Below are 72089 nucleotides of genomic sequence, written 5' to 3'. Positions count from 1 at the left end.
AGACTGAGTGTCCTTTCAGACCCAACCCCAACACAGAGCTGGCCTGCTCTGAGAGTAGATGGCTGGGAGTTACTGCCTCCCATTGCCTGCGCCCACCTGACACATTCCACCCACCACCGTCAGGTACAGGAGGTACAGCCGCCTCATGTCCCACACCACCATGTTCAGGTGCAGCTACTTTACAACTACCATCAGGTTCTTGAACCGACATGCACTACCTGAACTCCAGTCTGTCCTTTACCTCCACAGATGCTGCCGGTCCCGCTGAGTTCCTCCAGCACTTTGTGTTTAGTGAAACATAACAAATAACTTTTTACTTGCAGATATGTAAACATAGTACTATGTAGAGCCACAATAAGAAAAGTTCAGTATATATATATAAAAAACATAGCACAAAAAGTAAGGAAATTTGTGTTTGGTAGATTATTTCTTTGTTGTAACAATGCTTCTTGGCAATAAATCTTATACCGTTGGAAAGCCTGTTTATTTCCCTTTTAAATGGTGCCACATTTGTAAGGAACATACATTTGTGGGATGAGCAGCAGAGCTGAGTATGTGGGTTGCGCCCATGAAAAACCTGCCAAATCTTCTCTGCCAATGCCAAACAGCTTATTCTGCCATTGACTCTTGTTCGGTGTTGTTTGGTGGATTGGATGATTGAAGTCTGAAGAAACAAGATATATTGGCAATTTAACAATTTATTCATTTAATAAACAGGAGCCTCAGTAGCGTGTGGAAGAACCATACACAGCCACAACAGCCTGGCACCTCCTCCTCATGCTGGTCACCAGCCTGGTCACACACTGTTGTGGGATAGCATCCCATTCTTCAACCAGCATTTGTCGCAAGTCAGCCAACGTGGTTGTGTTGGTCACTCTGGCACGAACAGCACGCCCAAGCTGATCCCACAAGTGTTCAATGGGGTTGAGGTCAGGACTGCTGGCAGGCCATTCCATCCTCTCCACTCCCAAATTCTGGAGGTAGTCTCTGAGAAACCCTGCTCTGTGGGGGCGAGCATTGTCATCTTGGAGGATAGAGTTCGGTCCCAGACTGTGGAGATATGGGATTGCCACTGGTTGCAGAATCTTATCTCGATATCTCACTGCATTGAGATTGCCTCCAATGATGACAAGCCTCGTTTTTCCAGTGAGGGAGATGCCACCCCACACCTCTTTTATGCATGCCTGCAACCAGCTTGAAGTTGCCCTATCGCACGGGCCCTATCCAGATCAGTCAAACGTGGCATGCCGATTCTTGGAGCAGACACCTACTGACCACTGTAGCAGGGCCCATGCTCACAGATGCTGCCAATCAGGTGCCAATCAGGCACCTGATTGTCAGCACCTGGGGGTACCAGAAGCTCAAAACAAGAGTCAATAGCAACAGCAGAATAAGCTGTTTGGCATTGGCAGAGAAGATTTGGCAAATATTTCATGGGCGCAACCCATATACTCAGCTCTGCTGCTCAGAAAAGGACAGGAAGGCCCTTCAGAGGGTCATCACGACGGCCCAGAAGATCATCGGCTGCTCACTGCCCTCCCTGGAGCACCTGTTCAGCCTACGCTGCCTCAGTAGAGCAGGCAAAATAATAAAAGATCCATCCCACCCCGGCCACCGTCTGTTTGTTCATCTGCCCTCTGGTCGACGTTTCAGGTCGATCAAATCCCGAACAAACAGACTTACGAACAGTTTTTACCCCAGGGCCATACGAGAACTGAACACTACCTTTGCACTAGGCAACACCGTTAAAAAATCTTGTACTTAATATAATTGTATTTATGTATTTATTTGTTTTTGCATTTATTGCATATATGTTTGTACGCACCGTCAGGATTGGCTATTTTTTAATTTCGTTGTACTCGTTGCAATGACAATAAATGAATATTATTATTATTATTATTATTATTATCCCACAAATGCATGTTCCTTACAAATGTGGCACCATTTAAAAGGGAAATAAACAGGCTTTCCAACGGTATAAGATTTATTGCCAAGAAGCATTGTTACAACAAAGAAATAATCTACCAAACACAAATTTCCTTACTTTTTGTGCTATGTTTATATCTATGTTACAGTTTTCAGGCCCCTATACCTTCTTTCCGATGGCAGAAACGAAATGTGAGTGTGGCCAGGGTGTTATGGATCTCTGATGATCTTAGAATCTTATTTTCAAGTCCAGTCAAGTCAAATTGAGTCACCAATACGAATCTCTACAGATGTACTGTAGAAAGTATCTTGACTGGTTGCAAAAAAGACACAAGTAACTCAGTTTTTTTTTTCTGGCACTCAAGTCAAATTTATTTGTCACATACACATACACGATGTGCAGTGAAATGAAAGTGGCAATGCCTGCGGGTTGTGCACAAAAAGAATTACAATTACAGCATATAAATAAAGTTAATAAGTTACTATTATTGTCGACAAAAATTTAGTCTCTGGGGTTATAAAAGTTGACAGTCCTGATGGCTGTGGGAAGAAGCTCCGTCTCATCCTTTCCGTTTTCATAGCGTGACAGCGGAGGCGTTTGCCTGATCGTAGCATCTGGAACAGTCCGTTACTGGGGTGGCAGGGGTCCCTCATGATCTTGCTTGCTCTGGATCTGCACCTCCTGATGTATAGGTCCTGCAGGGGGACGAGTGTAGTTCCCATAGTGCGTTCTGCCGAACGCACTACTCTCTGCAGGGCTATCCTGTCCTGGGCAGAGCTGTTCCCAAACCAGACTGTAATGTTACCGGACAGGATGCTCTCTACAGCCCCAGAGTAGAAGCAATGAAGGATCCTCTGAAACACTCTGAATTTCCTCAGTTGGCTAAGGTGGTAAAGGCGCTGCTTAGCCTTACCCACCAGTGCGGCAATGTGCATTGCCCACGTCAGATCCTCTGCGATGCGGACTCCCAAGTATTTGAAACTGCTCACCCTATCCACAATAGACCCATTTATCTCCAGTGGCATGTACGTCCTTGGATGTTTAGCCCTTCTGAAGTCCACAATCAGCTCCTTTGTTTTAGTGACATTCAAGAGGAGGCTATTGTCCTGACACCAGAGTGCCAGATCAGCCACCTCCTCCCGGTAGGCCTTCTCATCGTTGTTGGAGATCCGGCCCACCACCACAGTGTCATCAGCAAACTTGATGATGGAGTTTGAGCTGAACCTGGCCCCACAGTCATGTGTGTACAGGGAGTACAGTAGGGGGCTAAGGACGCAGCCCTGGGGGGATCCTATGTTCAGGGTGAGGGAGCTAGATGTGTGTTCCCCCATCCTGACCACTTGGGGCCTGGCAGTGAGAAAGTCCAGGACCCAGGCACACAGAGGGGTGCTAAGCCCCAGTTCCATCAGCTTCTCAACCAGTCTGGTGGGGACTATTGTGTTGAATGCTGAACTAAAGTCAATGAACAACATCCTCACATAGCCCCCCTGGCTGTCCAGATGAGAGAGAGCGGTGTGTAGAACCTGGGAGACCGCATCATCCGTGGACCTGTTCGGACGGTATGCGAACTGCAGTGGGTCCATGTTGCGAGGAAGGAGGGCGCAGATGTGCTTCTTGACTAGCCTCTCAAAGCATTTCATGACAACCGAGGTGAGGGCCACCGGTCGGTAGTCATTTAAACACGCTGGAGAGGCATTCTTTGGCACCGGTACAATGATGGATCTTTTGAAGCATGCAGGGACCACGGACTTTGCCAAGGAGAGGTTGAATATTGTGGTGAGCACTGGAGCAAGCTGAGTAGCACAAGACTTTAGTACTCGCCCAGATATACCATCTGGGCCTCCAGCTTTCTTCGTGTTCACACGCGTCAGAGCCCACCTCACCTCATGCTCGGACACCGAGAATGTGTGCACATCCCCGGGGGTGGATCCCCCTCCAGCCTCGCTAGCCAGCGCCCCTTCGGTGCTGTTTTTAGATGGCGAGCTGGTGGTGTTACCCGTCTCAAACCGTGCGTAAAAAGAGTTCAGGTCATCAGCTAAGGAGGAGCCGGCACTTCCGGTTGAGGGGGTGCTGGACCTGTAGCTAGTTATAGTCCGTAGCCCCTGCCAAAGTCGCCTGGTGTCCTGCTGCTCCATCTGTGATTCCATCTTGTCCCGGTACCTCTTTTTTGCGTCCTTCACTGCCCTTCGCAGTCGGTATGACTCTCCCTTGTAGTCGTCCATGTTGCCGGATGCCAGGCTGGAGTTGTAAGCAGCGGTGCGAGCATTCAAGGCCACGCGAATAGACCTGTCCATCCAGGGTTTTTGGTTAGGGAAGATACTGACCCTTACCGTGGGGATGATGGTATCGGCTATTGTGGCAATGAAGTCCGTAACCGCTTCCGCAAACTCATTTACGTCTCTGGAACTTTCTTGGAACATGTTCCAGTCGACTTCGCTCAGTGCATCTTGCAGCATGGCCTCTGAATGGTCAGCCCACCGCTTTACGTCCCTCGTCACTGTCGCTTCCCGTACTATCCGTTGTTTGTACTCCGGCAGCAGGAAAATGGCAGCGTGGTCAGATTTCCCAAAAGGAGGGAGAGAAACGGCCTTGTAGCCTTTCCTGAACGGCGTGCAGCAGTGGTCCAAAGTTCTTTCCCCCCTGGTGACACACGTGATGTGTTGGTAGAAGTTGGGCATGACCTTTTTGAGATTTCCCCTATTGAAGTCTCCAGCCACCAGCACAGCCACATCAGGGTTCTTGTTTTGGTGTTGACACAACACATCGTGTAGGGTCGACAGTGCCACGTCGGTGTCCGCATGCGGTGGGATATAGACGGTTGTGATGATCACCGAGCTGAACTCCCGGAGTAGGTAGAATGGTCGGCATTGGATAGTTAGATGTTCCAGGTCCGGCGAGCAGGAACGAGAAAGCGTCTTAATATTTCCAGGATTACACCAGTTATTATTGGTCAAGCAGTAACTCAGTGGGTCAGGCAGCATCTTGATGAGATGGGATGGTCTTAAAGGGAACTCTATAAAATGACCAATCTGAAGAAGGGTTCCGACCCGAAACGTCACCTATTCATTTTCTCCAGGGATGCTGTATGGCCCACTGAGTTACTCCAGCATTTTGTGTCTGTCTTCAGTCCAAACCAGCATCTGCAGTTCCTTCCATCATATTTAAAATGTCCACCTTACACACCAGACGTGTGGCACAAATCACACCATTTCCAGGCGCAGAACTGACAAGGAATACCCGAGGGGATGGTCGCCAATGAAGATGGAACCAACAAATGATTGTGGTTCTGGACAGGGATATTTTTCCACGGGTGCAAGGTGCCAAGTGTGCCTTGTGTGGTCAGTGTGTGCACAGAGGTTAGTGTGCCTTGTGTGGCCAGTGTGTGCACAGAGGTTAGTGTGCCTTGTGTGGTCAGTGTGTGCACAGAGGTTAGTGTGCCTTGTGTGGTCAGTGTGTGCACAGAGGTTAGTGTGTCCTTGTGTGGTCAGTGTGTGCACAGAGGTTAGTGTGCCTTGTGTGGTCAGTGTGTGCACAGAGGTTAGTGTGCCTTGTGTGGTCAGTGTGTGCACAGAGGTTAGTGTGTCCTTGTTTATTCACAGTGCAGTCCGCTCAAAGGCAAGAGTAACTAACAAGCACGTTTAAGGTTCCTTAATGAGTTATTGATCGCATGTAACAGAAGAAAAAGAATAGGAACAAGAGATTGGTTGGTGCGATGCTGATGGGAAGGCATGTCATTAAGGTACGATTATATTTGTGAAACTTCAGTGATTAACATCAGTAATTATCAAGTCTAAAAAACAAATCTGTTGGGAAAGTGCATTAGGCAACAGTTAGCCAATTTGAGAATGATTTGATTTGGGTCTTTTACGTCATCCTGTGTAGAGTTTGTGATAAACTCTGCCTGAGTTGATGAGGGAGCTATTAGTGCTCGTTCCAGCTCCACAATAATGCTTCATGACCATCACAGCTTGGACTGACAGTGAATGGACCATAAACCTGTTCATATGCTGGCCAGACGACAAAGTTCTGGAGGAACTGAATGGGACAGGCAGCATCTGCGCAGGGAATGGGCTGACGACATTTTGGCTTGGGGCCATTCTTTAGACTTTAGAGATACCACACAGAAACAGGCCTTTCGATCCACTAGGTCCACGCCGACCAGCGATCACCCTGTACACTAACACCATCCTACACACTCGCAACAATTTACCGACCCACTTAAACTACAAACCTATATACCTTTGGTGTGTGGGAGGAACCCGGAGCACCTGGAGAAAACCCACATAATCACAGGGAGAACATAGAAGCTACAAGCAGACAGCACCCGTAGTCAGGATGGAACCCAAGTCTCTGGCGCTGGGAGGCAGCAAATCTAGCGCTGCAAAATGTCTTCAAAGTATTCCCAATCTGCAGAGGTTCTTCTCCTCTCTCCAACAGGAGTTTGGGGGACACTCTCTCTCTGCTCCCCACTGTTGCATGGCAGTTCTGTGACCATGTTCTGATCCAGGCTTGCTACCTCAGCCGCAAGGTATCTTCAGCACTCCCCTTCACTGCCCATTCAGCAGAAGGGTCATAGGCTCTCTGGTCCAACTTGCCCACACCAACCTATATACACTAGTCCCCACCTGCCAGCGTTTGGCCCCTATCCCTCTAAACCTATCCGATCCATGTGCCTGTCTAAATGTTTCTTAAATGATGCGATAGTACCTACCATAGGCGGAAAATGCTGGAGTAACTCAGCGAGACAGGCAGCATTTCTGGAGAGAAGGAATGGGTGATGTTTCAGGTCGAGACCCTTCTTCAGACTGAGAGTCAGGGGAGAGAGAGATACAGAGATAAGAAAGTGTCAGGTGTGAAAATGAGCTATCAGAGGGGATGCTAATCAAGGAAAATGTAGAATAGATCATTGTGAGCTAGGAGAATGTGATAACAAAGCAAACAAAGATAACATTTAAACAGGAAAACAGTCAGACTGGTTGGAGAACTAGGATGGAGGAGGGGATGGAGAGAAAGGGAAAGCAAGGGTTATTTGAAGTTAGAGATGTCAATGTTCATACTGCTGGGGTGTAAACTGCCCAAGCAAAATATGAGGTGCTGTTCCTCCAATTTGCATTGGGCCTCACTCTGGAGGAGGCCCAGGACAGAAAGGTCAGCGTGGGAATGGGAACGGGAGTAAAAGTGTTTAGCAACTGGGAGATCATGTAGGTTTAGGCAGACTGAGCGAAGGTGTTCAGTGAAACAATCGCCAAGCCTGCCCTCGGTCTCGCCGATTTATAGGAGTCCACGCCTGGAACAACAAATACAATGAATGAGGTTGGAGGAGGTGCAAGTGAACCACTGCCTCACTTGAAAGGACTGTTGAGGTCCTTAGATGGAGTCAAGGGGGTAGGTATAGGGACAGGTGCTGCATCTCCTGCAGTGCAGGGGAAAGTACCTGGGATGGGGTGGTTTGGGTGGGAAGGGATAAGTTAAGCAGGGAATTGCGAGGGAACAGTGTCTGTGGAAAGGGATGGAGATGGGAAGATGTGCGAGTTGTAGGATTCCGTTGGAGGTGGCGACAATGTCGGAGGATTATGTGTTGTATGCGGCTGCTGTGGGGTGGAAGGTGAGGACCAGGGGGTTGTGAATGGGGGGAGGGGAGCAAGGGTGGAACTGCAGGGTACCGAGGAGACACGTGCGAGGGCCTCATCTAGGTGCCCTGGTATGGAACGCCTCATCTTGGGCACAGATGCGGCATAGACGGAGGAATTGGGAGTAGGGGATAGGGTCTTTACAGGAAGCAGGGTGGGAAGAAATGTAGTCTCGATAGCTGTAAGAGTCAGTCAGTTTATAATAGATGTCAGTTGATAGCCTATCTCCTGTGATGGAGACGGTGAGATCAATAAACAGTAAGGAGATGGGCCCAGTTTGAGTGCCCATGGCTACGCCTTGGATTTGGAGGAAGTGGGAGGAGTCAAAGGGGAGGTTGTTAAGAGTAAGGACCAGTTCCACTCGGTCGCAGAGAATGTTGGTCGAGAGAAATTGGCTGGTTCTGCAGTCGAGGATGAAACGAAGGGCTTTAAGTTGTAAAGTTGTAGGATGTAGTTGAGAAAGTACCGACCTCAACTACATCCTCCTGCAGCTCGTTCCATACATCCACCACTCTTTGTCTGAAAAAGTTACCTCTCAGATTCCTCAGGCGCATCTACTCGATCTATTCCTCTCATAATTTTGGACATCTCCATAAGATCACCCCTCATCCTCCTGCGCTCCCAGGAAGAGACTCAACTTCTCCCTGGAGCTCAGGTCCTCAGGTCTTGGCAACATCCTTGTAAATCTTCTCTGCACCCTTTCCAGCTTGACAATATCTTTCCTATAACATGGTTCCCAAAACCAAATACAATACTCTAAATGTGGCCTCATGAACATCTTATACAGCTGCAACATGACCTCGCAACCTCTGTACTCAATCTGACCCGACCGGTCCAATCACTCAGTCATCCACCGTCCCACCAGACCTCCAGCCTCGCCATGACCACTATCCCAACAGTGATACCATCTCCTGAGATCCTGTCCCAACAGAGATGTTGCTATTTATTCATAGTGTTTCACCACCGATCCTATCCCTTAGTCTCAATGGTCCACTGCTTATCTTATGCCTCAGAACTATTGTCTCTGCACTGAGATCAATGCAAGATGCAAGTCCACGTGACCTATCAATGTTATTTCTTCCTGCATGTAGTTTCAGATATTAGGGGGATGAAAGTGGCACTGAGGAAAGACATCAGCTGTGACCTGAATAAAGGATGGAGAAGGAAGGGGGAAGATTGACTTGTGCTTCCATTTCTTGTGTGCTGGTCTATGTCTGCAAGGCTCGCAGGAACAAACATGAGCCAGTGACAGGGACTGATAAGGATTAGGAAGTAATTTCCAGACTATTGTTCAAATTAATGAAAAGTTACTGAAGTTATAATTAATGAGCATCAAAATTCTGAAATTAACCCTACAGCAAATATTCTGATCTCAGGGTGCTCAATATTCTCTTCTTTCCCCGAAAGATATAAAAGTGCCGTGAATGAAAATGGTTAAACACGAAGAGGATTAGTTTCTGAAGACATGAACTCTCCCAGGGTACATTTGTAGTGTCTTAGTTTAGTTTAGAGACAGGCCCTTCGGCCCACTGAGTCTGCACCGACCATCAATCACCCTGGACTCTAGGAACAGAAGCCAATTAACCTACAAACCTGCAAGTCTTTGTGCTGTGGGAGGAAACCAGAGCACCTGGAGAAAGCCCACACGGTCACAGGGAGAGCATACAAACTCCATACGGACAGCACCCATTATCAGGGTTGAACCTGGGTCTGGTACTGACTTTACCGCTGCGCCACCGTGCCGCTCGTCATCATGTGATGGAGTCATATAGCACAGAGACAAATCTTCCCATTACAAGTTACACTGAAGCCCTCCAGCCTTGGACTTGCCCCAAGAGCTACCCTCACTGGATTCAGTAGCTGTACAAGAGTGTTTAACTGTCCAACAACGGAACAATGGCATTCTTATTTGCAGCAGCTTAACCTGCCTGTAAACATAATAAATAATAAACAAAATTCCAATAAATGAATAACCACAAAATATCAGGGTAAAACAATCACAGTGCAAGCAGAGACAGCAATCGGTCACTGCATTGATTCTACAGAACTTATGGTGTGTGGTAGGCAGAGGTGAAGTGCATCAACGTGCCCAGCTCCAAGGGTGGCAAAGTCCACCAACTACTAGATCATCGGGAGCCTTGAAACTTCACCGTCTCCTGGCTCTGTCCAAGGTCTCACTCACACCAGTGATAGCCCAGCCTTTGCTCCATCCTCCCTCGTAAACATTTGTAACTATTTAATGAACAGAAGTGTGGGAGGACCTTTGTCAATCTGACTGGCATATGTAAAGGTCAACACTTCCATCATCTTCACAGCATCGAGAGATGACCAATAGATGTTGCTTTTGCCAGCCTTGCCTGTATCCTGAAGATGAATTAAAATAATTACTTATTAACCACAACATTTAAGAGGCATTTAGATAGCACATGACAATGCAAGGAATAGAAGGATAATGATCATGTAGAGGCAGAGGAGATCAGCTTAAGTTGGCGTCAAGAGTGTTTTGTTGTCATATGTTCCAAAATGAGACAATTAAAATTTAACTCGGATCATGCTCGGCATAAACATTGTGGGCCGAAGGGCCCGCTCCTGTGCTGTACTGTTCTGTGTTAACACGGAAGTACGTGAGGACTGAATAAATCAGAAACACTTGGTACTGACTGAAGGTCAGTGACTCATTAAAACAAATTGAAGATGATTGGTATGGGCCGAACACAAATGTTCATTTATTGCTACTAAGTTCCTCTTTCTAGCTTTCTCAGTGCAGCTGTTTGGAGCAAGTAGGTCACTGCCTGATAACAAAGGCAGGGAGTTTCTGTAGAGAAGTGGCAAATATATCCCAGCACATCTATAATCAAGGATGCAGCCAGACACAGCTGGATGAACTAATGTCTAGGGAGTCTGGCGCCATAAGTGTCTGGACTGTTGTCACACTTCTTGTTGGAAATACTTTGAGCAAGGTGAAAGGGATAAACATAAATACTCTGAACTCTCCCGCAATCATTGAGAATTTAGGAGAGTGAATACCCTGCAGTAGAATGATTGAGAAGCTCAGAGGTACATTAATTTCTCAGTAAATCTTTACAGATTAGTTTAGTTTAGAGATACAGCACAGAAACAGGTCTGTTTGCCCACCGAGTGGCTAGCCGGCCAGCAAGCGCCCCATACACAAGCACTAGTGACAACTAATGGCACTAGAAGCCAATTAGCCTAAACACATAATAATACATTTTATTTATATAGCGCTTTTCATATACTCAAAGACGCTTTACAGAGATTTTGAGAACATAGGGAAATTAATAAATAGATAAATAAGTAAATAAATAAATGAACAGAGAGTGTAGGAGGAAACCGGAGCACCCATCGAAAACACACATGGTCACAGAGAGAACATACAAACTCCGTTCAGACAGTACTTGTCGTCAGGATCGAACCCGGCCGGGTCTCTGGCGCTGTAAGGCAGCAATTTTACTACTGCACCACTGTGCTGCCGTGAAGCATTGGTTTGCTGAAAACATATTTACCCCCGATAACATCCTAGCTTCGCAATAATTCATTGGCTTCAGAACTGGCTGAAAGTTATTAAACCAATCCTCTCACAGGATGGCAGCTGGAGAAATTACCTATGAGGAAATGTGCCTGAAACCTCATGATCTTTTTGTCTGAAGTTAATTATTATCAAAATGCTTCATTCCATGACCCCAAGAATTCTCCCCTTGTTCTCCCAAGATTCTGACTATCTTGCCTTGGACTGTTATGGCTGGATTACCTTGTCTAAATGATCATTTATTTTATTTTTGCTGTGTTAATGTGTGGGGTATACATTGGCCTCTAGTGGGAGAGCAGTGGATGTGAATGTGGGATAACATAGAACATAGCATTTTTTGGGCCAAATGGCCTGTTTCAATGCTGTATCTTTCAATCAATGCATTGGATTGATGAATGATGAAAGATGAACACTGATAGTATTTATTGTACATATTATGGAATTAGATTAATGAAGCTTTTCAAAAACTAATTGTGACCGTCAGTGCAGTCAGTTTTATTTTGAATAGAGACAACCAAAACATCCAAAGTGTAAACTGATTTTACAAAACGCAGGATTACTGGGGTTAAAATCCCCACAAAAATGTTTGAGTTGTAGTGGAGCAAATGCCTTGGTGGTGGTCACGTCACTCTCTGATTACTTCTCTCTACACCTTACTTCGCTCTCCTTCCTGTATGTATCAAACAGATTCCAATACTTCAACCACTCCTTCCACGTTGGCACCAAACCCCGCATGAGGAAACTCACACAAATTATTCCCTCCCTCCGTATGTGACTGTCTTATTCACCTCCAATCTCTGTCACCTCCCTACCAACCCTCTTCCCATTCCCTCGCAGTCTGGTCCCCATCCAAATATATCTCATGTCCACCGACTAATCCACATCCCCAACTCAGTTCATGTTCTAGATATTATTGAGCCACAGTCGTCTGGAGTCTTTATAAAACAGGTGTAGTCTCTGCACATCTACCCTTTAATAATGAGAGTGCCTCTGTCTCGGGACTCTGGAGGAAGAAGCATCAGTCTGTGCGGTGACCTTTAATTCCTGGCAGACTCTGGCTCTGAATTGCAAGTTCTTATCTGAGACGATCAGGCTGATGCTGAGTCTGAGTCCTGTTGCTGCCTGACTCATCAGTGCCATCTGTAGACGAACCCGAGAAGACAAGCCACTGGCTAGGATCCCACCTCCAGTCTCCACACCACTAGGCAGAGATGCTGCCTGATCCGCTGAGTTACTCCAGCAATTTGTGTCCATCTTCGGTATAACCCAGCATCTGCAGTTTCTATCTACACACTCCATGACTCCCTAGTTATGCTATAATGAATTCTTAAGACTTCATGAACATTGTCTGAAGAAGGGTCTTGACTCGAAACGTCACCCATCGGCAGATATGTAGCCTGACCTGCTGAGTTACACCAGCATTTTGTGTCTATCTTCAAAACATTAGAGTTTGCAATGATTAAACTGTTTTTTTCCTCAAACACTCTGCTTCAGATGAGAGGGGCAGTTTAAGCTTCATGAGTGGGACAAATGTTTTAAGCAGAGGGTGGTGGGAGCCTGGAATGTGCTGTCAGGGGTGGGTGGTGGTGCATAAACGATAGTGATGTTTAAAAGACTTTTGGATAGGCACATATGCCGTCGGAAGGACGGCATATACTTTATGTGTCGGAAGGAACTGCAGATCCTGTTTTATACCGAAGATAGACACAAAATGCTGGAGTAACTTAGCAAGTCGGGCAGCATCTCTGGAGCAAAATGATGGGTAACGTTTTGGGTCAGGACCCTTCTTTCGATTGAATAACTGAACGGTCTTTAGACTGAAATATCAAATACTATGGGGATTTGTTTTATAAGTTCATAAGTTCTAGGACCAGAATAAGGTCATTCGCCCATCAGGTTTACTCCGCCATTCAATCATGGCTGATCTATCTTTCCCTCTCAACCCCATTCTCCTACATTTGGCCCATAACCCCTGACACTCATCAAAAATCTGTCAATCTCCACCATAAAAATATCCATTGACTTGGCCACCACAGCTGTCCGTGACAAAGAATTCCACAGATTCACCACCCTCTGACTAAAGAAATTCTTCTTTATCGCCTTTCAAAAGGTACGTCCTTTTATTCTGAGGCTATGGCCTCTGGTCCTAGACTCTCCCACTAGTGGAAACATCTTCTCCACATCCACTCTATCCAGGCCTTTCAAGGTGAGAGTGAGAAAGTTCAAAGTTTTGTAAGGCAAGTAGTGTTACCTGGAGAGGGACAGGTGCCTGGAAGGTGTGGCTGGGAGGATGAGGAAGCAGGTACAATGGCAGTGTTGAAGAGGCATTGTTAAATCAGATGAACAGCTGGCGGATGACAGGAGACATTACAGGCATCAAATGGACTGGGCTTTATGAAGACAATATCTGCCCTCAGCCCTGAATCTGTTATGTTTCGCCCATTGCATCTTGGCAATAGAGGTTGTAAACGGTGCAGGAGATGTTTGTGGTCATTTTGCACATTAAATGCACGTTCAGAGGTCCATTGCCTTTTACAAAAAAGGCACAGACCACCATTTCAACCACCAAATGTCTTCTGAAAAAGTTTCGGTGATTGGTTCAGCTCTTTTTTTTAAGGAGAGAAGAGAAATATTTAATAGGAACCTGAGTGGCAACTTTTTCACGCATGGGGTGGTGGGCATATGGAATGAGCCGTCGGAGGAAGTAGTTGAGGCAGGTACAGTAAGAGATTTAAAAGACATTTGGACAGGTACATGGATAGGGAAGGTTTAGAGAGATATGGGCCAAACACAGGAAGGTGGGACTAGCTTGGATGAGGGATCTTGGCTGAGTTGGGCCTGTTTCTGTGCAGTCTATGATTCTAATCCTCGCATAAAGGGTTAATGTTCAGACTAATGTTGGTGGTGACATGGCCCTATATCCATTCATTCATCATTGAGCAGCAATCCTGGTAGACTGTGAACAATACGATTCCAGGCTGGGATCTCTTTCCACAGCTGCGACTTACAAAATTCTTAAGGGGTTGGACAGGCTAGATGCAGGAAGATTGTTCCCGATGTTGGGGAAGTCCAGAACAAGGGGTCACAGTTTAAGGATAAGGGGGAAGTCTTTTAGGACCGAGATGAGAACGTTTTTTTTCACACAGAGAGTGGTGAATCTGTGGAATTCTCTGCCACAGAAGGTAGTTGAGGCCAGTTCATTGGCTATATTTAAGAGGGAGTTAGATGTGGCCCTTGTGGCTAAAGGGATCAGGGGGTATGGAGAGAAGGCAGGTACGGGATACTGAGTTGGATGATCAGCCATGATCATATTGAATGGCGGTGCAGGCTCGAAGGGCCGAATGGCCTACTCTTGCACCTATTTTCTATGTTTCTATGTAAACGCAGTCACATATCAGGGAGTCTGACCATTGAGCAGTCTTAAGGGGTAGTGGACGGAGAAATGATGATCACATTCAAGAAGTGTATGGAATTGCACCTCAAGATCCATTCCCTTCATGGCTGCAGCTCAATAATGTGTGAACTGGGAGAAAATGGGATTGATAATCATCCCATTTCATGGATACAGTGACTTCTTGTGCTGTAAACATCAATAATTCTGTGAACTCAAGCTCTGGCCAATGTGGTTGGCATGATCAAAGTGGGCCAAAGGGCCTGTTTCAGTGCTGCACAGCTTCACGACTCTATGGCCCCATTTTATAGACCCTTATCAAAGTCATCCTGGACAGACCCACCTGGAGGGTTGATGGAACATCAGGTTTTACATAGAACATGAAGTAAGGCACGGTAGCGCAGCGGTAGAGTTGCTGCTTTACAGCGAATGCAGCGCCGGAGACTCAGGTTCGATCCTGACTACGGGTGCTGCACTGTAAGGAGTTTGTACGTTCTCCCCGTGACCTGCGTGGGTTTTCTCCGAGATCTTCGGTTTCCTCCCACACTCCAAAGACGTACAGGTATGTAGGTTAATTGGCTGGGTAAATGTAAAAATTGTCCCTAGTGGGTGTAGGATAGTGTTAATGTACGGGGATCACTGGGCGGCACGGACTTGGAGGGCCGAAAAGGCCTGTTTCCGGCTGTATATATATGATATGATATGATAAAACAGGAAACCAAAAGTACAATGACCAAACTATCGATAAAAAGGGCAAGAAAACCCTTTGAGCAGTACAAAAACAAACAAGCTATACATGTTCCCATATAATATATATTAAATATACAGTGAATATATACAGCACTACTAACCAACAATAGCAGGAAAATATTCAGCAAAACTTCTGAAATTTCATAATTTAACATAATGTACACAGACATATACAGGTTCAATGTACAATATAAATATCTGTTGACTATTGCTACATTGTCTAACTCACACAAATACCAAATTGGCCAGGATTTCTAGCTACAGAGGCCAGAGGTGCAACAATTGCTGGGCTCGGCAACAGTCAGGCATCCGCACACAGGATTCTTCTCCAGAAAAGGACTCAAAGTCAGACAAAACTAACCCCTAACCCCTTGTTACTGGCAGTTGCAAAGGTTGATGTTTGATTTGTACTGACCTTCAGATGTGAGCTTACTGATTGTGATCCTGAGTGAGCCTGGGGCAGTAAGTTAATCGTGACAGCGCTAAATAGAGAAATATGTCTTAAAACAATTCACGAGTCGAGCTTTGTGCTTGTGTTCTATCATTTCTCCTATTTGACGTTTGTGGTGTGTGCTAAATGTGCTCTGTGCTAATACGTGAGGGTTAAACTCCATTCACATTACACTCAGTGTGAAACTGAGTCAGAGCAGAACACAAAGTGCTGGAAGACCTCAGCGGGTCAGGCAGCATCTGTGGAAGACCTCAGCGGGTCAGGCAGCATCTGTGGAAGACCTCAGCGGGTCAGGCAGCATCTGTGGTAGGAATGGACAGAAGTTTCGGGTCGAGACTTCTTCAGAATGACCCAGAACATTGCCTGTCCAATCTCTCCTCAAATGTTGCCTGACCTGCTGAGTTCCAGGACTTTGTGTTTTCCTCAAGATTCCAGCATCTGCAGTTCTTTGTGTCTCCATGAAACTGAATCAGTTTTATTGTGCCATACATTAGTGCATATTTCAGGAGGACCAATTTGGCGTCTAAAGTTCTATTTGATTTTAACTCTAGTCCGGCTTTCATCCACAAAATATTAAAACTCTTGCATCTGTTTACAATAAACGTTAGAACCTGACTACCAGGGAGAATACCCCGGCAGGCAGATGCCATGAATGCATTAAATCACACAGATATAGCCCATGCTCGATATTGAGGCAAGGAGGGAAAATGAAAATAAGAAGGCACTGGGCCACTCTGTGTGGGAGTTAAGTGGACAGATAGACCTTCATGACAGAGATCTTCATTCGTTTACATTGACCACCATCTATGCCCCAACACCATCCCTATGGCCACAGTTCAGAACCCCCTGAGATGCGACTCACACTGCAGACCTGGCAGAACCTACTGTCAGTAGAACAGGTAGCATCTCTGGATAGAAGGAATGGGTGACGTTTCGGGCCAAAACCCTTCTTCAGAATTTTGTGTATATATTTGGTGTAAACCAGCATCTGTAGTTCCTTCCTACACAGAACTTAATGCCACACTGTTGCAGTGTCATTGCCAGATCAGCCATTACAGAGGGATGTCAGTGGTGCGCAGTGACTACCCCTACAACCTCTGGTTATCAGGGCTATTGGTAAATGATTCCTGTGGTCAGTTCAATTCACCAGTCACTTTATTGGTGGCAAACATTAATAGTGAGTAACTAACTTACAAAGTGACACAACGTACACTTACCCTGAACATGTAGGTTGTGTCAGTGTTACGTACAGGTCACTCTGTGTGTTAGTTACCAGTTGCCATATTAACGTTAATGTAGTCACCTGGTCAGTGTAGATCACAGGTCATGTCATTTATCGCTAGTGAGTGGCCCCTGTCTGGAGCTGTGTACAACGACCAATGCCAGTGTGAGAAGCAGTGATATCCACTGTCATTCTGGGTTCACTGGGTGAGAACAGGAAAGTTAACAATGGTGGATATCCGCTCCCTACACCGGGACTTAAAGGGTAAATTAATTGTCTTTTCCAGATTAGTCTGTAACCAGTTGGTTAATCGTGGAGTTGTGAGCTCGGTGGTAATCTGTTCCACCAACTAGCAGGTTACTGCTCCTTGCAGGCAGTACCAGCGGACAACTGTAGATGTCACCTGCACCACATTGACTGTGTAGCGTTTATACACTGGTGCCACTTAGTGGTGGTAAGCTGAGGAAAAATAGTGCAGGACTGCCAATAATTGTCTGTGCAACAATTGCTTATTTTAATTGATGCTAAGGCGACATTTAAAGTGTAATGATGGCAGCCTGAAAGCACATTTACTTGTAGCTTTCAAAAACAAACCGATCGAAGAGTGGAAGGGATGGAATGTGTGTGGACAGAGAGGGGCAGGGGACTGAGTTAACAGCCAGCACGAGGGCCGTGAATGTGTCCTTTCACATTCCAATGAATTGCTGCACCTCTAGAGTGATAAAGTGCAATGGACGGTTATATCTGGTCCATCTGATTGTACTACTTGAAACAAAATCAACACTTGAAAGCTGACATACTGCACCTCTGAAACATGGAGATATCACAACATTATATCTAGAGAGATAGCAAAGTTATGTCCCACTCTGCTCGCCGTGGTGTGCTATATATTAACTGGTCTCCACAGAAAGTCTAGAATAATTCCCTTCCCAAATACATGAACTCACACAACTTTAGCTAAAGTACCAACAACACATACAGGACTGTTTACTACTGGTGTCTAATCCAGGTACATGTTAATCTCTGAACACTATACAGAGTGCAACGATTAATCTTCAGATACTTGCTGTTGATTTTGCAAGCTTTAATACTGCAATTTGCAAACCAACACTGTTTAGTCTGTGATATTGAGATAGATTTCCCTTCAACAACCAAGTCGGTTGCTACAAAGTACTGAGGGCTGATAAGCTGTGAAGAGAAGGGGTTCCTTGACTGTAACTATCAATGGCCATTGTGTGACCAAGCCTAGGAATTGGCCTCTCAGGGATCTGGTGTGGCTGCCTGGGTTCATGAGGAAGAGGTGAAGCTTAATTCGATGTTTTGCAATAAAATTCGAATAATCCGATTGTTTAAAAATTGTGATCTGTCTCCATCTGTCTCAGTCATGCACGCACTAAGTCCTTGTGATCTACAGACCTGCTGGTGGCAGATCGGAGTACCCGCTCCACCATTCTATGGGCAAGGAGCGTGGGCAGAGCGGGTTACAAGGTGGCATTTACAAGCTGAAGCTCTCTCCAGTCCTGTATGACTAACTTAGTTCAGACACGGCTGAGAGCAGTAAACTGCCCAAATGAAAATCGCAAATCTGATGGGGATTTTGTGGCAACCCAACAGTTTCACGATCACTTTTCCCGATTCAAGCTTTTCACCTCCTGAATTTATTTTATGGAACAGAACTTAATTCTAGGACAGCGATTCATGAGATCTGAAACTGAACCTCTCAACCATCCAGTGGAACAAAGGGGTTGCTACACAGCCAGACTGCTTCCACCTTCATTACCAAGAGCTGCCCTCTTGTTTCAATGTGTCTCTGTGAAACACCATCTTGAATTATTCAAAGAGGTTGGTGACTGAGGTTTGAGGAGGTTCATGATCTTGATGGTAAGGGCCAATGATTAGGTCTCAGTAACGAGGAACACGAGAGTAAAACGTCATAGTCAGAATACTGCGATGTTTATGAAAATGTTAGGTGGATTCAGTGTGGAATATCTGCTTTCAGAGACCTGCTCTTTCCACAGTTGGAGATTCAATGTACCAATGTGCTCTTATCATTTGTGCTTGGTCCAGAATCTGTTTGCAGATTTATGGTCAATTTTATGAGACCTGATCTGTGGAAGTTAAACCATCTGATGGGGGAATCTTTCCCTTAAATGCTACATCACATGTGCATGGATCTATCAGTCTTTACAATGTGTTAGCCCTGGGTTAGTACAAACCTGGATCTGGATAGTCAGTGACTCCATTGATATGGTACAAGTCCTTGGAGCAAATATAAACTCAAACTATATTCAATGTCTCTGCGCAGTCAGTACATGTGGCATCTGTGCCACCAGCTGGCAGTGCCTACAACACCCATGTGGCCAGTACATATCACATCTGCACTAAGCACTGATGCGACAGTGCATATAACATCTGTAATGACAAGTGACAAGTATGTGCCACATGTGTATTAACAGCACAGCTGGTTCTTGGAACATCACTGCTGAAGCTAGTACATGCATTATGTTATTGATACCTAGCTGGCACTTTCACATCTATACTCACATGTCAAATGCATGCAATGGCTGTAAAGATGCAGCAGCCATTTTTGCAACATCTCTTCTGACACATGGCAAATGCATGCAACATCTGCATTGATATACGGCCAGTGCATGCAACATCTGTACAGACTTTGCAGGTGGCACATACAACATCTGCAGTGACACACGGCTCATGCAACATCTGTACTGTTGCAAGGCTGGTAAACAACTTCCATGCAGAGTGGGCAGCTGCATGCAACCTCAGTACACAGACAGAGACAGCCAATGCAACATCTGCATTCAATATGTGTAACAAAGCAAATACATGCAACAACAATAGTAACATGGTTTGCACATGCAACATCTATACAGGAACACGGGGACTAATCCATGCATCTGACACTTGCAACCTTTGCATTGACAGATAACGTGCATATATTACTGGTGCTGCACATAGTATATGCAGCAACAACTATATACAGACATGGCTAGTTCATGCAACACCTACATTTCATGGACAGTGCATGCAACATTTATTCCGATACATGACGAGATCATGCATCATGTGTACTGACACAGACAGCAAGTAAGTACAACATCTGTACAGGTTTAAACATGGATTAAATACTTGGCTAGTAACTGGCAATATCCAATATGATACCTGGCTTTTACATGCAATATCCATATTGACACAAGTATGGTTTGTGCAGCACCTCCACTGATATGTGTTTACAATATCCAACATCTGTGCTGGCACAGTATGTATTGGGGCATATCTGTACTGACGTTGATATTACATGAGACATCTGCATTGACCATCAACTTGTACAGGCATCTGTACTGACATGCAAGATATGTATGCAAGTGCGAGTTTCGCTGCATCTATATTCAGATCTAGGTCGAATATATGAAAGTATTTGTGCTAAATCAGGGCTGAGAGACAAAGTGCTTGTGCTCAAATCTATTTGATTTTTGTGCTGATTAAGCTGCAGAGAATGTATATTTGTATCACCAGCAATAATCACAAAGTATATTTAATCTGCAGATGGAGAATAGACATAGGATTCTGCTCTTATCAGCTTATATCATGTTGGTACAGGTTCAGGATATGGATAAGTGCTTAATATGTGTATATTTGTGCTTATATAGGCATAGTGTATGTGCTATTTAGACTGATGGAGAAAATATATATGGATTAATATGTCAGTGTTCTATCTGTGCTGACTTGGGAGGTGCATGTGTTGCCTGTGCTGTTATAGAGCCAGGTTGATTAAAAGCAATTGCCAATGTTGCATACAGTGCCCGCACTGACACAGCTTCAGCATCAGATCCATTGCTGAAGGTCCAGGACTGGAGACCCTGCCACCAACCACTCTGTTGGATTGGATATTTACCTGTGAAGATCACTGTCACACTGATCTGCTGGCCGTGGGTTGTTTGCCCCAGTAACCACTGATGATTAGTCGTTGCACCACTTACGGTTTCACCCTATGTTACAAATGCATTCCGAGCCGAGTCCCCCTCCCGGTCCTTCTTAGAGTTCAGACTCAGGAGTGCCCGCTGACAGATAGCCAACCCCATATCGTCCATTGGCTGCAGTCATTTCCATTGGTGAGATGCTGTCGGGTCCATTGTAGGAGCGGTGTGTGGGCATGGGGGAAGGCGCCTCGCTGGGGACCTTGCTCAGGATGAACCTGGTCTCGTCGTGGTCATCCAAGTTGGAGATGTCTTTCATCATCCGGCCTCTCTTGTACGAGACGGACAGGGTGTTCGAGCCGTCGGATACTAGGTGGAAGTGGCGGACGATGAAGACGATGGGAATGGGAAGGATTCCCACCACAATCAGGGCGATGGTCATGCCCATGGCCCAGTCTGGGAAGATCAGGAACTGCTCTGAAGCCTGAACACAGGAAGATAACGGCACATTACACTGGCCCTTGCATTCAGCAAATAGACAAAGGCGTTAAGAGTCATAGAGTCTTACAGCACGGAAACTGGTCCTTCAGCCCAACTCGCCCAAGATGGCCCATCTGCACCAGTCCCATTGCCCACATTTGGCCCATATAGAGTCATAGAGTGATACAGCATGGAAACAGGCCCTTCGGCCAAACCTGCCCACACCGGCCAACATATCCCAGCTACACTAGTCCCACCTGCCCACGTTTGGCCCACATCCCTCCAAACCTGTCCTATCTATGTACCTGTCTAAATGTTTCTTAAAATGTTGGAATAGTCCCAGCCTCAACTACCTCGTCTAGCAACTTGTTCCATACACCCACCACCCTTTGTGTGAAAAAGTTGTCCCTCAGATTCCTATTAAATCTTTTCCCCTTCACCTTAAACTTATGTCCACTGGTCCACGATTCACCTACTCTGGGCAAGAGTCTGAAGAAGGGTCTCAACCCGAAACGTCACCCATTCCTTCTCTCCTGAGATGCTGCCTGACCCGCTGAGTTTCTCCAGCTTTTTGTGATACCTGGGCAAGAGACTCTGTGCATCTACCTAATCTATTCATAATTTTATACACCTCTATAAGATCACCCCTCATCCTTCTGCACCTAGAGTAGAATGCATTGAGTCCCTAAATATCAGGATGGAGAGGAATATCTCTCTAAACCTTTCCTATTTCAATAACCTGGCTTGTTGCTGAACCCTGACACCTTGTGACCCATTAACACAATGTTGCCTAAGTGTCACTACTTGCACTGACAAATAGAATTCTTCCTCTAAATTAGATGGCTATTCCCTCACCTGCCAACCCCCTGGATTCATGGACACCCCCTATAACTGTGGTATCTACACACTCACCAGCACCACGCAAAGCCCCATTACACTCACTGATATCCCCACTCAGAATCCTGCTACACTAATCCCCACTCACAGACCCTTTACCAATGGACTTACTATACACAATGGCGCAGCTGGTAGCACTGCCTCACAGCACCAAAGACCCTGGTTCGATACTGACCTTGGGTGCTATCTGTGTGGTGTTTGCATGTTCCTATGAACATCGGAGTTTCCTCCGGGTGCTCCGGTTTCCTCCTACATCTCAAAGACATGCATCTTTGTAGGTTAATTGGCCTCTGTAAATTTCCCCTAATGTGTAGGGAGTGGATGAGAAAGTGGGATAAGTTGGAACGAGTGTGGACAGCTGATTAATGGTCGGCGTGAACCCGGAGGACTGAAGGGCCTGTTTCCATGCTGTATCTTTTAATTAATTAATCAATAATCCTTGCAATAGCTCACCATCATCACTCTTTGACGCCTGATAGTCCTGACCCACACACTCACAGACCTCCTTTCCAGACCTCCAACCCAACATACTCACCATCCCCACTTTGACCCTCACCCTCACTCTGCACTCACTGATGGCCGAGACTCATTGACTTCATCACCAACAGCCCCCCACAGTCGGAGTGCCTCACCCTCACTAATACTGACAGATCCTCTACATATTGATGTATGTCCCTCTCTGCTCACCCACACTTACAGAGCCTGTCATTTACCCTCCTAAACACAATCCCTCCCACACTCACACCAACTACTCACTGGCTCCCTAGAAATCAACGGCAAAGTCACAGAGCACGGAAACAGGCCCTTCAGCCCAACACATCCATACCAACCAAGATGCCCCATCTAAACCAGTCCCATTTGCTTAGATTTGGTCCATATCTCTCTAAACCTTTCCTATCCATGTACCTGCCCAAATGTTTTTTAATGTCATCATCCTTACCCCTTCCTTTCCTTTCATTCTGGCAGAAATACCAAGCTGCATCAAAGTGACCATCATCTCCCAACCCTTGGTAAATGATCTCGATGTAGAAACATTCTTTTACCTTCGAGTCATTGAACCATAGAATCATACAGCACGGAAATTGGCCCTCTGGCCTAACTTGCCCGTGCCATTCAATATGTCCCATCTATGCCAGTCACACCTGCCCATTTTTGGCGCATATCCCTCTAACATTTCCCATGCTTGTGCCCGTTCAAATGTCTTTGAAGTGTAGTTCTGGTACCGTGTCCATTATCCAGGCGTTGTATCCCGGTGGAGTGATGCCCATCTGAACGATGCTGGTCACCATGAGAATGGCCATGGCCAGAGGAGAGATGTACTTCCAGGTGTAGTAGTAGTAGCTGTAAGGGGTGAAGCCCAGCATCTCTGTCAGCTCCTGCATGAACCTGGAAAGGAGCACCCATCGATGGTCACGTCGGCAATGTCCCCACTCCCCCAACCCTTCCCTGCGTAACACATCACTGACAATAGCAGAGGTTAACAATATCCTGCAGCCCTCCAAAGTCCCATACATGTGGGCACTAACCTACTGCCGAGAAAACAAATAAAACTGGCTCACAAAAGAAGACAGTAAGTGCTGGAGTAACTCAGCGGGTCAGGCAGCTTCTCTGGAGAACATGGATAGGTGGGACCCATCTTCAGACTGATGACAGGTCCCGGCCTGAAATGTCACTGGAAGCATTACTGTGGGAGGGGCAGCGATGTGGGAAAGGCCGCACTGAGGGAGGGGCAGCATGAGGGAGGGACGGCACTGTGGGAGGGGCGGCATTGACGGAGGGGCAGCACTGAGGGAGGGGTGGCACTGTGGAGGGGCAGCGATGTGGAAAGGACCGCACTGAGGGAGGGGTGGCACTGTGGGAGGGGTGGCACTTAGGGGAGCACTTTGAGCGGGCGGCACTGAGGGAGGGGCGGCACTGTGGGAGGGGTGGCACTGAGGGGGGCGATGTTGAGGGAGGGGCGGCACTGAGGGAGAGGCCACACTGAGGGAGGGGCAGCATTGACGGAGGGGTGGTACTGTGGGAGGGGGGCACTGAGGGAGGGGGGTACTATGGGAGGGGGGCACTGAGGGAGGGGGTACTGTGGGAGGGGGGCACTGAGGGAGGGGGGTACTGAGGGAGGGGGGGTACTGTGGGAGGGGGGCACTGAGGGAGGGGGGTACTGTGGGAGGGGGCACTGAGGGGGGGGTACTGTGGGAGGGGGCACTGTGGGAGGGAGGCACTGAGGGAGGGGGGTACTGTGGGAGGGGAGCACTGAGGGGGGGTACTGTGGGAGGGGGGCACTGTGGGAGGGGGGTACTGTGGGAGGGGGGTACTGTGGGAGGGGGGCACTGTGGGAGGGGGGTTCTGTGGGAGGGGGGTACTGTGGGAGGAGGGGTACTGTGGGAGGGGGGGCACTGTGGGAGGAGGGGTACTGTGGGAGGGGGCACTGAGGGAGGGGGGTACTGTGGGAGGGGGGTACTGTGGTAGGGGGGGCACTGTGGGAGGGGGGGTACTGAGGGAGGGGGTACTGTGGGAGGGGGGCATTGAGGGAGGGGGGTACTGTGGGAGGGGGGGCACTGAGAGAGGGGGGTACTGTGGGAGGGGGGTACTGTGGGAGGGGGGGCACTGAGGGAGGGGGGCACTGAGGGAGGGGGGTACTGTGGGAGGGGGGCACTGAGGGAGGGGGGGGTACTGTGGGAGGGGGGCACTGAGGGAGGGGGGGTACTGTGGGAGGGGGGTACTGTGGGGCGATTATTCTATCAGACAGGCAGTTTTGAGGGAGTGGTACATAACTGAAGGGGCATTTTCAGGGGGCAGTGGCACTGTTTGGGGGAATAACAAGCAATAACTGCACTGTCAAAGTGTGGTACTGAGGAGGCAGGGAAGGTGCCAATGTTCTTCACTGATGCTGCCTGACCCGTTGAGTTAAACCAGCATCTGCAGTTTGGTGTTTCTCCCCATCAGGACACCACTTGTGTTGGAGTTATCCCTGCAACCAATAGACCACACACTTCCTCTGAGGGCCGTGACTGCGGAGGCTGTGGCAACGCAGCATTCTCACATTCAGGGTCCAACTGAGGGAGATGGGCTTCACTGTGTTCACTGTCACAGCGACAGGCAGTGCTGTACCTTCAGTGAGGGGGTGCAACACTCTCAGAGTAGGATGGGAGGGGCAGCACTGGTGGTGGAACAGGACTGAGGGAGGGGTCACACTGTGGGAAGGGCGGCACTGAGGGAGGGGCCACACTGAGGGAGGGGCGGCACTGTGGGAGGGGCGGCACTGTGGGAGGGGCGGCACTGTGGGAGGGGCGGCACTGTGGGAGGGGCGGCACTTTCGGAGGGGCGGCACTTTCGGGAGGGGCGGCACTGTGGGAGGGGCGGCACTGTGGGAGGGGCGGCACTGTGGGAGGGGCGGCACTGAGGGAGGGGCGGCACTGTGGGAGGGGCGGCACTGAGGGAGGGGCGGCACTTAGGGGAGCACTTTGAGCGGGCGGCGGCACTGAGGGAGGGGCGGCACTGTGGGAGGGACTGCACTGTGGGAGGGGTGATACTGAGGGAGGGGTGATACTGAGGAAGGGGTGATACTGAGGGAGGGGTGATACTGAGGGGTGATACTGAGGGAGGGGCCACACTGAGGGAGGGGCCACACTGAGGGAGGGGTGATACAGAGGGAGGGGTGATACAGAGGGAGAGGTGATACTGAGGGAGGGGTGATACTGAGGGGTGATACTGAGGGAGGGGTGATACTGAGGGAGGGGTGATATTGAGGGAGGGGTGATACTGAGGGAGGGGTGATACTGAGGGAGGGGTGATACTGAGGGAGGGGTGGCACTGTGGGAGGGGCGGCACTGAGGGAAAGGCCACACTGAGGGAGGGGCAGCATTGACGGAGGGGTGGTACTGTGGGAGGAGGGGCACTGAGGGAGGGGGGTACTGTGGGAGGGGGGCACTGAGGGAGGGGCCACACTGAGGGAGGGGTGATACAGAGGGAGGGGTGATACTGAGGGAGGGGTGATTCTGAGGGGTGATACTGAGGGAGGGGCCACACTGAGGGAGGGGCCACACTGAGGGAGGGGTGATACTGAGGGAGGGGTGATACTGAGGGAGGGGTGATACTGAGGGAGGGGTGATACTGAGGGAGGGGTGATACTGAGGGAGGGGGTGGCACTGAGGGAGGGGGTGATACTGAGGGAGGGGTGATACTGAGGGAGGGGCCACATTGAGGGAGGGGTGATACTGAGGGAGGGGCCACACTGAGGGAGGGGTGATACTGAGGGAGGGGCCACACTGAGGGAGAGGCTGCACTGAGGGAGGGGTGAAACAGAGGGAGGGGTGATACTGAGGGAGGGGTGGCACTGAGGGAGGGGTGATACTGAGGGAGGGGTGATACTGAGGGAGGAGATACACTGAGGGAGGGGTGATACTGAGGGAGGGGCGGCACTGAGGGAGGGGTGGCACTGTGAGACGGACCGCACTGTGGGAGGGGTGATACTGAGGGAGGGGCGATATTGAGGGAGGGGCAGCACTGAGGGAGGGGTGGCACTGAGGGAGGGGCGGTATTGAGGGAGGGGCGGCACTGAGGGAGGGGTGGCACTGTGTGAGGGACCGCATGGTGGGAGGGAGGGTTGATACTGATGGGATGGGCTGCATTGAAGGAGGGGTGGTTATGTGGGACGATTATTCTATCAGATAGGCAGTTCTCAGGGAGTAATTCACAAATGAAGGGGCAGCTCCAGGGGGCAGTGGTGATATTGGGGGGGAATAACAAGCAACAACCGCACTGTTAAAGCGTGGTACTGAGGGGGCAGGGAGGTAACCAAGACCTGGTCGGCCTTCTCCATTGGATGTTCAAGAATCCGTTATACATCCCCAGATACCGAGGGCCCAGATTACCCTTTAATGAAGTCATTCATAGAGTCAGAATGTAGAAAAAAGAACTGCAGATGCTGGTTTATGCTAAAGATAGACACAAAGTGTTGGAATAGTGCGGGTCAGGCAGCATCTCCAGAGAAAAAGGATAGGCGATGTTTCGAGTTGGGACCCTTCTTTCAGTCTAAAATATCGCCCGTCCTTTTTCTCCGGTGATGCTGCCCAACCCGCTGAGTTACTCCAACACTGTGTCTATCATTCATACGGTTATTGAGCTGGAAACAGGCCATTCAGCCCACCTTGCCATGCTGATTAGCTTGTCATACCGGGCTTGTTCCATTTGCCTTCATTTGCCCCATATCCCTCTAAACCCTTCCTATCCAAATATTTGTCCAAATGTCTTTTCAAAGTCTCAATTGTATTCATTTCTATAGCTTCCTCTGGCAGCTCATTCTAGATCCAGACCATACTCTGAGTGAGAAAGTGTTGGGGCGAATTTTGTCCTCTTTTGCGCTACACCCATACCCGGTATCTGGTTTTAGTCACGAGTACAAAACAGCATAGAATTCCCTCCTACAGAAAGTTTCCCCTGAGATCCCTCTTACATCTCTCCCCTCTCACTTTAAGCCTCTAAATCCATCTCAAAACTGCTTATGGCATCTTGCTGTTTAGATATTTGGTGTCCCTGTGATCTCTGAGCCCACAGAATATGGCCTTCAGATGTAAGTCAGTGGCTGTGAAATGGTCCAACACAACCTGAGCTCATGAAAATCTCTTTGTACATGTGAACCGTTTCACAGCGGAAAGACCCAAGCTCAGTAGATGTGGAGACCAAGGATTGGAAGGCACTCACTTTTTGGTCCCATAAACCCAAGACACAGAGATATTTTCCAAAATCACCACAATTGTGAGAGGCAACGTGGCGGAATAATCATCAAACATGGTGACATAGTAGTTTCCGGAGCGCTGGACGAAGATGAGTCCAATGGAGAAAGCAATCAACGTGCAGCCAACTGTGGGGAGAGCACACGTTAGTTAACCCAGGGCACCGAGCTTCGCCAGTAACATAGCTGACATTCATCCTCAAACAAAGAGCAGAAATGTTCAGAATGGGCAAAAGCTCAAACATGCTACCCACCTTTTAGGTAAATTACCCCTCCTGTGAACTGGTTTCCTGCACATCTTCTCTCAAGAAATAGACCAATTTCACAGGGGGCAGCTCAATGAACAGCTTCATCCGGCAGCTCAATCTAGATCCAGACTACCTTCTGAGTGAGAATGTTGCCCTTGAGGTCCCTCTTAAATATCTATCCTCTCACCTTAAGCCTTTCATTTTGGAGCAGGCTTTTAATTCTGCCATTTAATAAGATAAACGTACATGGACAGGACAGGTTTGGAAGGATATGGACCAAGTGCAGGCAGGTGGGATTAGTGTAGCTGGGACATTGTTGGCCGGTGTGGGAAAGTTGGGCTGAATGGCCTGTTTCCACACTGTATCATTCTATGACTCTATAACATGAAGCATAGAGTAGTACAGCAGAGGAACAGGCCCTTCGGCCCACAATATCTGTGCTGAACTTGATGCCGTTAATCTCCTCCGCCTACACGTGATCCATATCCGTTCATTCCCTGCATATCCATCTGCTCATCTAAAAACCTCTTAAATGCCACTATCATATCTGTCTCCACCAACACCGCTGGCAGGGCGCAAAACAATTCCACCAGATACTCACGACCGTCTGTGTAAAAATACATGCCTCACACAGTTACTTTAAACTTTGCCCCTCTCACCGTACAGCTATACCTTTGAGACATTTCCACTTTTGATAAAGATTCTGACTATCCTATCTATGCTTTCCATAATCTTTTATACTTCCAGCAGGTCTCCCCTCAACCTCTGGCGTTCCAGAGAATATAATGCGGGATCAGTGATAATTTAACTGAACTTCGAGGTGGGGGCAGTGGCACATCGATACAGTTGCTGCCTGACACCACTCGAGACCCGGGTTCGATTCTGGCTACCGGTGCTGTCTATCAGGAATTTGCAAGTTTTCCCTGTGACCGCGTGGGTTTCCCCGGGTATTGCGGTTTCCTGCCACATTCCAAAGACATGCAGGTTGTAGGTTAAAATAAGATAGAACTAGTATAAGGGGTGATGGATGGTCAGTGTGGACTCGGTGGGCTGAAGGGCCAGTTTCCATGCTGTACCCTAAACTAAACTAAAACTAAACTCTAGCTGTGATACCCTTCTGCCCTTTAGTTTATCAGGTACCTACCGACCTTTATCTTAAAAATATTCCACTTCCTTGACCTTTGAGGAAGACTAAATCCCAGGTGAGGTCTCACCAATGCCCTACATAATTGAAATATACCCTCCTTATTTTTGTATTAATTTTTCCAACCAATAACACACAACACTGTTAGCCTCACAAATTACTTGCAATACCAGCACACCAGCGTAGTGGTAGAGTTATTGCCTTATAGTGCCAGAGACCTGGGTTCAATCCTGACCACGGGTGCTGTCTGTACGGAGTTTGTACGTTCTCCCCGTAACCTGCGTGGGTTTTCTCCGAGATCTTTGCTTTTTTCCCACACCCCAAAGACGTGCAAGTTTGTAGGTTAATTGGCTTGGTAAAGATGTAAATTGCCCCTAGTGTGTGTGGGATAGTGTTAGTGTGTGGGGCTCGCAGGACTGTGCGGACTCGGTGGGCCAAAGGGCCTATTTCCGCGCTGTATCTCTAAACTAAACTAAACGAGCGTTTGCAAGCGATGCATTAGAACACCCAGACAGAACCCTCTGCATCACCGTTTTATGAAGATAAAACTTCACCAAATATACAAACAAAAATTGAACAGATCGGGACCGTGACCATAAAGGTGGCATGCGTTGAACTGCAGAAACTTACTTGTTAAAAACTCCTTGCGTACTTTAAAGGTGTCAACAATTGGCGACATGATGCCTTCCATGGTTCCCATCATGCTGCCCAGCCCCAGGTTGATGAGCATCAGGAAGAACAGCACAGACCAGAAGGGTGAAGCTGGGAAGTGGGTCATGGCCTCAGTGAAGGCGATGAACGCAAGGCCCGTCCCCTGCACCGACTGTGAGAGATCAGAAAGACCGGGTGAATGGTGGCAATGGTGCAACCAGAACTCCACTCACACACCAGGAGACTTCAATACTCTTCACCAAAAGTTCCAACTCTGGAAACAGTTTTAGTTAGAGTTTAGTTGATTCTAGTCAGGTATACCGAGGTACAGTGAAAAGCTTTTGTTTGTGTGCTAACCAGGCAACGAAAAGACTATAGATGAATACAACCATGTTTCCAACCAATCATGTACAGGATAAAGGGTGCAACATTCAGTGCAAGATATAACATTGAAGTCTGATAAAGTCCAATTAACAATAGTTCAAAGGTCACAATGAGGTAGATTGTAGGTTCACACCACACTCTAGCTAGGGAGATGACGGTTCAGTTGCCTGATAACAACTAGAAATAAACTATCCCTGAATCTGGAGGTGTGCATTTTCAAACATGCACACGTCTTGCCTGATGGGAGAGGGGAGAAGAGGAAATGATTCCCTGATTATGCTGGTGGCTTTGCTGAGGCTGCATGATCTGTGTGTAAACTGCCCTCATTTTACAGTGAACCTCTCCATTTAGTTTCCTTCAGGTTCATTCACACAGGGGATTACAGCTGGTAGCGACCTGGGGTTGATCCCAACCTCGGGTGCTGTCTGTGTGGAGTTTGCATGTTCTCCCTGTGACCGTGTGGGTTTTCTCCATCTGTTCCTGTTGCCTCCCACATCCCAAAGACGTGCGGGTTTGTAGGTTGATCAGTAAAATTGTAAATTGTCCCTAGTGTTTAAGATAGTGCTAGTGCACTCCACACTATATACTATATAAACTGTCTGATCATTTGTTGACGCAGACTCGGTGGGCTGGAGGTCCTGCTTCCGCACTGTATCTCTAAAGTAAAGTAAAGGGTTAGGCAGCATCTCTGAAGAACATAGACAGGCAACACCTCAGGTCGGGACCCTTCTTCAGACCTTTGATCATTTACCGTCTACATTTAAATGCCAATAAAGGACCAGGTGGATGGTTTAGAGATATCTGCGTGTGTCTCTGCTTCTACATGCAAGTGGGACTATCGGGGATGTCACCATCTCCCCTGCGGTGATGCAAAGCCTGGTGAGGTCTAGTGGATGATCAATCAAAGTTGGCAACTGCAGTTGAAATTGAGACTCTTCCTGCTTCTCAATCTTTTCCTCTTGTTTCTGGGTGTGTGAGGTTAGAGAGTATTTGACAGACTATTTAAATTATGGCATTATCTGAGAAGGCAGATCCCTCCAGGGGAACTAGTTATTCCTTTAGGTCAATGTTCTCTATCCTACTCCTGAATTTACAGCAACATTTTGCCTTTCAGTTCAATTGAAAGAGATAAATGTCTCTCTCAAAAGACAGTGATTTTAAGGAAAACAAAGGAATTTTGTACATCATGCCATAACATTCATTAAATGTGTTGCATGCAAAGGCGTGCAGGAAGTAACTGCAGATGCCAGTTTACACCGAAGATAGACACAAAATGCTGGAGTAACTCAAGTTGGTCAGGCAGCATCTCTGGTGACATTTCGGGTCGAGATCCTTCTTCAGTCTGAGAGTTAGGGGAGAGGGAAACCATACCTTTAGTTTCCCTCTCCCGAATAAATCATGAGGAATAGATCGGGTAGATGCACAGTCTTCTGTCCACAGTAGGTGAATCGAGGACCAGAAGACATAGGCTGGCTGGTGTGGGCAAGTTGGGCCGAAGGGCCAGTTTCCATGCTGTATCAATCACTCTATGACTTTATGACTCTGAGTCTGAAGAAGAGTCTCGACCCGAAATGTTACCCAGTCCTTTTCTCTGCCTGATCCGCTAAGTTACTCTAGCATTTTGTGTTAAATCACAAAGGTTCTCAGCATATCCACACCAAAAACTAATCCATGGCCCATCTCTTCCGTTCCCGTAATGTTTGGACATTCCATGGAGTGACATCTGAGCCAGTCTCACCTTATTCAGCTCATCCTCCAGCTGACACTTGTCCAGCCCTAGTTCCGTGAAATGATCCTCCTTTACGGTCTTTATGACACCGTACATCTCTGCGTAGTCGGAGGCCGTGAGATGAGAGAAGTTGATGTGTGGTGGAATCAGATCGTGGCTCAACACATTGGAATTCAGGTATCCAATAATCTTTTCAGAATTCCTGTCAAGAGAGGAAGGAAGAACAAAACAATCCGGTCCATTTCCAGTGGAATCATGCCCAGAACAATAACTGCATTGATAAAAGCACAGGCAGAGTGGGAGTCTCAAATGTCTGTCAGATCTTCAACCACACAGCAGCACGGTGGCACAGCGGTAGAGTTGCTGCCTCACAGCGCCAGAGACCAGGCTTGATCTTGACTACGGGTGCTGTCTGTACGGAGTTTGTATGTTCTCCCTGTAACCGCATGGGTTTCCTCCAGTTCCTCTGGTTTCCTCCCACATTCCAAAGATGTGCAGGTTTAAAGTTAACTCGTTGGCCCCAAACCTCTCCTGCATTGATGCAGCATCCTCTACTCCCCCCTTCCCTCTCCCCTCCCCCCCCCTCCCACCCTCCCCCTCTCCTCCCCCTCCCCCCCTCCCTCTCCCATCCCCCACCCCTTCCCTCCCTCTCCCATCCCCCACCCCTTCCCTCCCTCTCCCATCCCCCACCCCTTCCCTCCCTCTCCCATCCCCCACCCCTTCCCCCCTCTCCCATCCCCCACCCCTTCCCTCCCTCTCCCATCCCCCACCCCTTCCCTCCCTCTCCCATCCCCCACCCCTTCCCTCCTCCCCCTCCCCTCCCCACTCCCTCCCCCCTCCACCCCCCTTCCCCTCCCCCCAACTCCATCCTCCTCAACTCCCCTTATCGTCCCTCATCCCCCCTTCCCTCCTTTAAACTTTAAGATGTGAATAACTTAAAAAATATAACAGCGATTTCAATGAAACTTCTTCCATTAGCCCCAAACGGACGATGGTGAGTAAGGTGGGTCTAAAATTGTCGCCCTATTGTGTACCGTTTTGGCTCTAGTTCAGGAACAATCAAAGAAACAATCGAGAGTTTTAGTATATGGATGGGCTAGTTAATTGTAACTTGTCCCTAGTGTGTTATCGGTGGTTGATGTGGACTCGTGTGGGCTGAGGAGCCTGTTTCCACGCTGTATCTCTAAAGCCTAAAGTCACAGAATTCAGCTGGATATCGTACCATGATTACAGAGGGTCTGAGGACAAAAAGAACATAGAACAATACAGCACAAGAACAGGCCCTTCGGCCCATAATGTCTATGCCGAATGTGATACCAAGCTCATCACTTATCTAGCTGCATGTAACCTATAACCCTCCATATCCATGTACCTGTCCAAAAGTACTTTCAATACAACTAATGTATCTGCCTCCTCCTCCACCACCACCCCCCAGCAGAGCGTTCCAGGCATTCACAACCTTATGTGTAAAAACCTTGCCCTGCACATCTCCTTTAAACTTTGCCCCTCTCTCCCGAAGATATGCCTTCTTGTTTTTAATTTTTTCATCCTGGGAAAAAGGTTTTGACTGTCTACCCTATCTATGCCTCTCATACTTTTATATACTTCTATCAGCCTCCAGAGAACAACCTCCAATTGTCCAGAGAAACCAATCCAACTCTGTCCATCCTCTCCCGTACTGTGTGTCGTTCATGCCTCCTTAACTATGGATAAAACATTCAAAGACATTTAGACAGGTACAAAGTAGGGAAAGGAATATAGGCCGAATATAGCCAGATGGGACTAGAGTAGATGGGGTATCTTGGTCGACGTGGATAAGTTGGGCCAAAGGGTCTGTTTCCATGCACAGAGGGAGGGCAACAAAGATTGATTGTTGGGGTGGCCAGACTGCTGCCACATAGCTTTGATGAGCACGGTTTTATCCTGACCTCGGCTGCTGTATGTGTGCAGTTTGTAACTGTTTTGAGTTTCCCTCGGGTGCTCTGGTTTCCTTCCAAATGTGCCAGTTGGCAAGTTAATTGGCCACTGTAAATCGTCCGGGTTATGCATGTGATTTGGGAGAGTTGGTTGGAATGTGCGGAGAATAGATCAAAGGGAAAAATAGTGGACGAAAGGGATTGCTTAATCGTGGCATTAACCCGATGGTCAGAATTATGCCCTTCATCATCGTTCAATATCTAAAGAATATCTATGTGCTATAGTTCAGCAGAATAATTAAACCCACAGTCCACGTCAGTAAACATCACTCATGGAAACTTCTTGCCTCTGTTTACCCTGCCTGGAGTAGTGATGGGAATGTGGATGTTGCAACCAGCTGGAGAGGCTGCAGCAAACAAAGTGATGAGGACCTATGTAAACGCATGACGTAGATAGAATGGGACATCCTGTTGAGTGTATGTTCACAGGCAAGGTCAACACAACACAGTACTGAACTGAATCTTGTGAACCTGCACTCTGCCAAGGTCTGCTGGATCTCCGGCTTCTAACCATTTCATCTCCCTTCCCATTCCCATACTCACCTGCTGTGGAAGGGTACCAACCCGAAACGTCACCTATCAATTTTTTCCAGAGATGCTGCCTGACCCGCTGAGTTACTCCAACATTTTGTGTCATTTTTCCCATTCTGACCTTTCAGTCCTGGGCCTCCTCCATTGTCAGAGTAAAGCCACAGGCAAACTGGAGGAACAGCACCTCATATTCCACTTGAGTAGCTTACAACGCAGTGGTATGAACATTGAATGACCCAATCTCATGTATCGAGCCACCCGCTCCACACTCAGTGCACGCACATTTCCCCCACTATCTCCTTCCCCCCAGCCACTGTGCTCTGTACACTTATCTCCATCCCTGAGTCCCATATTTCACTTTTATCCCCCATCCTTCCCTTTTTCCCTGACCTCTTCCAGCCTCACTCCAGCTTTACATTTCACTCTTCCTCATCTTTCCTTATTTGACACCCTTTGTCACCCTCTCTACCCATCTGCCTATCACCACCCACCTAAACGTATCCACCTATCACTTATCACTTACCCTCCTTTCTTTTCAGCTTTCTCCCCCCCTTTCTCCCATCAGTCTGAAGAACGGTCCCGACTTCAAATGTCACCTGTCCATTCCCTCCACAGATGCTGCCTGACCCGCTGAGTTCCTCCAGCACTTTGTTCTGCTTTTGAACTGAATGTTTTCTAGGATGCGGACACGGATATCGCACTCCTGAAGTCAGGACTGTGGAGTGCGGCGGGTTTTACTGTTCTGGAGTGTTTGAGCCATATAATGGGGACACAGAGTGAGTGCACAGGTCATAAGTGATAGGAGCAGAATTAAGCCATCAAGTCTTCTCCGCCATTCAATAATGGCTGATCTATCTCTCCCTCCTAACCCCATTCTCCTGCCTTCTCCCCATAACATCTGACACCCGTACTAATCAAGAAACTACCTATCTCTGCCTTAAAAATATCCATTGACTTGGCCTCTACCGTCTTCTGTGCCAAAGAATTCTACAGATTCACCAGACACTGTGCACAATGACAGGAATAACTACAAAAACAAGAGGCAAGAAAGACAGCTTCCTGAATATTGGATGTAATAATGAATAGAATATTATCTTCCTCAAGATTAGAGGGAATTGCTTCAGGGTGAGAGGGGCAATTTAAAGGAGATGAGTGGGGGGGAGTTTTTTATACAGAGGGTAGTGGGTACCTGAATGGTGGTGGAGGCAGATATGATAGTGGCGTTTAAAAAGCTTTTGGATAGGCCCATGGATATGCAAGGGATGGAGGAATATGGATCACGTGCAGGCAGAGGAGATTAGTTAAACTTGGTGTCATGTTCGGTTTGGACTGTGGGCTGGGATGCCTGTTCCTGTGCTGTTCTACGTTCTATGTTTATGATATGATGGCATAATTGTGCAAATCCACAATGACTCCACGTGGATAGGAAGCAGTCAACAGAAGGTCTCAGGAACAGGCCAATTGTTGGAATCAGCTTTGCATTTCACCTGACAGCAACTCACTCACTCTTTGGGACTAAAACTCTCCCTCACACTTCAGCGGACAGAATATCCCGTAAAGTCCGGGCAGACTTACGTGACCACACACTTCTCATTCATCACGTTGGCTTTGAAACCTAGAACCGCAAACACCACGAGTGTCGCCAGGATAGAGGTGAAGAAATTGATAAAGGCCACGAGGGCTGCATCGAAGTGGCAGTTGTTGTCCTTCTTGTTGTAGCTGGAGAACGCGATGACTCCGCCAAACCCGAGACCAAGAGCAAAGAAGACTTGTGTGGCTGCCTCCCTCCATACCTGCGATTCCATCATCTTCTCCAACTGCAATGACAAAGCAACAAACAACTGCAGATGCTGGTTTATAAAAAAAACACACAAAGTATGGAGTAACTCTGAAGAAGGGTCCCGACCAAAAACGTCACATATTCACGCCATGGAGTAATTGAGCTAAGTGTGGAAACAGCCCTTCAGCCCAACTTGCCAAAATGCCCCATCTACATTCGTCCCACCTGCCCAGGTTTGGTCCACATCCCACCAAACCTTTTCTATCCATGTATCTGTTCAAATAGTTTTTTTAAAAAGTTGTTATAATTCGAGAGTCATTGAGTGATACAGTGTGGAAATCAGGCCCTTTGGCCTAACTTGCCCACATAAACCAACATGTCCTAGATACACCAGTCCCACCTGCCTGTATTTGTTCCATACCTCTCTAAACCTATGCTTTCTATGCACCTGTCTAAAGGTATTTTAAAAGTAGCAATAGTACCTGCCTCAACTATCTCTTCCGGCAGCTAGTTCCATAGATCCACCACCCTGTGTGTATAAACGTTTCCCTTCAGGATCCCTTTAATCTTTCCTCCCTCACTTTACACCCATTCCTTCTCTCCTGAGATGCTGCCTGACCTGTTGAGTTACTCCAGCATTTTGTGAGTAAACACCTTCGATTTTGTACCAGCATCTACAGTTATTTTCTTATATTAAACCTATGTCCTTTGGTTCTGAATTCCTATACTCTGGGCAAGAGACTCAATGCATTTACCCGATCTATTCCCCTCATGATTTTGTACACCTCTATGAGATCACCCCTCATCCTCTTACCTCAACTACCTCCTCCGGCAACTCGCTCCATAATATACCCATCACCCTGTGTGAAAAAGTTGCCCCTCAGGTTCCTATTAAATCTTTCCCCTCTTACCTGTCTTCCAGTAATGCTGCCTGGCCTGCTGAATTACTTCAGCTTTGTGTCTATCTTGAAGACGGAGCAATACACAGCCTAACAACCACCATTTGCTCCCTGAAGTGAAGCGCGGACTGTAAAGCAAGAGTGAATGTACCTTCGGAGTGAACATGTGAATAATTCCGTCAATTGAGCCTCTGAGGAGGAGACTTCGAATCAGGAAACAAACCAGAACTACGTAAGGAAAGAGAGAGCTGAAGTACATCACCTGAAAAACAGTGAATGCAAATGCATGGGTGAGTCACAAAGACAGGAGCTCTCACATGGAACGGGCAAAGTCACAGCCAGGAGAGAATACTCCGTTAAACATAAACACTGTGTCAGTCTAACCTATATGCAGAAAAAACTTCGCTTCACACTGCCCTGTCCAACACACCCAGACAAAGCACATCTTGTGGTAAACACAAAATAACATTCCTTTTATGTTATGTTTAGTTCAGTTTAGAGATACAGCACAGAAAAAAGCCCTTCAACCCACCGAGTCCGCACTGCCCTGCGATCCCCACACACTAACACAATCCCACATACACGAGGGACAATTTTACAATTTTTTGGAGTGTGAGTGTAACCGGAGCACCCGGAGAAAACCCTCGCAGATCACGGGGAGAATGTACAAACTGTGGACAGACAGCACCTATAGTCAGGATTGAACCCGGGTCTCTGGCGCTGTAAGGTAGCAGCTCTACCCACTGTGCCGTCCTTTTACACAGCCCTACCAAACATTGCAAAGCATCGTCAAGCACGGTAAAGCTTGACGATCCATCCCTCTAAAGTCTTCAAAAGAAATGCAAGGTGCGTTAGAGTTAGATCAGCTCCATCACTATTCTATCAAAGTCTGAGAGTTGATACGTTGATAAGCCACGCGAGCAGAATCAGGCCATTTATTGCCACATCGGCCCAATTAGGCCCATCGACTCTACTCTGCCATTCAATCATGGCTGATCTGTCTTTCCCTCTCAAACTCATTTCCCTGCCTTCTCCCCTTAACCCTTGGCACTCTTACTAATCAAGAATCTGCAAATCTCCATTTTAAAAACACCCAATGACTTGGCCTCCAATGAATTGCACAGATTTACCACCCTCTGGCTAAAGGAGCCATCAGGTACAACACAGCACCATGCCCTTCTGCCCACCTATCCATGCTGGCCAAGATGGCATACTGGGCTAGCCTGCATTTGGCCCAAACCCATCTCAACCCTTCCCATCCATATATCTGTCCAAATGTCTTTGAAGGTCATACTATAATTGTATCTGCTTCTACAGCTTCCTCTGGCAGCTCTTTCCAGGTACGGACTACCCTCTAAGTTAAAAGGTTGCCCCTGGAACCCCTCTTATATCTCTCCCCTCACACCTCCCGTGCCCTCTAGTTTTAGAATCCTCTACCCTGGGAAAAGACCTAGAATGATTGCACTATGAGTCATAAAGACAATAAAACTCAGTCCAGTAACAGCCCTGAAGTACCGTCAAAGCTATGCCCTCCCCTCGCCTGCATCCGTAGCCTTACCTTCCCAGATGACTGGATGCCTTTGATTGTGCACAGTCCCACAATAAACCAGGCACACAGCAAACACAGCGTCATCCTCCAGTTGAGGCCTCCCCCATCATTGATGTTGTCGGAGATATTCAGCGCATCTCTGTACCAGAAGTAGGTGGTGGCTGAGCTCTTCTCACATTCCGGCTCCACAACTGATAGAAGAACAAATGTTACTGAGTGTTAAATAAGAGTGATAAAACTTGGTGGAATCAAAGTGCTGGAGTAACTCAGTGGGTCAGGCAGCACCTCGGGAGAATATGGATAGGGGACGTTTCAGACCGAAGAAGGGTCCCGACCGAAACATCACCTATCCATATTCTCCAGAGATGCTGCTTGACCCACTGAGTTACTCCAGCATTTTGTGTCTATATTTGGTATAAACCAGCATCTGCAGTTCCTTTTAATTACTTTATGATAAAACTTGGTGATGTCCATTGACAGAGAGAAGGAATTACTGGAGGGAGAGGTTGACTTAGTGATGAAATCCTCCAGGTAAGACCTCAGGGAAGGACACTGCCTGCCGATCAACCCCCCCATCACTCTGGTAGTTTTCTCTTTGCTCCACCTGCCTCTGGAACTGATGCGCTACAACACTGGGAACTATATTCTGCTCTTTGTATCTTCCCCTTTGCTCGATCTACAGTACCTGAGTTTTTTTTTACTTGATTGTATTCATGTAGAGTATTATCCCATCTGTTTGCGTAGCATGGAAAACAAGGTTTTCCACTGTACCTCAGTACAAGTGACGATAATGAACCGAAACCTAAACATAAACTTGCATTTGACTTAATTCTATTGATGTATAGTGTTATCTGATTTAATTGGATAGCACACAAACAAAAGCATTTTACTATATCGTGGTACATGTGACAATAATAAACCTAAACCATCAGAGAAATTATATTATCAGGAGTTTCTTTCGTTATGGAGCCCTGAGGACAAATCTATCACATGGCCATGCTCCACCCCATCTATCAGCCCAGCTTTATAAAGCATCAAACAAAAGAAATCCTCAGCATCTACCAGATTGATTGATTGGAAATAGGCCTTCAGCCCATCACATCCACGCCGACCACTGATCACCCATTTACACCAGTTCTATGTTATCCAACTTTCTCATCCACTCCCAACACTGTAGGGGCAATTTACAGAGGGCCAATTAACCTACAAACCCGCACGTCTTTGGGATGTGGGAGGAAACCAGAGCACCTGCAAGAAATCCACGTGGCCACAGGGAGAACGTGCAAACTCCACACAGACAGCAGCAGAGGTTGGGATTGAACCCGGGTCACTGGTGCTGTGAGGCTGCAGAACTACCTATTGTGCCACTGTACCGCCTGCCCTGTGATTTGGGGATCACAACTTCTGGCCCTCACCCATCGATTGGAGAAGAAATTGCATCTGTACAAAATACAATAGTGTGGTGAACCTTTTCAAATATATTGTTGTGGAAGAAAGAGTGGGGTATGGGGGAACATAGAGGAGACATGTAGACCTCTGTAAAATGAAACATCAAGATTCTGCATTCAACATTGGATTGGCCTTGCATTAAATTAGCATGGAACTCTGGTTGAAGTTGATGTCTGTCATTGAGCCAACAGTTTATAATCCACCCCTCATCAACTCTCTGTACATCTTCATCAGCAGTGAGTGCACTCAAAAAAGAAAGGCTGAAGGAGACAATAAATGGGAAATGGGGTGTATATTTTGCAGACAAGAAGATGCCGTACATATACAACAGTTCAGGTGATGATAACAGCTACCATACATGAATCTGGTCTTTAACTATGGAAACACAGGAGTGCTGTATGCCCCACCCCGACTGAATGAGACTGAGTACTCACTGGTAACGTTGCCATTGGTGACTAGTGGGCATTCACTCCATGGGAGAGGGGACTGGAAAGATTTGAAGAAGTAGAATATACTCCAGGCGATGATGACGTTGTAGTAGAGGCCGACAAAGAAACAAACCTGGCAGGGGAGAGAAAGCAGCGAATGATCGATCAATGGCAGAGCACAGAGGATTAATGCAGAATAGTATCGTGTACTAACTGACCATGCTCAATCTCTCACATTGCACACACAGCATCGGGCTGTCTTTGGGAAGAATGGTCTCCAATCAGAAGAAAGAAATGTACCTGTATCGCTAACTACAATAACTACACCAACTAACTAACTAACTAGGCTAACTATAGGTTGGTAAGGTGCCCAGCAGTGCAGGTATGAGGGGACGTGGTGATGAGAGGTAGCATGGACCATGGCAGGCTTGTATCTAACATTAATTATTTACATTAATAACCTGGAGAAGCGGTAGAGTTCTTGAAGCTTCAAGCTTCTTGAAGTTTAGTTTAGAGATACAGCGCAGAAACAGGCCCTTCGGCCCACCAAGTCCATGCCGACCAACAATCCCTGCACACTAGCGCTATCCTATACACACTAGGAACAATTTACAGTTTTACCGAGCCAATTAGCCTACAAAACTGTACGTCTTTGGAGTGTGGGAGGAAACCGGAGCAACCGGAGAAAACCCATGTGGTCATGGGAAGAACGTACAAACTCCGTACAGACAGCACCCGTAGTCAGGATCGAACCCAGGTCTCTGGAGCTGTAAGGTAGCAACTCTACCACTGCGCCGCTGTGCCGCCCCTCACTGACATGAAAGTAGATGGAAGGGCATTTGGAGATGAGGATAGTTGGATGCAGCATGCTGTGGATAGGTTGAGTGAGGTGGGATGAGGGTAGAGTGGGGGGAAATGCCTGTAAACTTGGGTTGAGAAGAGCATTGAGACTGGAATGAGCTGAGAGGCTTTGGGATGAGGGATGGATTGCAGGGAACGGATGGGCAGAATGGTCTTGGGAAATGTGATGAGGGGGAATGTCCTGGTGAGGTGATGGTGGAGGGCAGTGGAAATGGACTGCGTGACACGAGTAGTGGAGAAAGGGATTCAGGAACTGAGTCACTGTAAGCTGCAGTGAGAATATGTTCAGAATAATTGCAACAAAATATTATTCTTTATAGCCATGTCACAATAAAACTTCTGTATCACACAGATGTCCTTTATCATGAAGACAATGAGATTATGTTATTGGGAATGATGAAGATCAAAGAGCCCCCTTTAACAAAGTAGCTATAAACTGAAAAAGTGAAAGTAGTGAATAATATTATCTTTCGGCCTCTCTACTATACCTAATTAGGAAAAGCCAGGATTACTGAAATAGTGCAATAGACACAAGGCACCCTTAAATTTATCAGCAAAGGCAATTATGAAGATGTTACCAAATATTTTTAAACTAGAGCGGATTTCTGATGGAGAGTGGAAGGGATACTGAATGATTTTGAGGAGCAGAGAGATTTGATGTACAAGGATTCCTGAAGGTGTCAACACTGATAAAGGGGATAAAAAGTTCTCTGGGATTTTCATCTGCATTAGCCAGGAATAGAATTGAAGAACAGGAATGTTATGGAACAACTATATACAATGTTGGTTAGGTGACGAATGGAGTATTGTGTGCAGTTCTGTTCAGCAGGATTGTGTATGGGATAAAATAGTTTATTCTACAGGGAGAGTCCGAATGGCACTTGTAGACCTTTTGCCTTACAGCACCAGAAACTCGGGTTTGATTCTGACTACAGGTGTTGTCTGTATGGAGTTTGTACGTTCTTCTTGTGATCATGTGGATTTTCTCCGGGTGCTCCGGTTTCCTCCCACACTCCAAAGACATACGTTTGTTCGTTAATTGGCTTCGGTAAAAATTGTAAATTGTCCATAGTGTGTAGGATAGTGTTAGTGTGCGGGGATCGCTGGTCGACGTACACTCGGTGGGTCGAAAGGCCTGTATCCATGCTATCTCTCAAGTCTAAAGTCAGGTGGAGTTTGTTTTCCTTGGAGCAGTCTGAGATGGTATCTCATTGAAGTGTTTCTCGTTATGAGGGGCATGAATAGGGTAAATAGTAAGCCTTTAGAACCTGTAACATCAGTATCTAAAACCAACCAAGAGGAGGAGGTTTAGAGGGAATCTGAAGCAAACCTTTTTCATGTAGAAGGTGATAGAATCTGTGATGTTCTGTCCAAGAGGAAGAGGGAGACAGTAAACATCACAACATTTAAGAAACATCTGGATGAGCACCTGAGGATTGGAGGCATAAATGGCTGTGGACCAAGTGCTGGAAAATAGGATTAATATTGGTGGGCGATTGATGGTCAGTACGTGTATTGTGGGCCAAATGGCCTGTTTCTATGCAGTCTGACTCCATGATGTAGGGAAGGAGAGTGGGATAAGGGGGAATGAGAGGTAATTTCTGAGACATGTGTAGGAAGGAACTGCAGATGCTGGTTTAAATCAAAGACAGACACAAAATGCTGGAGCAACTCAGGCAAAATTCTGGAGTAACTCAACGGGACAGGCAGCATCTCTGGATAGAAGGAATGGGTGACGTTTCGGGTCGAGATAGTTTTTCAGACTGAGTCAGGGGAGAGGGAGATACAGAGATAAGGAAGTGTGTGAAAGGTGTAGGGCAATCCCCCTTGTCTCATTTTCACACCTTACACTTCCTTATCTCTGTATCTCCCTCTCCCCTGACAGTCTGAAGAAGGGTTTTGATCCGAAACATTACCTTCTCTCCAGAGATGCTGCCTGTCCCGTTGAGTTACTCCAGAATGTTGTGCCTATATTCTCAGACAGGCGGTTTTAGATATTGTACCTAGAACAGATTGGCTACATCTGCTCTTCTGCCTTTGATAAAATTAGAAGTGGGTGAGTTGTAACAATGTTTGAGACTTCTTACATTCTTTGCATTTCACGCAGGCCATTCCATCTGTTAATGATTTAGCTTTCTTCTCTTGAAAATAAAAAAACACCATGCAAGTGTATTTAGACAACCCCTTAGAGGATGCTCTGGTGTGGTACTTACAATACAACTGGCAAAGCCAATGCCTCCCAGCCGAGGACAGATGTAGTTCCAGACACCGATGCTTCCTCTCCTTATTCTCTGGCCCACTGCAAGCTCCAGGAAGAACAGTGGGATCCCAATGATGAGGAGCAGGATAAAGTACGGAACTAGATAAGCACCTGCAAGTTAGACAGAGGTTCAGCATAAGAATACATTTCAACAGCACAGTGGCACAGCAGTAAAGTTGTAGCCTTATAGCTCCAGAGACCCAGCTTCGATCCTGACTACTGCTGTCTGTATGGAGTTTGCATGTTCTCTCTGTGACTTCCTACATTCCAAAGACATTTTGGTTTGTAGGTTAATTGGCTTCATTACAAAATTGTACATCTGGAAGAAGGAATAAGTGATATTTTGGGTTGAGGCCCTTCCATTGGTTGGCATGGACTTGGTGGGCTGAAGGGCCTGTTTCCATGCTGTATCTCTAAAGTCTAAAGTCACACGACATGAAGAATGGTCCCAGCCCGAAAAAACGCCTATCCATGTTCTCCAAAGATGCTGCCTGACTCCCTTACTCCAGAACTTTGTGTCTTTTTTTAAAACCAGCATCTGCAGTTCCTTGCACCCACTTCACATTGCAACCCACAAACAGAGCGGCACAGTGGCACAACTGGTAGAACCACTGCCTCAGTGCCAGGCCCCGGTTCGATCCTGACCTCGGCTGGTGTCTGTGTGGAATTTGCATGTTCTTCTTGTGACCACGTGGGTTTTCGCCGGGTGCTCAGGTTTCCTCCCACATCCCAAAGATGTGCGTGTTTGTAGGCTGATTGGCTATTGTAAATTTGTCCCTAGTGTGTAGGGAGTGAAGCAAAAATGGGATAACATAGAACTTGTGTGAATGGATGATCGGTGGTTGGCAGGGTCATGGTGGGCTGAAGGGCTTGTTTCCATGCTCCATCTCTGCATTAAACTTTAGCTTTTTAAATACCGACCTCTCTCCTTCACCCTTGAACCCACCCGTAACACTATTCAACTTCCACCTCTACGCGATCCATGATCCCATTCTCCGACCCTTGATCCAATGCCCTCCATCATTTACCCCGGGATCTAATTCCAACACCTTGCGACCTCACCTTTATATTATTCTTCTCACCCTAAAGCACAACAATGACCTTTGCCATATCCCTTTAGCCCTGCCCCCTCTAACTCACATCTCCCCAAATCCTCACCTCCTAACCTAACCCATCTTCTTTGTAGAAACAAGGAACTGAAGATGCCGATCAACAAAAAAAGGACACAAAAATGCTGGAGTGACTCAGTGGGTCCCTGGAGAACATGGATAGGTAATGTTTCACAGAGTGCTGGAGTAACTCAGCGGGTCAGGCAGCATCTCTGGAGAACATGGATAGGTGACGTTTCACAGAGTGCTGGAGTAACTCAATGGGTTTGGCGCCACCCCTGGAGAACATGAACTGGTGACGTTTCAGGTTGGGGCTCTTCTTCAGATCTTCTAATTCTTCTTATCCAGGTCTATTTCCCAACTCTTTCAGTTACTCCAGCACTCTGTGAAACATCACCTATCCATGTTCTCCACAGATGCTGCCTGACCCGCTGAGTTACTTCAGCACTCTGTGAAACGTCACCTATGAGGAATAACAATGTGATCCAAAGGACTACATCATGAAACCATGGGAAAATTATTAGAATTCATGGGAAGTCAGTCAGCTCCTCATATTCCAGTACAAATTCACATCACAATTTTGTTCTGACCCCAGTACTTGTCTATGAAACTCTGACAAAGTGTCTGAAAATATCATTAATCTCAGTTTAATTGATGCCCTGGACATGCTCACAGATTAGCAGTCAATACAGCTGAGAGTCACTGCTCGTGTCTCTGGGGCTTTTAGCAAAGAATGCTGCAAAGCAGAAATCTGAAGCCGGGGTTGATTGCAAAATGACTTTCAGTGATTGTGCTTCAGTTACCATAAGCAGTTACAACACAGTAAAGGCACAGAGCCCTGGGTTTAGGGCTTGTCTGAGATGGAGATGATAAGGAGATGATTGGACAGGTGACTCAATGCTCTACGACATCTTATGTGAGAGGGGTTTACAAGGAATGGGGTGGAATTTGAAAGTTAAGTCCTCTCTGAAGAAATATTGTCAATGATAGTGCAACTGAAATCACAAAGGCACCAGAAACCAGTGTGGCAACACCATGGTGGAACCAGTATAGGTGGCACCTCGTAGCTTTGGTAACTGGGTTAAATCCTGACCTCCAGTGGAGTTTACATGTTTTCCGTGGTTTCCGTGGTTTCCGCCAAGTACCCTAGTTTCCCCAACATCGTAAAGATGTACTGGTTGGTCCCAGTGTGTAGGAAAGATGTGGAAAAAGTACAGTGAAGATTTCGGTGGACGTTTCCAGGACTCGAGGGCTTGAGCTACAGTGAGAGATTGGGCAGGCTAGGACTTTATTCCTTGGAACTCAAGGGGCTGAGGAGTGTTCTTGTAGAGGTGTATAAAATCATGAGGGGATTAGATAGTGTGAATGCACTGACTTTTTACCAGGTAGGGGAATAAGAACTAGAGGACATCGGGTGGGTGTATTGGTTGCCAGAGCAGGTAGTTGAGGCAGGTACTATAGCAACATTTAAAATGCGTTTGGACAGGTACATAGTTAGGATAGTTTTGGAGGAGTATAGGCTAAACACAAGCAGGTGGGACTGGCTTAGAGGGGTCATTTTGGTCAGCATGGATGAGTTGGGCTGAAGGGGCTATTTCTGTGCTCTTTGACTATGACTAAGTCGTGCCTTTTGTTGCAGTGCATGTTCTGATGGGCACTTGCAGACACTGCACTGAGGGATGAAAGAGTGTCCTTCTCAGGTAAATGCTGGACTGCTCTTCCAATAGACAGCTCAACAATGACCTGTGCTGATGTCAGCATTGAAGAGTCTCGTTGTGGGCCTGGATGGTGTGAAATGTGTCGCAGTGCTCCCATCCCACCGGGCTGCCCCTGTGATTTATCTGTGTCCCACTCGCTCCAAAGTACGATGACGAGAGGTCACCTTTACTCACTTGCCGTTTCACGATGTAAATCACCAACTCCTGCTGATCCTCTACTTTGACATTCAAATCTCCATCTCAAGGTGAGGCTTAATCATGCGCAGAATCTCCAAACATTTCTACCTTGGCACGGGTTGGATGTAATGTAACAATCCCACTGTACTGCCTCTCGTATCCCCATGGCAGATCCAGATAAACATAACACTGGGCATGTTTCCACACTGTCTGACTCTGTGACTCTATAAATTGTAGAAAGTGGGAGACTAAATGGGAATAGGAATAACATTTACTTTTAGATAGAGTGATCACACAGGCCTGGAGATCTGGATGATGGCCCCGAATTAAATACAAGTGAAGCCAATGAAGAAGTTGATGGGCCGAATGGCCTAATTCCGCTCCTAGAAGTTATTAGCTTATGAATTTAAAAACAGGGCTGGGAGTTTTAAATGCAGTATGTCACAAGATCATGGCTATTGTTTGCATGAGATTGATTCCAACCAGGTCACAGTTTGTTTGGAGGAAGTTAGATTCAGAACATGCTAGCCAGCCACCACTAGAGGTGACAACTGCTTGGATGAAAGATTGAGCAATTGCTGAGGAGAGGTGGGGGAGGATTGCGATAACGTTAATAAATGGAATTATAAAGCACAGATCGTGGAACGGAAGCTGGAAACTCATCTCGGATACATCTGTGGATCTGGTCAGGTTCAAGAGCTAAACCTCTCTAATAAATCCTCTAATCCACTTTCTGATTTTAAGTATCTTCTACTAACATTCACCTCCCCACTTGACCCCCCTTTCCTTTGGCCTAACCAGTTCCACAGTTCACCACGTTGTATCTCTCTTGCGATCACTCCTTCCCTTGCCAACAATTTTCCTACTAGGCCACCGCCCTGCCTGAGATCATCTGTTGCCGGCCCTGATTTGTCCTGGTCTTTTCATGACTCCAGTTCTTTCCTGCCCCCACACTCAGTCTGAAAAAGTGTCCCGACCCAAAACGTCACATATCCTTTTTCTCCAGAGATGCTGCCTGACCCGTTGAGTTACTCCAGCACTTGTGTCCATCTCTGGGGAGCCTCTATCTTCCCTCCCAGAGATGTCAGTGGAAAGGATGGAGTCAGTAGGTAGGAAGAGCAGCACGCAGGCAAATATCCCATAGGGAGCTTCATGAAGATACTGGCTGACAAATACACACAACAAACACAAGAAGGAGATGAAGGCTAAGAAACAGATATGCAGGATATTCTGCCGCAGCGAAATGGGGACATTTCTTCTCCGCCAGTTCCCGGGCGATTGTCACAGCTGTAAATAAACTTTCATAATATAACAAATGCCATGGGCAATTTTGGATCGTTTCCCACATCCTCCTGTGACTCATGATGTACGACTTCATTTATTCAGGGATTCAGTGAACTTGTGCCAGAAACAGGTCTGCCATCTGATCGCACCCTAGGTGTTCCTCACAGCTCAGATTTAGCAAAGGTTGTGCAGAGGGCGGTGATCTTCAGTCGTCTAAATATAACCCCTGAAATGCCTGCTGCCCACAGTGACCATAGTCACTGTCGCACTATAGCATCACTATCGACCATGGACTACAGCATCACTATCGACCACAGACTACAGCATCACTATAGACCACAGACTACAGCATCACTATAGACCATAGACTACAGCATCACTATAGACCATGGACTACAGCATCACTATAGACCACAGACTACAGCATCACTATAGACCACAGACTACAGCATCACTATAGAGCACAGACTACAGCATCACTATAGACCACAGACTACAGCATCACTATAGACCATAGACTACAGCATCACTATAGACCACAGACTACAGCATCACTATAGACCACAGACTACAGCATCACTATAGACCATGGACTATAGCATCACTATAGACCATAGACTACAGCATCACTATTGACCATAGACTACAGCATCACTATAGACCATAGACTATAGCATCACTATTGACCATAGACTACAGCATCACTATTGACCATAGACTACAGCATCACTATAGACCATAGACTACAGCATCACTATAGACCATGGACTACAGCATCACTATAGACCATAGACTACAGCATCACTATAGAGCATAGACTATAGCATCATAGTTCAATCTGAGGCTTGTCTTGTACCATCATTGTGTCAGACTGTGTCAGCCCCACATCCATCACCAGCCAGAGACCTGCACCCAAATCACTTTCTCCAGTAGGAGAGAGCAGCGTATCTCTACCCAACAAAACTGGAAGCCAAAGTTATATAGTGAAAGTCATGTTCCCCAATTGTGCAGCCAGTTTTTAAGGAAATTTTAAGGGGAATGATTTAATAGGAACCTCAGGGGCAAAATTTTCACATAGAGTGTGGTGGGTATATGGAACAAGCTGCCAGAAGAGGTAGTTAAGGCAGGTACTATAACAACATTTAAAAGATATTTGGACAGGTACATGGATAGGAAAGATTTAGTGGGAAATGGGCTAAATAAGGGCAAATGGGACTAGCTTAGATGGGGCATCTTGGTCGGCATGGATGAGTTGGGTTGAAGGGCTGTATGTATTTCTCTAATTGTACTGTGGTGATGATAGAGCTATGTAGCTATGTCGCTCACTATATTCAAAGATAGAACTGTAACTACCAATGTCCTAGTGTCATAATGTGAAAGCTCCTCCCCATCAGGTACACTTAGTGATGGAGAGTCAAATGCCCTAGTTCTGTACAGTATTGTAAATTGTTGATTCTATGAACAATAAATTTGTAAAGCACTTATGCTGCATCCTCATGTTATACAGCTGCAGACCAGACCTGTGAATCGGAGAGAGCGGAAGATGCTGGTTTAAATCGAAGGTAGACACAAGGTGCTGGAGTAACTCAGCGAGACAGACAGCATACCTGGAGAGAAGGAATGGGTGACGTTTCGGGTTGAGACCCTTCTTCCAACCTGTGAGTACTCTATTCTAATGCTACACAGTGGACATCCACCTGTGAGTACTCTATTCTAATGCTACACAGTGGACATCCACCAGTATTCGCTGCTATGCATTTCCCTCCTGAAAACACACTTTTGGTTCAATATCCAATATTGGGGTGGCAGGGTGGTGCAGCAGTAGAGTTGCTGCCTTACAGCGCCAGAGACCCGGGTTCAATCCTGACTACGGGTACTGTGTATGGAGTTTGTACATTCTCCCTGAAACCGCGTGGGTTTCCTCTGGGTGCACACTCCAAAGACGTACAGATTAGTAGGTAAATTGGCTTGGATAAAGATTGTAAATTGTCCCTAGGGTGTAGGATAGAGCTAGTGTACAAGGCGATCACTGGTTGGCACGGACTCAGTGGGCCGAAGGGCCTGCTTCCACACTGCATCTCTAAACTAGAATCCTGGTGACCTGACAAAGTCTTCTCATTGGTGACCTCACCCAGTCCTCCTCTGGTGACCTCACCCGCTGACCTCTCCTAGTCCTCCTCTGGTGACATTAACCAACCTGGATCACTGACTTGGCTCAGAAACTGAAATATCAGCTGGGGAAGGGAGATGAAAGTGGGGCAGATGGAGGAGATTAACTTGTACTCTCACTAGCTGCTAGCATAGCATGGAACCTAGATAAATATGAACCAATTTATACTGACAGTACAAATGAGTCACTGAAATAGAAATTTAGACAAGCATGAAGCAGGCTATTGTCTAAACTAATAGTTGTTCATTAGTTCTGACTGGGACACATTGGAGCTGAGAGAACGGCGCTACAATATAACATATAATGAAAAAACTGGGTTTGATCCTGACTACGGGTGCTGTCTGTACAGAATTTGCTTGTTCGCCCCGTGATCGCAAGGGTTTTCTCCAGGAGCTCTATTTTCCTTGCACACTCCAAAGATGTACAGGTTTGTAGGTTAATTGGCTTTGGTAAAAATTGTAAATTGTTCCTAGTGCGTAGGATCGTGTTAGTGTATGGAGTGATCGCGTCAGCACAGACTTAGTGTTCTGGCTGTATTTTTAAATGAAACTAAACTAAAGTAAACTAAACCTGGATGGGAAGTTGGATGAAAGAAGTGATCTAGTGGAACAATAGGTGGCTGATGTGGAGTTTGGAAGAGCCAAATTCATTATTTCTGGCTCCACGTTCAGATAAGTAAAACAGTAGTTGCGTCTCCCACTTTGTCTGCTGCCCTTTAATAATTGTCACTTTGGTTGCTGAGAAAACAGTCTACAATTAGTCAGGAAAGCAGCAATCAAGTTCTGGAAATAGACACTTAATGTTAATGGCAATGAGCTCAATATCTTTGTTTCTTTGTAGCACTCCTTGGATTGTTTCACGGCTCACAGCCCTTGGACGACTAATGGAAGGATATTGCAATAAGGGAGAGTGAAGATTTACTCAATGAGATTGGGAGTGAGAAATTAATGTACTGACAAACGTGTGAGAATTGTGGATGATTAAAACTGGACAGAGAACATTGGCAAGAAATTGAATGGAAATTGTTTCTAATATGAGGAGGCATTTCCACTGGGCTAACGAAAACACATACTGAAGATTTGCATATGTGAGATCCCCCCATGTCTTGTTGTTAAGAATGCATTCATTCTAGTGGCTGCTGAAGAAGAGTTCAATATTAGTTAACAGGGGAATGGATAAATAAAGAGACAGATCAGGGCGGCACGGTAGCGCAGCGGTAGAGTTGCTGCTTTACAGTGAATGCAGCGCCGGAGACTCAGGTTCGATCCTGACTACGGGTGCTGCACTGTAAGGAGTTTGTACGTTCTCCCCGTGACCTGCGTGGGTTTTCTCCGAGATCTTCGGTTTCCTCCCACACTCCAAAGACGTACAGGTATGTAGGTTAATTGGCTGGGTAAATGTAAAAAATTGTCCCTAGTGGGTGTAGGATAGTGTTAATGTACGGGGATCACTGGGCGGCACGGACTTGGAGGGCCGAAAAGGCCTGTTTCCGGCTGTATATATATGATATGATATATGATATGATCAAAGGAAAGACGTAATTTAGAAAGCGTCAGTGGAGGGTGGCATCAGAAATGAAGGCTTGACGTTCAATCTTCCTCAATGCTGCAACTAAATCATTCAGCTTGATAGTACATAGCAGTATTGGAAGAGATCGGCATAAAATGACAACAGTGATTTTGATGATTTTGTGCACAAATTGTATGCAGGAAATTTCCAGAAGATTGGAGAACATTCCGATCTTTAACAGTGAAGAAATCTCAGTTACAGGTCGCTATCTGCTCTAAAGCACATGATGAGATAGTGACCTACTTTAAGGAGAGAGATGCCAGCTGTACCAGAAAGGAGGAGCAGCAATGTGGTGAATAAATCTAGATATAATCATCGCTTATTTAAAACATCCTCTCCCTTCCACCAGAACAATAACACTTCGCCTCCCAGGACCTATAAACCACACAGCCACTTCCCATCCGCTGTCTTTCTTTTTCACAAGGTCAGCACAGAGGATAAAGTCATTCAGCCATTTTACTCAACGACCCTCCATACTAAACCACAGTGCTCCATCACCACCATGAGCTCCAACATTCACCTCAACACCTCTCCCTCCCATCATCCTGTCCAAAATATTTATTTTGATCCTTTCAACTGAAGAAGGCTCCTGACCCAAAATGTTGCCTATCAATGTGCTCCAGAAATGCTGCCTGACCCGCTGAGTACTCCAGCACTCTGGGTCTTTTTTGTATGAAACCAGCAGTTCCTCGTTTCTCCATCCTCTAGAATTTATTTTACAGGTCTTCGGTTTTAAACTATTGTGATCCGACTACCTAGTTTTACTGATAATTCATTTATTGTATTATTCACTATTTTATATTTATTTATGTGTTATTGTGTTAATAGTCCCGTAAAGCTTCAGCAAGTCATTGTTCTGTTACTGGTACATCTGACAATTAAACACACACTGGACTCGTGACCACAGAAGCAGGAAGACAATAACCTATTAGTTCCTCCTCGATACAAAATCAGAGAGAATGGGAGTTAACTAGGAATTAATTTCAGTAATTTCTGGCACAGATCTGGTTCCTACCAACTAATCGCATCATTAAATCGCAGGCCATTAACTTGATCTGCATAACTAAGTCTTTGGCAAGTACAAGTGAGAAACTTTAAGAGTCTAACAAAAGTCCACATGACATTCAAATCAGCTATGCGACATCAGCAGAGGTCAATAAGGAATATTGTAGAACAGCTGGCTTGGCTCATCACACTCCATCTGCACTATGGTTGTCCCTTGCTGCCCTTTGACCTGTCAGAGTTGCCTAGTATTGTCTGAGGCAGAGTGGTGGAGGAATCCAATCTCTATTCCTCAATCTCTCCTCCCACCTCCCTCAATCTCTCCTCCCTCCTTCCAGATTCAGGAACCGTTTCTTCCCAGCTGTTAGCAGGCAACTGAACCATCCTATCACCAGCTAGAGACCTGAGCTACAATCTACCTCATTGGAGAACTTCGAACCATCTCTAATCGGACTTTACTGGACTTCATCTTACACTAAACATTATTCCCTTTATCATGTATCTGTACACTGTGGACAGCTCGATTTTAATCATGTTTTGTCTTTCTGCTGACTGGTTAGCACACAACAAAAGTTTTGCACTGTACCTCAGTATACGTGACAATAAACTAAACTGAACACCTCCCTCACTCTCTCCTTAACCTCCCTCAATGCCTTCCCGCTCCACCCTTGGTCACTTCTCACCTCCCTCTCCATCTGCCCAACACCCAGAGACCTCTTGAGTGCCTGTGCCTCCTCTCCAGCTCACTAGCACTTGGATCACTGTGTGAAACCATGCAAGGGTGATGGAAGTCCGTCGGCTGCTCCTTACCTCCACCATTTTTCTGACACAGATAGGGGAAACGCCAGACATTCCCCAGACCCACCGAGTAGCCAATCTGAGCCAGGATGTACTGCAGCTTATTGTTCCAGACCGGCCGGTCGTCGATCTCCGTGAGGTTCTCCACGTCCTTGTTCTTGGCGGGAGTGGCACCTTCCACGTTGAGCACGCTGCGCTTGTAGTCCATCGGTTCCTCCCCGGCCAGCAGGTCGGCCACAGACTCCGTGACGGGCTCATTGCTGTGCTCCCGTTGGGTCACCTTACTGTTCTTCGGCATCGGTCACAGCTGTTCACCAGGCTTCACAAATGCTGGAGACTGGAATGTTCCACGCTCCTCAAGTGTATACAGGCAGCACCAATCCACCACGGGACAATCCTAAGAGCAAAAATAATTTCTGGTCAGGCAGATTTCCCCAGGAACAATGGGCCTTTAAAGCCAAGAATCGATATATTTAACAACATGATACATGAAAAGATTGTAAGATGGTGGTGGATCATTGTGTACGGCCTGAGGCAAAATCTACTCAATCAACACACGTTTATTTAGGTAGATTTGACAATGCTTATGTAGAGTATGATTTTATACTATTGTATCTGAATTCTGCTCCTAGAACTTCTGAACTAAACTAAACACCACCCGTACCATCATTCAGTAGTGTTTGCCCTCGCCCCCCTTTGCTCGTTCTCTCCATTGACCATCACCCACCCCACCCTCTCCCAGTCAACTGCATTGAGGTGGGAAGGAACTGCAGATGCCGGGTTCACACCAAAGATAGACATCAAAATGCTTGAGTACCTCAGCGGGTCAGGCAGCATCTCTGGAGAGAAGGAATGGGTGACGTTTCGAGTTGAGACCCTTCTTCAGACTGACTACATCATGTTTAGTTTAGTATTATGTCACGTGTACCGAGGTACAGTGAAAAGATTTTGTTGCGTGCTAGCCAGTCAACGGAAAGACAATTCACGATTAAAATCCAGCCATTTACTGTGTACAGATACATGATAAAGGAATTAACGTGAATAACGTTTAGTGCAAGATAAAGGCAATAAAGTCGAATCAAAGATAGTCCAAGGGTCTCCAATGAGGTAGATGGGAGGTCAGGACCGCTCTCTAGTTGGTGATAGGATGATTCAGTTGCTTGATAACAGCTGGGAAGAAACTGTCCCTGAATCTGGAGGTGTGCGTTTTCACGCTTCTATACCTTTTGGGAGAGGGGAGAAGAGGGAGTGGCCGGGGTGAGACTGGTCCTTGATGATGCTGCTGGCCTTGCCGAGGCAGCGTGAGGTGTGGATGGAGTCAAGGGAAGGAGGTCGATTTGTGTGTGATGGTCTGGGCTGCGTCCACAATTCGCTGCAATTTCTTGTGGTCTTGGATGGAACTGATGCCGAACCCATGCTGTGAGGCACCCTGATCAAATGCTTCCTACAGCAAGTCCTCCATATCTATGCCATACAGCTCCACCAGTCTATGAAGCCATGAGAGTCTCAGACATTTCTAGATTTTCTGTGCAGTATCAGAATGTTCTGGAAGCCCAGAGATCTGGCATAGTGGGCGGTACCGTGGCTCAGCTGGTAGAGCCACTGCCTCACAGCACCAAAGACCTGGTTCGATTCTGACCTCCGGTGCTGTCTGTGAGGAGTTTGCACATTCACCCCATGACCACATGAGTTTCCTCCGGGTGCTCCAGTTTCCTCTCACATCCCAAAGACGTGTGGGTTTGTAGGTTAAATTGCCCCTAGTGTGTAAGGAGCGGATCAGAAAGTGAGACAACGTAGAACTAGTTTGAATGGGTGATTGATGAGCAGCATGGACTCGGTGGGCCGAAGGGCCTGTTTCCGTGCTCTATCTCTAAACTAAACGAAGGTCCATCACTGCACTTGTTGAATCCCAGAGGGTCACGAGGAACCCCAGAGAAATGCTGCTCCTCCTGGAGGTTCCCAGAGAGCTCGGGGACAGTTAAACATGCTTGCTAGGAAAGAGCCCGTACAGATTTCAAAAAGGGTGAGTGGACTTCAAGCGTGTCAGAGAGTGGAAGGATGCTCTCCTGTTTCTGGGAACCTTGTGGCTTCAGTGTTTTACCTTGCCTTTAAAAGGGGCTGTCGAAAAACTACCAAACCCAGCTTGCAACAGAACAAAACTGTGTCTGGATCTGGGTGACTCTCTCCTGAACGTCAGTGATGTCCCACCAGGAGATCATCCTTCATATTTGCAGGCAAGGTTAAGTCAATTGTCACCTTAGATTCTCCACAACTGTTGAGCTGTAATGCTGGTATCAACCCTGAATAATGTCAGACATTGACGTTGACAGGAGGCTTCTGAAGACGGGAGGTTTATGCTGAGGTTTTAATCTCAGCTGCCTGTCAATAAATACTAGAATGCAAATTCCTCGCCTGGGACTGACAATATTTCATGCCTCAATATTTCAGACAATCCAGGAAACTTTGCATCAAACTAAAACTTCTGAGTCCTAAAGATCTGCGTATTGGCACTGTGGCATCTTTAGTATTTGGATCGTTGCCTCAGTCCCTAATGGTGGATCTGGGCAGATACCTCCACAACATGAACCTTTCAATGACCACCTTAGGGCGTAAGAAATATATTGTTCAAGGCTTTTCCAGGACGGGGTGGTGTATGGAAAATGCTCACAATTCTCCAAAAGGAAAATGCACTCCAACAAGTTTCTAGTTCCAAAAATGAATCAAATAAAGTGTATATATCAATAAACCAATATACCCAATAAATCTTAATCCCCAGAACTATCAGGTTGATTTAAAATATTACTACCTAAGAGCTAACTGCAATAAAAACAACTTTGTCTAAATCTCTGGTTGCTGACAATTCAAACAGTCTAAATCAGTGAATAGGAAATAAAATCAAAATTTGGATTTGAATTTGAAAGGTACAGCATGGAAACAGGCCCTTCAGCCCACCAAGTCCGCGCCAACCATTGATCACCCGTTCACATTATCCCATTTTCGCATCTACTCCCTACACACTACTCCCGACACCTCACATGCTCTCCATCTCCTCGATAACCTCCGGTTTCCAGGCCCCCACTCCCTCATCTTTACCATGGATGTCCAGTCACTCTACACTTCTATCCCCCACAAGGATGGTCTTGAAGCCCTCTGTTTCTTCCTCAACCGTAGAACCAGCCAATCCCCATCTGCTAACACTATCCTCCAACATTTCCGTCACCTACAACGGGACCCCCACTACTGGCCACATCTTCCCATCCCCTCCCCTTTCTGCGTTCCGCAGAAACCGTTCCCTCCGTAACTCCCTGGTCCACTCGTCCCTTCCTACCCAAACCACCCCCTCCTCGGGCACTTTCCCCTGCAACCGCAGGAGATGCAACACCTGTCCCTTTACCTCCCCCCTCAACTCCATCCAAGGACCCAAATAGTCTTTCCAGGTGAGACAGAGGTTCATCTGCACCTCCTCCGACCTCATTTATTGTATCCGCTGCTCTAGATGTCAACTTCTTTACATCAGGCTCAGCAATCGTTTCACTCAACACCTTCGCTCAGTCTGCCTTAACCAACCTGATCTCCCAGTGGCTGAGCATTTCAACTCCCCCTCCCATTCCCAGTCTGACCTTTCTGTCATGGGCCTCCTCCAGTGCCATAGTGAGGCCCACCGGAAATTGGAGGAACAGCACCTCATATTTCGCTTGGGCAGCTTGCAGCCCAGCGGTATTGACTTCTCCAACTTTAGATAGTTCCTCTGTCCCTTTCTTCCCCTCCCCTTCCCAGTTCTCCCTCTATCTTCCTGTCTCCACCTATATCCTTCTTTTGTCTCGCCCCCCCTGACATCAGTCTGAAGAAGGGTCACCCATTCCTTCTCTCCTGAGATGCTGCCTGACCTGCTGAGTTACTCCAGTATTTTGTGAAATAAATACCTTCGATTTGTACCAGCATCTACAGTTATTTTCTTACCCTACACACTACAGGTAATTTACAGAGGCCGAAGAACCTACCAACCTGCACGTCTTTGGGATACGGGAGGAAACCGGAGCACCCGGAGGAAACCCACCTGGCCACAAGGAGAACGTGCAAACTCCACATGGACAGCACCAGAAGTCAGGATGGAACCTGGGTCTCTGACGCTGTGAGGCAGCAGTTCTGCCAGCTGTACCAGTGTACCGCCAAATGATTTGCACCAAAGGTTAAACTTAACTAGAGTCACACTCCCAGTAGGGAAGGCAACAACAGTGTGGCCAGTGGCCATGATTCTCTGACCTGGATTCCTTTCAAGCATGGCTTCCCAACACTCGGTGTTCACCCATTCAGTCCCACTCCATGAATCCATGTCAACACAGTGGGAACATATTGATTCATTGTGCGAGTCTTTACATGGATTAAGCATTGAAATTTATACGGATTAAGCAGTTTAAATAGCTTTTCCATGTTGCATAAATAAATCGAGGAACACGCCCTGAAATTTTAGCTCCCAAGGCTGAAAGAACAAAAGGTCAGTCAAGAGATTATCACTGACATCAAACTGAGGTTTGAAAAGCTGGTACATCCAGTGATCATATCATATCATATATATACAGCCGGAAACAGGCCTTTTCGGCCCTCCAAGTCCGTACCGCCCAGCGATCCCCGTACATTAACACTATCCTACACCCACTAGGGACAATTTTTACATTTACCCAGCCAATTAACCTACATACCTGTACGTCTTTGGAGTGTGGGAGGAAACCGAAGATCTCGGAGAAAACCCACGCAGGTCACGGGGAGAACGTACAAACTCCTTACAGTGCAGCACCCGTAGATAGACAAAGGCTGGCATGGGGTGAAAAGTTTCAAATATTTTACACACATTAGTCATGCTAAATTATTTGGATATTTTATATCTTATACATAAGGTGATGTCACAGATTATTTTAATCTCAATCTCAGCTCCAGTGACAACATTTATTAAGTTTTACATGATTTATTTGTCATTATTGAATTCCAACGGTCATTGTTCTACCCAGTGACATTTTTAAGCTCACTCTGTAATTAAGATCTCCATAAAATGTGAAAGTAAATTATTAAGACTAAGAACATTACAGGTTCATTCCTGGAATTATCTGATGAGTCAAGAAATTGGTGTAAATTCCGTAACTGACACCATCTCTCGGGACTGAAGAATACCAAAAATAAACTCTGTCATGGACCTGACTCACCTTTGCCTGTATACTAACTTGTATCGTCCTATTTATTTTACTTGCACTGTTGGCCCAATTTTGAGACATTGATCTGTAAATTGGAACAGTGCATTCCTCTCCAGTTCTTTAATTCCTTCCAGCCCGACAATACTCAATGACCTCTACACACTTTAAATTCTGGTCTCTCATGTAGTTCTGAAGTTCTTTGCTTCCTTCAATTCCTATATGTAATGTATCTGCCTCCATACTTTACGCTCCAACTTCATCCCTTCTTCTCGCTTTAATTGAGATTTTGGTTAGTTTCAAGGTTCAAGATCAAATCTTGTTTGCCAGCTGTCTGAGAAGCATACTAGGATGTAGATGTAAGAGGTTGTGGCTGTTCTCATTCTTCTCACCTGAGTGGATTGTCATCTTCAAGTTGGACTCTTGGGGTTGCTGTTTTGTTAAATATATGAATCCTGACCATGTGACATAACTGAGAACTCATATCCTAAAGCAAATGCTAATACACATTATGGGACGGGGGTGGGACATTAATGGGAGCACTTAGACCATAACAATACACCGCTATCAGCAGCAAGGGATATATTGTCACAGCCTAAATAACGAGGTAAAATTAATATATTATGTAAATCACCAAACACGTGGATGGAATGAAGTTGTAACTGTCATCATATCACTGTCATTCTCCAAATAAACCACCTGACCCTTTTGATTTGTTCCCAGCCGTAACTAACAAATCAAAATCTATTATTCCATATGCATCACTCTGACCTATAACTCCCTTCCATGTCACCCACACTCTATGTATAAGCCTGTTCTTTGCTCCACCTTTTGTACCTGTGTTTAGCTTGATTGTATTCACCTTTTGTACTTGTGTTGTATTTAGCTTGATAGTATCATCTGATTTGATTGGATAGCACGCAAACAAAAGCTTTTGACAATACAAGTGACAATAATAAACGTAAACCTCTTGATTACATTCCATCTGAAACTCCGCTCCAATTATCTGGCATCCTTATATTCATTTTGCCCACTTCCAGAATTCTCATCTAATTAGAGACTTTACAGGAAGCAGCAAGACCTAAACTATTTAATTAACTCAATATGCATGAACTAAAGCCTTTGACTGAGATGAAACTTTGTTTTAATTCTATTATTTTTTGTGGGATTCAGACTTTGCTGGCATTTACTGTCCAACCCAAATGCTCTTCAGAAGATGGTGGTTTGCTGCCTTCTCAAAGTCCAGTCCATCTCTGATGAAGGCACTGCTCCCCCACTGCTCGGAATTGGTGTGAAGAAGGGTTTCGACCCAAAACGCCACATATCTATGTTCTCCAGAAATGCTGCCTGACCTGCTGAGTTACTCCAGCACTTTGTGCCTTTTATTTATTAAACCAGCATCTGCAGTTCCTTGTGTCTACACTCCCCCATTGCTGTTGCCTGCCTGAGCTCCAAGATTCAGACCCTCATCATTCTTATTCTTATATCCACACACAAGAACAAAACCTTTTGACTCAGGCCTCTTGCTCATTCCCAGAGACCCATTATTTTTTTTATATTTGCCCTTCAAATCTCTGAAACGGACCTCCGCTTTTGTCCCAATCCAAGTTACCTGGCAGATCTTGAACAAACAAACACATTGCTGCAGGAACTGCTCAAGATTCCAGTATGTGCAGTTTCTTGTGTCTGTATTTGTCATATCTGTCACCTCAGGACGTGTTTAAAAAAACACAAGGTTCACTTGGATTTAAAAAGCAGAGGCATAGAACAGGCTGCAGAAGTATGAAGATCACGCCTGAACAGCCTGCCAATAGTCAAGAGTGTTGAATTGGCATATGTACTGAAATGGAATGATTAAATACTTACATATCGTGATCATAGATCATGCCACAGACAGATCATGGTATGGATTAGACCACAACAGTAAGATGATGATGCCAGAACAGACTGCCAAGGTCGTGCCATAGATCATACCATGGACAGGTGGTGTGCCATGGACAGGTGGTGTGCCATGGACAGGCAGTGTGCCATGGACAGGCGGTGCGCCAAGGACAGGCGGTGCGCCATGGACAGGCAATGGATGGACAGTCGATGGACCGGCGGTGTGACATGGACATGCGGTGGACAGGCAGTGTGCCATGGACAGGTGGTGCTCCATGGTCAGCCGGTGCTATGGTCAGGGGGTATTTTGTGGACAGGTGAAGGGGCAGGTGATGGGCAGGTGAAGGGTGGATGAGGGGCAGGTGAGGGGCCGTGCGGAGCAGGTGAGGGGCAGGTGAGGGACGGGTGGGGGACCGATGAGGGGCAGGTGGGGGGTCGATGAGGGGCAGGTGGGGGCAGGTGGAGGGCAGGTGGGGGGCAGATGTGGGGCAGGTGGGGGGGCGGATGAGGGGCAGGTGTGGGGCAGGTGGGGGGGAGGTGGGGAGGCAGGTGAGGGACAGGTGGGGGGCAGGTAAGGGGCAGGTGAGGAGCAGGTGGAGGCAGGTAAGGGGCAGGTGGGGGGGGTTGATGAGGGGCAGGTGAGGGGGCGGATGAGGGGCAGATGAGAGGGCGGATGAGAGGCAGGTGACGGGCAGGTGGGGGGGCGGATGAGGGGCAGGTGGAGGGAAGGTGGGGGCAGGTAAGAGGCAGGTGGGGGGGCGGATGAGGGGCAGGTGGGGGGGCGGATGAGGGGCAAGTGAGGGGCATGTGGGGGGGCGGATGAGGGGCAGGTGGGGGGGCGGATGAGGGGCAGGTGGGGGGGCGGATGAGGGGCAGATGGGGGCACGTGGAGGGCAGGTAAGGGGCAGGTAAGGGGCAGGTAAGGGGCAGGTGGGGGCAGGTGGGGGGAAGGATGAGAGGCAGGTGGGGGGCAGGTGGAGGGCGGATGAGGGGCAGGTGGGGGCGGATGAGGGGCAGGTGGAGGGCAGGTGGGAGGGCGGATGAGGGGCAGGTGGGGGCGGATGAGGGGCAGGTGGAGGGCAGGTGGGAGGGTGGATGAGGGCAGGTGGAGGGACGGGTGGGGGGGCGGATATGGGGCAGGTGGAGTGCGGATGAGGGGCGGATGGGGGGAGGATGAGGGGCAGATGTGGGGCAGGTGGGGTTGGATGAGGGGCAGTTGGGGGGTGGATGAGGGGCAGGTGGGGTTGGATGAGGGGCAGTTGGGGGGTGGATGAGGGGCAGGTGGCGGCAGACGATTGCAGCCAGCTGATTCCCGGAACATCACCAGCCCATTTGTTGGCTGCTGCTCCGTGATTGGTCGCTTTCCCCCACAACTCAGACACGTCACGCGTGTACCCGGCTGTGATTGGCTGTCGGGGAGGGCCCGCCTCTGATGGACAGGGCCGTGGGCGAATGAGGGCCGGGTGGGGGGGGGGGCTGTGGGCGGGACCCCGCTCACCAGGTGCTCCTCTGGTGGCGGACGGAGGGGGAGAGTAGGGTCGGAGCGGCGCCCGAATGGCCGTGAGCAGCGAGCACGCGATGCTTTCGCCTGTAAGTACGGTATTGAGACGCGCACTGATGGTTGAGCGCAGCGCGGCCCGCTCTCTCTCCGCGGCCAGTCCTGACCCTGGCCTCTGTGCCAGAGCGGGCGGCCCTGGACTACCCGGACAACCCCCGCCCGTCCCTCCCTCCCTCCCCCCTCCCTCCATCCCTCTCAATCCCCTCTCCCTCCCTCCTCTCTCCCCTCTCCTCTCCCTCCATCCCTCTCTCCCTCCATCCCTCTCTCCCTCCCTCCCCCTCTTCCCTCCCTCTCCCCCTCTCCCTCCCTCTCCCTCCTCTCCCCCTTCCCTCCCTCCCTCCCCTCTCTCCCTCCCTCCCTCTCTCCCTCCCTCCTCCTCTCCTCCCCCATCCCTCTCTCCCTCCCCCTCTCCCTCCCCTCTCCCTCCCTCCCTCTCCCTCCCTCCTCTCTCCCCTTCCTCCCTCCCTCCTCTCTCTCCCTCCCTCCCCTCTCTCCCCTCCCTCCTCTCTCCCCCTCTCCCTCCATCCCTCTCTCCCTCCCTCCCCTCTCCCCTCCCTCCCCTCCCCCTCTCCCTCCCTCCCTCTCCCTCCCTCTCCCTCCTCTCTCCCCTTCCCTCCCTCCCTCCCCTCTCTCCCTCTCTCCCTCCCTCCCTCTCTCCCTCCCTCCCTCCACAGACGCTGCCTGACCCGCTGAGTTCCTCCAGCACCCAGATTGCAGCATCTGCAGCTCCCCGCAGGACTGGGCAGGGTCCGTGTGGGGACTGGGCAAGGTCCTGTGTGGGGACTGGGCAGGGTCCGTGTGGGGACTGGGCAGGGTCTGTGTGGGGACTGGGCAGGGTCCTGTGTGGGGACTGGGCAGGGTCTGTGTGGGGACTGGGCAGGGTCCTGTGTGGGGACTGGGCAGGGTCCTGTGTGGGGACTGGGCAGGGTCCGTGTGGGGACTGGGCAAGGTCCTGTGTGGGGACTGGGCAGGGTCTGTGTGGGGACTGGGCAGGGTCTGTGTGGGGACTGGGCAGGGTCCTGTGTGGGGACTGGGCAGGGTCCTGTGTGGGGACTGGGCAGGGTCCTGTGTGGGGACTGGGCAGGGTCTGTGTGGGGACTGGGCAGGGTCCTGTGTGGGGACTGGGCAGGGTCCTGTGTGGGGACTGGGCAGGGTCCGTGTGGGGACTGGGCAAGGTCCTGTGTGGGGACTGGGCAGGGTCCGTGTGGGGACTGGGCAGGGTCTGTGTGGGGACTGGGCAGGGTCCTGTGTGGGGACTGGGCAAGGTCCTGTGTGTGGACTGGGCAGGTCCTGTGTGGGGACTGGGCAGGGTCCTGTGTGGGGACTGGGCAGGGTCTGTGTGGGGACTGGGCTGGGTCCTGTGTGGGGACTGGGCAGGGTCCTGTGTGGGGACTGGGCAGGGTCCTGTGTGTGGACTGGGCAGGTCCTGTGTGGGGACTGGGCAGGGTCCTGTGTGGGGACTGGGCAGGGTCTGTGTGGGGACTGGGCTGGGTCCTGTGTGGGGACTGGGCAGGGTCCTGTGTGGGGACTGGGCAGGGTCCTGTGTGGGGACTGGGCAGGGTCCTGTGAGGGGACTGGGCAGGTTCTGTGCAGGGACTGGGCAAGGCGCGGTGATTCAGTTGTTCACCGCTACATGGAATAACATGCAAAACTGAAGTGGGGTTTTTCAAGCCGTTAATACCCCAAATATCGACCCTGACCCAAGTATCCGAGCCGCGCTCAATCCAACCCAAAGTCGCTCCGTCGCCCCTGGAGAAAGCCCATTGAATGTTTGTAAACATTATATTTAAGAAAGGAAATAAAAACCCTGGCTCTTCAGTGATCCCACCCCCTCACCCTGTCGCCAGTGCTCAGTGAATACAAACACATTGACACATTCTGATGATTAACAGGTTGAAACGTTAATCTCGAGGTTAAAGAGGGGGTGGAAAATAACCTCTACCTCCCAATGTACCCGTGATTTATCCGGCAACCACCAACCTTCCGTCCACTGTCGGCTCCAATTGCAAATCATCAATAATTCAGGCATCGGCTATTTCTGTCAGCCCCGCCGAGCCCCTCCGCACACTGAAGGTGAAAACTGAGGGATGAAATCCACCCTCAGTCAAACTGGCAACAATTCTACCACTTACCTGCGTGTGGGTCAGCCGCGATACAGCGGGCAGCGGTGGGGTAGCAATCGACCTGAGAGAGTGAGGGAGGATTCTGGTATTTAGATTAAAAAACCCAAACAAGTGGTGATTCCAAATCCGAATCCAGAGAGAGCGTCCTCACGCACTGACGGCAAGAGCTCACTCTCCGCATCATCTCTCGCACGACGAATGGAAAGCCATGTGAACGGGGCGGGTGGGAGTGTGCGTGGAGGGAGGGAGAGGGGGGTGGCAGCGAGAGAGCCTCGCACCGTGCGTGCGTCACTCCAGTGTGCGCTGCTGGGATGGGAACAGAGGGGAATAATCCCCCTGCAAACTGCGGGGACGTGGGTGACGCACGGCTGAGTCAGTGGAAGAGACGTCAGCCTGGCTCCTGGACCCGGGTGAGGCCGGGCTGGGCGAGGAAGGGCGAGGGTGGGCTGCCCTGTGAAAGAGGGAGAGGTTGAAGGGAGGGGGATGTATGTATGGTTGTAAGGCTGGGTACATAATTCAAGTAGGTAAGTCAATAACCAAGTGTACCGCACAGGATCAGGCACTTTGGCCCACAATGTCTGTGCGGAAACAGGCCCTTCGGCTCAACTTGCCCACACCGGCCAACATGTCGCAGCCACACTAGTCCCACCTGTCTGTGCTTGGTCCATATCCCTCCAAACCTGTCCTATCCATGTACCTGTCTAACTGTTTCTTAAACGTTGGGATAGTCCCAGCCTCAACTAGCTCCTCTGGCAGCTTGTTCCAAACACCCACCACCCTGTGTGAAAAAGTTACCCCTCAGATTCCTATTAAATCTTTTCCAATCACCTTGAACCTATGTCTTCTGGTCCTCAATTCCCCTACTCTGGGCAAGAGACTCTGTGCATCTACCCGATCTATTCCTCTCATGATTTTATACACCTCTATAAGATCACCCCTCATCCTCCTGCACTTCAAGGAATAGAGACCCAGCCTACTCATCCTCTCCCTATAGCTCAGACCCTCTAGTCCTGGCACCATCCTCGTAAATCTTCTCTGAACCCTTTCAATATCTTTCCTATAACAGTAGCGGGCCCAGCACCGAACCCTGAGGCACGCCACTAGTCACAGGCCTCCAGTCCGAGAAGCAACCTTTCACCATCATCCTCTTCTTCCTTCCATGAAGCCAATTTGCTATCCATTCAGATCTCTCTCCTTAGATCCCATGCGACCTAACCTTCCAGAGCAGCCTGCCACGTGGAACCTTGTTGAACGCCTTACTGAAATCCATGTATACAACATCTACAGCTCTGCCCTCATCAACCGTTTTAGTCACGTCTTCAAAACAACTGATCAGATTTGTGAGGGACGACCTCCTACGAACAAATCCATGCTGTCTGTCCCTAATCAGCCCTTAATCAAATGGCTGCATAACCTATCCCTCAGAATATTCTCTAGTGACATTAGAAACATGATGCCAAGACCAACCCTGTCTGCCTGCCTAATCCATATCCATATCTGGACAGTACAGTGACTCAGTAGTGGAGTTGCGGCCTCACAGCGCCAGAAACCCGGGTTTGATCCTACCTCAGTTGCTGTCAAAACGGAGTTTGCACGCTCTCACTGTGACCGCATGGGCTTTCTCAGGATGCTGTGTTCCTCCCACATTCTAAAAAAGTGTAGGTTTAATGGCTTCTGTAAATTGTCCCTGGTGTGCAGGATAGTGCTAGTATATGGGATGGTCCCTGGTTGGCACGAACAATAGGCCAAAGAAACATAGAAACATAGAAAATAGGTGCAGGAGGAGACCATTCGGTCCTTCGAGCCAGCACCGCCATTCATTGTGATCATGGCCGATCATCCACAATCAGTGACCTGTGCCCAACTTCTCCCCATATCCCTTGATTCCACTAGCCCCCAGAGCTCTAACTCTCTCTTAAATTCATCCAGTGATTTGGCCTCCACTGCTCTCTGTGGCAGAGATTTCCACAAATTCACAACTCTCTGGGTGAAGAAATTCCTTCTCGCCTCAGTTTTAAATGGCCTCCCCTTTATTCTAAGACTGTGGCCCCTGGTTCTGGACAACCCCCAACATTGGGAACATTTTTCCTGCTTCTAGCTTGTCCAGTCCTTTTATAATTTTATATGTTTCTATAAGATCCCCCCTCATCCTTCTAAACTCCAGTGAATACAAGCCTAGTCTTTCCAATCTTTCCTCATATGACAGTCCCTCCATCCCAGGGATCAATCTCGTGAACCTACGCTGCACTGTCTCAATTACAAGGATGTCCTTCCTCAAATTAGGAGACCAAAACTGTACACAATACTCCAGATGTGGTCTTACCAAGGCCCTATACAACTGCAGAAGAACCTCTTTACTCCTATACTGAAGTCCTCTCGTTATGAAGGTCAACATGCTATTAGCTTTCTTCACTGCCTGCTGTATCTGCACGCCAGCTTTCAGTGACTGGTGTACAAGGACACCCAGGTTTTGCTGCATTTCCCCCTTACCTAACCTAACTCCATTGAGATAATTATCTGCCTCCTTGTTTTTGCCGCCAAAGTGGATAACCTCACATTTATCTATATTATACTGCATCTGCCACACATCTGCCCACTCACTCAACCTGTCCAGTTCACCCTGCAACCTCCTAACATCCTCTTCGTAATTCACACTGCCACCCAGCTTTGTGTCATCTGCAAACTTGCGAGTGTTACTTCTAATTCCTTCGTCCAAATCATTAATATATATGGTAAACAGTTGCGGCCCCAACACCGAGCCTTGCGGCACTCCACTCGCCACTGCCTGCCATTCTGAAAAGGACCCGTTTACTCCTACTCTTTGCTTCCTGTCTGCCAACCAATTCCCTATCCATGTCAACACCCTACCCCAATACGATGTGCCCTAATTTTGTTCACTAATCTCCCGTGTGGGACCTTATCAAAGGCTTTCTGAAAGTCTAAATACACTACATCCACTGGCTCCCCTTCATCCATTTTACTTGTCACATCCTCAAAAAATTCCAGAGCCTGATTTCACGGTATATCTCTAAACTGAACTATATATCCCTTCATTCCCAACATATCCATTTGCCTATCCAAAGATTTCTTAAACGCCACTATCGTGTCAGCTTCCACCACCACCCATGGCAGCGCGTTCCAGGCCCCATTACCCCACACATCTGCTTTGCCGCTCTCACCTTATAGCTGTGCCCTTTGGTATTTGATATTTACGTGTTTAAGTGGCATTTGTACCAGCAATGGAATAGTGAAATTCCAGTTAAAAGCAGTTACACAAATAAATATACAATAATCAAAAATACAATGAATTAATAATCAATAATGCTAGTTAACTAGATCATAATAGTACAAAAATGAAGTCCGTAGTGTAATCAAAACAAACTCCATAGAAGATCATAATTGTTAAGGTTAGTGTGTAGTGTTCACGAATCTGATAGTTGTTGGGAAGAGCTGTCTTGAACTTGGAGGTCACAGTTCTGAGGCTCCTGTACCTTCTTCCCGATAGTTGCAGTGAGATGAGAGCGTGGCTGGGGTGACGTGGGTGTTTGATGATGCTGGCTCCCACGTTGAGGCAGCACCTCCTGTGATGATGGGGAGGTCAGTACCGGCGATAGACTGGGCAGTGCCCACCACGTTCTGTAGCCTTCTTTGCCCTGAATGCTTGAGTTACTAAACCAGGCCAAAATCCAACCAGTCAACATGCTCTCTACCATATACCTGACGTCGCTATAACTGAACCTTCTCAATCTTCTCTGGAAGTAGAAATATTGATGAGCGTTGTTTGTGATTGATTCAATGTGCTGGGCCCAGAACATCCAGGAACTTGAGGCTGTTGACTCTCTCCACCACCATACCATCAATGAAGACACACGCACACACACATAGAGACTGGTCCATCATGAGCACAGCTCTCTGCACCATCAAAGCATCTGTATGAGGTGCTACAATTCCATATTTTATTGGTACAGAAATGTGGAAATCATGCTTCCAGTATGAGGTGCTGTCTGGAAATCCATTTGCTTAAATGGTGGACTGTGTGTTTGTGCGTCTGTGCATGTGTATGCGTGTGAGGGTACACGTCCATGTTTGTGTGTCTGTGCGTGTGTATGCGTGTGAGGGTACACGTCCATGTTTGTGTGTCTGTGCGTGTGTATGCGTGTGAGGGTACACGTCCATGTTTGTGCATCTGTGCGTGTGTGTGCGTGTGAGGGTACACGTCCATGTTTGTGCGTCTGTGCGTGTGTATGTGTGTGAAGGTACACGTCCATGTTTGTGCGTCTGTGCGTGTGTGGGTACACGTCCATGTTTGTGTGTCTGTGCGTGTGTGTGCGTGTGAGGGTACACGTCCATGTTTGTGTGTCTGTGCGTGTGTGTGCGTGTGAGGGTACACGTCCGTGTTAGCGCCCGTATGTATACGTGCGTCCATGCATGATGATGGTTGTTATTGCAGAGGCTCTTTGCTCTGTAGTTTTGATGGTTTCTGGCAGGCAATCCTGAAATGCTGACACAGAAACAGACCAGGCAAACTGCTTGGGAAAATCACAAGTCAACCAGCAGAAAATGAATTATTTAGGGGTTGTCTCATGACATGGAAATGCAAAACAGACAGCACCTTTGAATAGGAGTTTTCATAAAATTATGGAAATGTTAAACTATTGCATCAGCCATAGGATGACCTGAATCAGCTCATGGTGCAATGTTTTCTCAGAGTAGAGTGAAACAAGATGAACAGAAGGTTTAGATCTCATTGATTGAGGGTTGAGTTACTCGTTTTCACCTAATCCCTAGCTAACAATGGCCTGTTTCCTTTATCATCGTCACTTTTTTGCATATCTTTCATTTTGTTCGATGTCTCTATATCACCGTCTATATCTTTCGTTTCCCTATCCCCGGACTCTCAGTCTGGAGAAGGGTCTCAAACCTGAAATGTCACCTATTCCTTTTCTCCGGGGATGCTGTCTGACCCACTAAGTTGCTCCAGCTTTTTCTGACTATCTTCAGTTTAAACCAGCATCTGCAGGTCCTCCCTACACACTGTGTCTACTGAGTCCATGAGCTTGCACTAACAAGATAATCGACCTGCCGCTCTGCTCAAGGTCACTGGGATCTGCTCTACGATCTCTGAGTGGGAAAGGAGGTGATTACACTCATTAGACTGGCAGTCAACCTGTAACGTTGGACTGGAGTGCCAGTCACCGCCAAGGTCACCACTAACCTTGGGTTCCATCAGGCTGGCACCGCAGCACGTGTCACTGAGCCACCCACACATTTATCAAACTGACAGATTGTCAGCTTTTCGCCTCACTGAATAATAACAGGAGTTTGATGGCTGCATCTCCTAAACTACTTACTGAGTGCTTTGGCGGGGATAAGAGAGGCTTCATGGTCCACCTTATGAAGGGCTCGGAATCACCCAGTGATGAAGCTCACCACATTTTCTCTGATGTGCACAGCTGAGCCAAAGCTAGCAAAGACTGCATCACAGAGAAGGGGCAAAGTCCCATTGATGTCCAACCCTGGTCATTCTGAGAAGGCGACAGGCCTTCTCACCCAGAAACTGATTTTCTAACTGTAGGATCGCTTGGTTAGAAAGAGTCAGCATATGGTGAGGGACAGCAGGTGCAATTGTTGCTTTACAACGGGTGGGGAGTGCCTGGAACACACTGCCGGGGGTGGTGGTGCAGACAGATACCAGAGTGGCGTTTCAGATTTTTGGATAGGCACAATTTTGGATGTTTCCACTCGACGGAGAGTCTCGGACCAAAGGTCATAGCTTCAGAATCAAAGGACGTTCCTTTAGGAAAGAAATGAGGAGGAATTTCTTGAGTCAGATGGTGGTGAATCTGTGGAATTCTTTGCCAGAGAAGGCTGTGGAGGCTGTCAATTGATATTTTTAAGGCAAAGATAGTTAGATTCTTGATTAGTATGGGTCTCAGGGTTTATGGGGAGAAGGCAGGAGAATGGGGTTGAGAGAGAAAGATAGATCAGCCATGATTGAATGGTGAAGACTTGATGGGCTGAATGGTCTAATTCTGCTCCTATCACATATGAATTTATGAACGTGGATATGCAGGGAATGGTGGGATATGAATCACGTGCATAATAATAATAAATATAATATTTTTTTAAATAATATATATTTTTAATTTGTCATATGTAGGTTGGCACAGGGTCAACGGTACAATGAAATGTATTTGACAAGACAACGGGTCACCTCAGCAGTAATATTCCCAGGATAAATATGATAAAAAATGACATTAGTAAGGTAAAAAGACAATATAAAAAATAGTTAAAAAGACAATATTAAAAATAATCAACATATATGATTTGAAATGTGTTTATGAGTTCAGAAGCCTGATGGCCTGATGGTAGAAACTGTTCTTAAGTCTGATGGTACGAGCAGCCATACACCTGTATCGTCTGCCTGACGGTAACAAGGAGAACAGCCTGCGTGCTGGGTGGCTGTGGTCCTTGATGATGCTGCGTGCCTTCCGCAGGCACCGCCGGTAGAAAATGTCTTGAATGTCCGGGAGACAGTTGCCAGTGATGTGCTGTGCCATCTTCACCACTCTCTGCAGTGATTTGTAGCTGTGGGCAGAACAGTTCCCGTACCAGACTGTAATGCAGCCCGTCAGCAGGCTCTCGATGGTGATCTGTAGAAGTTTGTGAGGATGCTGGCGTTCATGCCAAACTTCCTCAGTTTTCTCAGGAAAAAGCCGCTGTCGGGCCTTCTTTGTTATTGTGTCCGTGTGCAGTGTCCAGGATAGGTCCTCAGTGATGTGCACACCGAGGAACTTAAAGCTGCTGACCCTTTCAACCTCAGCATCACCGATGTGGATGGGGAGGTGTCCACTCCCCTGCTGTCTCCTGTAGTCCACCATCATCTCTTTAGTTTTGCTGACATTGAGAGAGAGGTTATTTTCCTGGCACCAGCTGTTTAGTGCCTTTACCTCCTCTCTGTAGGCCATCTCATTGTTGTCTGTGATGAGGCCCAAGATGGTCGTGTCGTCAGCAAACTTTAGGATGCTGTTTGAGCTGTGCTTAGCCGTGCGTGAACAGGGAATACAGGAGAGGACTGAGCACACAGCCCTGTGGTGTGCCTGTGTTGAGGATCAGTGAGGAAGAGGTGTGGCTACCAATTCTCACCACCTGGGGCCTGCCCGTCAGGAAATCGAATATCCATCCGCAGATGGAGGTCTCCAGTCCAAGATCAAGGGGTTTGGGGACGAGTTTTGAGGGAATAATAGTGTTGAATGCTGAGCTGTAGTCAATAAAGAGCATTCTCACATATGTATTTCCTTTGTCCAGGTGGGTGAGCGCAGTATATATTGCCATGGCGATGGCACCGTCCGTGGCCCTGTTTGGTCTATAAGCAAACTGAAGAGTACTCCAAAGACGTACAGGTATGTAGGTTAATTGGCTGGGTAAATGTAAAAATTGTCCCTAGTGGGTGTAGGATAGTGTTAATGTACGGGGATCGCTGGGCGGCACGGACTTGGTGGGCCGAAAAGGCCTGTTTCCGGCTGTATATATATGATATGATATGATATGATATGAAGAGGGCCCAAGGTGTCAGGTAGAGAGGAGCAGATGTGAGTTTTGACTAGTCGCTCGAAGCACTTCATGATGACTGATGTCAGTGCGACAGGACGGTAGTCATTTAAACA

General features: G+C 47.6%; 1 protein-coding gene across 3 annotated transcripts; it reads right to left on the bottom strand.

Annotated features, from left to right (window-relative positions):
• Positions 1-15298: 15298 nt before the first annotated feature.
• slc6a17 (solute carrier family 6 member 17) lies at positions 15299-64647 on the bottom strand. 3 transcript variants are annotated; one of them, XM_078420519.1, is made up of 13 exons: positions 64432-64647; positions 58378-58489; positions 53690-54074; positions 43804-43961; positions 40736-40862; positions 38862-39043; positions 37455-37565; positions 36200-36441; positions 32127-32319; positions 29984-30176; positions 27931-28090; positions 23454-23616; positions 15299-21337 (listed from the first exon to the last, which is right to left on the bottom strand). In XM_078420519.1, the coding sequence occupies exons 3-13, from the start codon at positions 53973-53975 to the stop codon at positions 20972-20974; spliced, it is 2181 nt and encodes a 726-aa protein (XP_078276645.1). In that variant the 5' UTR covers positions 53976-54074; positions 58378-58489; positions 64432-64647; the 3' UTR covers positions 15299-20971. The 3 variants fall into 3 exon arrangements, with proteins under 3 accessions (XP_078276645.1, XP_078276644.1, XP_078276646.1); XM_078420518.1 differs by lacking the exon at positions 58378-58489; XM_078420520.1 differs by lacking the exons at positions 58378-58489; positions 64432-64647 and adding an exon at positions 64280-64366.
• Between the last annotated feature and the right edge of the window lie 7442 nt (positions 64648-72089).

The sequence above is a fragment of the Rhinoraja longicauda genome, chromosome 24 (assembly GCF_053455715.1).
Source record: "Rhinoraja longicauda isolate Sanriku21f chromosome 24, sRhiLon1.1, whole genome shotgun sequence".
In the NCBI taxonomy this organism is placed as follows: Eukaryota; Metazoa; Chordata; class Chondrichthyes; order Rajiformes; family Arhynchobatidae; genus Rhinoraja; species Rhinoraja longicauda.
This window is presented reverse-complemented; position numbering and strand designations above follow the sequence as displayed.

Coding starts and splice junctions, on each gene's coding strand:
- slc6a17 (XM_078420519.1), bottom strand. CDS start 53,975: ATGCCGAAGAACAGTAAGGTGACCCAACGGGAGCACAGCAATGAGCCC. Junction 30,177..32,126: donor TGGAGGATGAGCTGAATAAG/GTGAGACTGGCT, acceptor GATCTCTCACAG/TCGGTGCAGGGGACGGGCCT. Junction 21,338..23,453: donor ACGCCTGGATAATGGACACG/GTACCAGAACTA, acceptor TCCTGTGTTCAG/GCTTCAGAGCAGTTCCTGAT.